The following is a 66,107-nucleotide window of genomic DNA, read 5'->3' on the forward strand; positions in this document are numbered from 1 at the left end:
GTAGGAGACCAGTCACAGGGTTGGAGCTGCCTCTGCTTCTCCCAGCGCTGTTTCTGCAGCCCCTGCGCAGGCGGTGAGGAGAGCACGAGCAAAGCCTCATTCATTGTGGCAGCAGAGTCCCCTGGGCTCTGTGTTCGTGAGGACTCTGTAAATAATTGGTTTTATCAGTTTGCCAGCTAAACCATAATACCAGAAGGGACGAAAAGCTACTTGAATGAAACATTTCATCTCCTGTTTAAGTTCGGATAATCCCACAACAGAAGACCTCAAAACAAATATCTCTTCTAAGTGGAGAACAGGGACTGTTTCCTCCCAACTCGCTGGTGCAGGACATTTTGTGCTTCTCAGCATTCAGACTGAGCGTTGTTTCTTTTCTGTTCAAAACCATTCACTGTGAATTTGAAGAGGCTTCTTCCTGCCTGAGCCTGCACTGTTGGTAAATCAGGTGTTGGAAAGGCAGTGCTCTCTCCTTCCTCTCCTATGCACAGCATCAGCATGCTTCATCCCTACCTTAGGCACAAATAATAGAGCAATTGAATGAAGAAACCACCACAGATGAAGAAGAGCAGGACAGGCAGCTGCACAGTGCTCCCAGTGCATACAACCACCTGAAAGGGCATATGTCCCCAAAACAGCAGCACGCTCTGCTCCCCAGCCTCTGCTCAGGCCATCCCCAGCTCTGTGGGCACCGTGCTGCCCCAGGTCTCCATTCTCATGTAGCAGAAGAGATGGTCAAACAAATTGGTGCTATGAATTTCCACACGTACCACTTCACATCCTGCGTCTTGAGGGGGAGCTGAGAGCACATGTATGAACCCCTGGATTTTCTGTGATCCGTTCAAGCCCACAGCTACTCAACAGCTGCATCCTCCTGTTGCGTTTTTCCCTACTTCAGCTTCATCTGGGTCCCTGAAGGACTTCTGGGGCAATCTGGTGCCTTGCTTTGAAGTTGAAAGAGCTCTTTTCACCTTCGCTGTTGCTTTGATTTTCATTATTTACTCTTTTGACATGTGCTTCCTATAAACCCATCATCCCAGAGTGGCTTCTGTGCATGCACTAAAAGCAACATCAGCTGCAGCTGCTCAGTTACAAGGAAATTCCATCTTGGAGCTGCGATGCTTGCAGCTGCCTCCTATGGCTTTGATGCTGCTCAGATCTCATGCTTGAGGGTTGAGGTGATCACTGCAAGAATCAGCAAGGGAGAGCCTGCGTAGGAAGAGCCTTGCAAAATCTCCTGGGTGCACTGCTGTTATTTACTGCTGTGCTCCTGTAGCCCCTCTCATCCCCATTGAGACTGGTCCTGGCTGGAAGACATTGAGTGAGCATGGGGAAATGATACGCCCCTGTCCTGCCAAACTGAGTCAGTGAGACAGTGGTTACCAGCATGCTACCAGTGGGGAAGGAAGAAGAGATTTTCCTGTATCTGGGAGGGAAAGGCTATGGCAGAGCTGAGGGAACTCATTGCCCACGGTGGCAGTTCATCAGATGGCATCAAATTCCAATTTGTGGTCTTACCAGAGGGCGGTGAGGCACTGGCGCTGATGCCTGAGAAGCTGCGGGCACCCCATCCCTGGAGGTGTTCAAGGCCAGGTTGATGGGGCCTTGGGCATCCTGAGCTGGTGGGAGGCATGGCAGAGGGTTGGAACTGGGTGGGCTTTGAGATCCTTTCCAACTTAAGCCACCCTGTGATTCTATGATCTCTGCAAGAGGCAGGAGCAGGCCCTTTGAGGAATAGGCTCCTGTGTGTCATGAGCTGTTACCACTAATGAAGGATAATTATTTTTCTTGCATGTAGCTGTAACAAAGTTGATTCCCAATAACTTGGACCTACAATGTGCCAAGAAGGAATCTGTTACTGCTGTTTACAAGGAGAATGCCAACAGCAAAAATAATACCAGAGATGCTTGACAAACCAGGAGAGCAGGAGCGAGGAGCAGCAGAACAAAACCCTCAGCCCCTCATGCATCTCACAGCTTGTTTTCACAGGGCAGCAGCCCAACAGGTGGAAGAGGACCCACTGTAACACCATGTGCCTTGCGTTTTTGTTTTCCTTTTTTTATGACGATGACCCGCTCTCAAAATAAAATAAAATAAAACACTAAAATAAATGGAGAAGAAGAAATCTCTGTGCACTAAAAGCAATAAGGCGAGGATCTCGCCGCCCCCGTTCCGCAGAGGGGCAGAACCAGCCCGCTGCCAGCTGCCGCTGTGGGCTCCCGGGGCGCGGTGCCGACAGCTGTGTGACGGGGGCTCTCCGAGGAGCCCCCCCGCTGCCGCCCGGCCCTCTGGAGGCGGGAGGCGGCCCCTCGCGGGGAGCTAGGACCCTGCGCGGAGCCCCTCCTCCGCCCGCCGCCGACTCGCAGAAGAGATGCCCAACTTTCCCCTGCCTCCCCGGCGGCGCGGAGCCGGGCGGGAGGCTGCGGGGCTGGAGCGCGGCGCAGCGGGTATCGGGGGGGTCCCGCCGCCGCCGCTCCCCCCAAGCCCGGAGCCGGCCCTCGCCTCGCCGAGATGCCCGCGATGGTCCTGCTGCTCTGCCTGGCCCTAGGGCCGGCGCTGCGTTCTGCCAGGTAAGCACCCCGCCGGCCGGACGCCCGCTGCCTCAGTCTCCCGTCGGAGTGATGGGCGAGGAGGAGGCTGGAGTTGCGGGGCGGCTTCAGCGGGGGCTCTGGGCACCGCCGTCCCCCCGCGGCTCCTGGCAGCCCGCCTCGAGGCTCCGCGTCCCGCCGCTCTGTGCCCGCGCGGTGCCTTTGCGCTTCGGGTCCCCATTTTGGACGCCCCGAATCGAGGGGACGCCCCGTTCCCCACATCGCCATCCCCTCTCCGGCCGAATCCCGCCGAGGGCTGAGCTCTGGAGGGGGAGACCGAAGGAAGCTCGGCACCTCCCGGCCGCTCCGCGCATCACCGGAGCATTTCCACCCGGAGCTGCGCGGGGCGGAAAGCAGAGCGGGGCCCCTCCGCTGCCTCCCGTCCCTCGGCACCTGTCGGGAGGGTACGGCTCAGGCCCTGCACCGCTCCACAGGTTGGCCCCGGTGTCGGTCCTGGAGCGCGGTGCTGCGCGGATCGGGGCGAAGAGGCAGCGGAGGCGGGGGCCGCGGGCACGGCTCTACCCCAGTGCCGGCGCTTCGTAGCGCCTTTCTGTAAACAGCAGTGAAAGGCCCCGCGCACGAGGGCTTTTCAAGTTTCTTTTTCTTTTTTCTTTTTTATCTCTTTTTCCTTTTTAATTTTATTTATTTATTTATTTATTTAGTCATTATTACCGTTTTAACAATTGCTATCCCCTCTGGTGAGTTTAATGGCTAGATCGGGGAGGAACATGTCAGCAGATTGTTGCCCCCGGGGCTCGAGAAAAGAGGGATTTCACTGGCTGAAGCTAATTGACAGAATAAGCCGCCTTAAAGCCGATCAAATCCCATTACAAATGCAGTCAGGGGCAGGGAGCACGAATCCTGCTACTGATGGTCTTCTCTGCCAGACTCCCTGGTCTCAGGGTGGGTAGGTCGGTCCCTGCTGCTGTCCTCCATAGCCCGGCCATGCCAGCACGGAGACTGAGAGAGCAGCCCCACAGCTCATGCCTGGCACCCAGGCTCTAATTGGGTGGTTCAGGGCTGAAAGGGACCCGTGGTGATCGCGGTTCCTGTCGTGCTATGCTTGGAGAGGACAGGCTGCAAAATTGCATGGAGGTGATGTTAAGTTATGTATTCATGTGCCCTCGATTGAGAAGCTGTACCCTATGGCTGGCCCAGGTTCCCTTCTGCCTGCTGCCAGTACCTACTTCTTCACTGAGCTGCAAGAAGTGGCTGCGCTTGGTGTGGGGATGATGGAGTAACAGAGGAAGACTATGGGAGAAGGAGGAGTAAAGGAGCAAGCCGTACCTCTGGGTCTCATCCTGCACTCACTGCATTTTTCTGGCTGCAGGCGGCCCTATGTTTACAGGGGGTGTCCAGGTGATGAGCTCAGATCAGATGCAGTGTGTACAAGCTCTCATCTCAGCAAGTACTGTAAGACCCTGGTGCGGGGTGGGCTGGATGTTCTGTGTTGTGACTCAGCACTCCCCAGGCCATTTCCCCATCAGCATTTCCCATGGCAATGCCTGGCTGGGACCAGGCATCCAGCTCAGAGCCCTGGAAGTGTATCCAGCACAGTGTTACACATCCAGAAAGCTGGCACCGACAGTACAGGCTTCAGTGGGTGTGCTGTGCAAGGAGAGGTACAATGACAGGCGCAACAGATCGAGTACTGTTCGAGTACAGTGAGCCCCCTGTCCCTAAATTCTCTGCCTACTTCTAATTTAGATTAATTTACCCGAATGTTCCCATGCCTAAAAGCCCTTGGAAGCACTGGGATGGGTGACAAGGACACATTAGTATGCAGTAATTGGGATTGAGAGCAGTGTTGTTTCATCCAGGTGAAATGTCCTTGCACTGTGTTGCTGTCTGTTCCTGTGGTGCAGGCGAGGCATTGAGCTGCGTTCTCAGGGGGGTGGGACACTCACAGCCTGGGGTCAGCACCTTTTTCTGGACATCCCTGCTTCAGGACTGGGGATGGTGTGCAGGGCAGGCATCAGCACTCCAATGGTGGCAGCTTTTAGTGTGAAATGCTAGCAGCCCCAGATTTTGTCAGCACACCCAAGGCTGCTGAGCAGGGTCGTGGCAGAGCTGGGAGAAGCACTCAGTTCTGCTGGTCTCCCTGCGGTTCCCCAGCCCATGCCACCAGGGCAGGACAGAGCTGAGATCCCCAGCAAAGGGGCAGAAGGGCAGCAAATACTCAGCAACCTGGGAACGCACCTGCTGGGAACTACTTAGCTGGCCCTGCTTTTAATCTGCCCATCAGTATGCTTGGGAACTTCAGCAAAACAGGTGCCTGCTCAAGTAAAACAGAATAAGGGAGGGAAACAACTGGCAGTGTCCTGCAGTAATGCCCAGGGTTGCCCAAGGAGGGTTGTCCAATCCCATATGTACACATGGGCAATCAGACAGGACACTTCCCAGCCATGCTGCCTGCTCAGAGCAGGACTCCCTGCAGGTCCCCAGCTTTGCCCTGCGGTGTCCCCACGCCCTCCTGTGCTGCTGTCCTCATCGCTGCGCTCCCAGCTGCACCCTGTGGCTGTGAGCAGCAGTGCTGTGAGGTGGCTGTTTTGACATTTCCACAGCAGAGGTGAGGAAATGTGGCTCTGCCTTTCCTCCTGGCTGCACGGAGACATATGGGAGCTGGCTTTCCCCTGTCACCCAGCCAAAGCCGCGTTGTGTGAGGAGACAGAGACACAGGGACAGCACTGTGCACAGGAGCATTGGGCATTGCTGCAGGTTTGCGGTGTGACATTCCCATCTGCAGCTGGAGCGGGACATGCACAGCCTCCATCCCTTAGCTCCTGTCCTCTGCGATAGCTCCTGAGCTCTTCCCTCGTGGTTTGAACTGGGGCCATTGGGGCCACTGGGGCCACTGGGGCGGGGGCTCTAGAGTGGCACCAGAGTCATATCTGGCCATGAAGAGCTGCTCTGTGTTTCTTACATGCATTCACCGAAAGCATATTTTCTCCAGCAAAAGCTGGCTTGCTTATACTAAAATGGCTTAGTGTGGTTTAGTAGCCCAGGATTAGCTGCATTAGGAAAAAAAGAAAAAAAAAAGAAGAGAAGAGAAGAAGAAAAAAAAAGGAAAAAAATATTTTTGGTAGTGTCACTGCATCTGTAATATGGAAGTGGCTCCTACCACAAATCACAGGGTGTTCAGCAACAGTGCAAAATGGGGAAAGCCAGAAAGCTGAGGTCAGGGTATGCAGCTTGGCCTGGTTTAGCCCATGGGGACATTTAGAGCTTAGCCACTGCCCTAGAGATTCAAGAGCTGGGTTGCAAGGGGCTGCAGGAGGGCTGAGTACCAGTGGGTGATGTATCCAGGGATGGGTCCCAGCAGGGTCAAGGGAACACTGACATGAGATTTTGCTATGTTCCCACTCCGCTGAAGGCAGCAAAGAAAGCAGCTGGGCTCACTCTCCCCTGCTGGGCTGTGGGCAGAGATACATCCCTCCATGTCCCTCCTGTCCCCAGGAGCCAGGTCTGGGGTGGGTGCAACCCCAGGACTGCGGAGCTGCCCCTGGGCTGCAGTTGAAAGGCAGCGATTTGGCACTGCTGCAGCTTGGGTAGGGAAGCACAACCTGACAGCCCTGCTTAAGACTCCTTAAGCCTCGTTAGGAAGCGCAGCGCACAATCAGACAGGGAACAAGGAGCTGATGTAGCAGCACCTAACGTGCAGAGGCAGGCAGGCAGCCGCACACAGCCCAGCCCTGCTGGGAGAGGCTTTCCAGCACCTGAAAGCTGAGGAGACGCCAAGGAGTCAGAGTGGTTGTGAAAGCAACTTTCATCAGGGGTTTAAAAGAGGAGCTTCTAATAAATGAACGGCAACACGTCAGCGTAACACTTTTTTTCCCCTCATCATCTGCCTGGCTCTGAAGGCAGCCGTGCAGGGAGGTGCCCGCTCACACCTCGGAGCTGTGGGCTCCAGCTGAGAGGTGTCAGCAGCAGGCAGCTCCTGCTGAGTCCCTGCCTGGCACCGCAGTGCTGACACGGCAGATGATGTGGGGTGGGATGTAGGATCTCTCGGCATCCTCTCACCTGTATGGCTGTGTATTCTGTAAGGACAGCGTCGTGATTGAGCTGCCCAGAGTGGTGGTGGGTGGTTTGTTCTTTCCCTGTGACCACGTGGGCCTAATTTAATTAGATGGGGGTAGGAAAACTCCTTTAGGAAAAGGGGAGGTACGACATGTTTAGAAAGGGCATTTTTGATAGCGATGGGGAGAAACTGCTGCTCGGTGCAATGTATCCAAAGGAGGACGAATGCTGGCTTGGAACTGAAAGATATTCCACTTTTCCCATCTTTAAGTGGACAGGAAGGGTTGGTGGGCAGGGAATGGGTCGTGGCAGATCATGGCCCGAGGTCAAAGGAGTTTGCATAAGGCTTTAATTTCCCAGGATCTGTGCAGGGCAGATGGCTGCGTGCCTGGTGAGCCAGGCTCGTGTGCTGCCTGCTTGGTAGCTTTAGGACCTCATCTCTGAAGTGTTTTCTTTACAAATGCTTTTTTTTTTTTTTTTTTTTTGCCCCATATACTGTTTGGTCACTGTTGTCTTCCCCTGAAGATGCCCACTCCAGGTGTCAGCAGCCATGAGCCCAGCTGAAGCTCCTGGGACCCTGCAATGAGCAGAGGTGTGTCATCTCTGCAGTACTGCTGAGAGGAGATCCCCGACCATCATCCTCCTCCCTCCCCTTTAGTGCCTCTGAAACCCAGCTGTGCCCCCACTCCCACTGAGGACTACAGAGATTTCACAGTGATGTTTCTTTTGTCTCTGCTCCAGGTGTGAGAGCACAGAGGAGTATGATTATGATTACCTCAGCATCAACAAAACCTGGGTCCTCACCCCCAAGGCACAGGAGACAGATGCCACGCAGATCCTCAACTCGCTGCTGAAGAACTATGACAACAAGTTGAGGCCTGATATTGGCAGTAAGTGTCCCTGAGCTCTCGTGGGCAGCCTGGCAGTGGGTGGTGACCTAGCCCAGGTTTTCTATTAAAAGAATGAGGCTGCTGTAGTTGGGCTTTTTGGTCAGATGGAGCCGCTCTCTTCTCCCTGCTGCATGCCTACACCTCCCCCTAGTCCTTCACTAGTGATTCTGGCCCCTCTTACGCTTGTTTTATTTTCTTTACAGTCAAGCCCACGTTTATCGATGTGGATATCTATGTGAACAGCATTGGACCTGTGTCTGTCATCCAAATGGTGAGTGGTATTGCTGCTGTAGGAGCTGAGCACTGCAATTGAGGGCTTGGGATGTGGGCGGTAGCTGGCCCTCACTGCTGGCTTGTGACCTGCTGGTGTCATTACAAGAAAGGCATTGAGCCCTGCAGTGTGCCTAAAGAAAGGCAGTGGAGATGTGAAGGGTCTGGGGCACAAGGGGAGTGGCTGAGGGAACTGGGATTTAGTCTGGAGAACAGGAGGATCAGAGCAGACCTCGTTGTTCTCTACAACTCTCTGAAAGGAGGCCGTGCAAGGTGCAGGTTGGCCTCTTCTCCCAGGTAATTGTAATAGCTAACGGCTTCAATTTGTGCCAGGGAAGGTTCAGGTTGGAAAAACTTATTTTCTGGAACAGTGGTGAGGCACTGGAACAGGCTGCCCAGAGAGGTGGTGGAGTCACTGTCCCTGGGGGTATGCAGGAAAAAGTAGCTGTGGCACTGAGGAACATGGTTAGTGGGCATGGTGGGGATGGGCTGATGATCGGATCAGTTGATCTTAGAGGTTTTTTCCAACTTTAACCTTTCTGTGATTCTAAGAGATGGATTTGTTTGATTTCCTTGGGAAGCGGTGCTCTGACCACTATTCCTGGTCAGGAGCAAGGTGAGCTCAGTGATCCTGCCATCTTCACAAGCTTTCTCATCTCCACCAGTCATGTGTGAATGGACATCTCTGCCTGGTGCCTTTTCCTTCCTCCATGGGCACCAGGATGCTTTGGGTGAACAGCACTGCTCTGTTTGATCTTATGCTGTAGTAGATGAGAGAGGGAGAAACTGTTGCCACGTCTGACCTGTGATGCTGGGAGAGGGAAGCAGGAGGGGAAGGCCTCATGTGCAACACTCTGCTTCTGTTCCTGCTGTCTTAGATAATGCCACCATCACTGTGATGGGTTCTGCTCATGGTTCAAACCTCTGCTGCATTGGGAGCTCTGGAAACACTCAATAGAGATGCTCCTCGCTCTGCAGAACCTCCAGGCTATGCACTGGAGAGCAAGTGTTGATTATTTTTCACAGGAAGCCTTCATTATTGTTTTCAGTGTGAAGTCATTTTTCATCTTCTGCCAGACTTTGAAGGACAAGGGGCTATGCGACAGAGAGGACAAGGGAGAGAGCCAGGACAGTCTGACTCTTTTTTTGTCTCTCTCCATGCAGAATGAAGCAGAAATAAGCCCCCTGCCCCAAAAACAAGGGGGTGGGGAAAAAAAGAGTTCTCAGGATGGGTACAAGTAGAAAATTTTCATTGGGGAAAGTCTTCAGAGGATGGAGGAATGGCACTGTAGATGTAGGGCAAGTTTCAATCCAAAAATCATTTCAAAGCAGCCCTTTCAGTCCTTGTATTTGTGGATCTGGTACGCCGAAAAAGAGCCACAGCCCTTGGTGCCTAACACAGGCTGTATGGCGGCCACCCCTGGCTGCCAGCACAGATCTGCTTTGACCTGCCTGAAGGTGTGCCAAGGAAATCAAACCAAGCCACGGTACCTTTCCTCATGTTTCCTCTTTCCTCTTCATCTGTTTCCTTTACGTCTTTATAGATCTCTTGGAGATCTGTGTGACCACACTGGGTGGGGAACAGAGAGTGGCTCAGAAGAACTCACTCAGAGTTCAGCTCTTCCCCAAAGCAGAGGCACTAGGCACTGTTAGTCTGGTTTCCTAAGAAACAAAGCTTACGCCATGGTGATGCATATGTGAGAAGTATGCACGTCCATCCCAGTCCTTCAGTGGTTTTTGATCCACTGGGCTAATAGTCTGGCAGCAAATACTGGGGCTTCAGACATATTCAGTTATGCAGTACATTGTGAAATCAGGCAGATAAAACAGCCATCTCCAGGCTCCCTGCTCATCCTTGCCCCTTGAAGGGGTCACAGGACTTCCTCCCAGCAGTGACCAGAGATCTGAAGACACCTCCACATGACATCCCCAATTAGACTTTTTTATGGGCATGTTTCCTGCCCCATCCTCTGAAGCAACTTCCCTGATTCAAACCTGAGCTTAACCAACCTTCCTGAGATGCTGGGTTGATACTAAAGGTCCTGAGGACAGCTAGACTTGTCACCTTGGTTGGCAGCCTTCTGCCATCTGCACTGCTGAATTCTTCTGGCTTAGGAGAGAGGCTGCACCCACCTGGAACTTCTGAAGAACAAGAAAAGGGCTGTAACAAGGCTGCCACAGTGTCACAGCTGAACTTTGGCTGCTTCATTGGCAGGCTGGCATCAAATGTATGATCCAGGCTGTCTTTACTAGGCATGTATCATTCCCATTTTTAGAGCTTCTTCTGTAAAGGAAGCTCTGCCTTCTCTCAGCTGTCAGGCCTGTCCCATATACCCGATTTTTTCTTTTTCCCGTCCACAACTTGAGGGAACACACATTTCCATGGGAAGGGAACCAGAATCTCAGATCTGGATCTCTCCTGAGAACCATGGTGAGATTTCCTTTAGCTGCTCTGCCTGTGTGTCTGTGGTGCCTGCTGCAGACACAGCCTCATGCGAGCTGAAAGGCCTACTGGAGGGGAAATGTTGCATTGATCTCTTTCAGGTGCGTTGCAATGACAGCATCTTGGGTGTAAACATTTCTCGTGCATGAGGCCAAGCTGTATAGAAGGTAAACACCTAGTTTTGCCTTAAGTAATACAGCTCTGTGTCTGTGGCTACTAGGTTAGACCTGTACATCTGAAGGCTGCAGGAGCATCTGATGTGCTGGCAGAGGAGGAGGCTCCAGGAAAACAACATAGTTTGCCTATTGGTGTCCTGTGATCTTTTTCTCACTCCTCACAGGGTTAACCACTCACTGCTGCTTTCTGCCTGGTGATGCTCTGTCAGTGCTTGGAAGCTGGTCCTGCGTAGCTGCTGCTCAACCTCCAAATGATAAATCATGTCAGGATGCAAAACTGATTCCGGTCCTTAAAAATGAATAGGTGATTTGAAAATGCCCTGTGGCCGGGTGTGCATTCTGCATCCTTCTCATCAATCACTTGTCATAAATAACATTAACATTCAGGAGTCAGCAGAACACAGACAGGTTTGGAAGGGGAAGAAATGTAAAGTGATTTCCTGGTATCTCTTGTAGATCAGAATGGCAGTCTTGTTTCCTATTTAGGTACTTGAGCATATTTTACATTCTCTTCTCTCTGTGAAAAGGACTTTCTAAGCACTGCCAGCTCTGGGGCAGTCACCAGAAAGAAAGCAAAGAGACGGTTAAATAATAGCAACGGGGTTTAGGAGCTTGTGGCCTACAGAAGGATGCAACCCTACAGAGGAGGGCTGAGCTGAACAGGTTTGAGGATAAGCCATTTCTATCAGTACCCAGTGCTTCGTGCTCCATTTGCTGAGTGGGGTAGGATTTCCAAAGGGGTACACGTGGCTTCTCTTCCCCTGAACCTGTTGTGTTTGAGGCACCTGGGCTTCCCACGGTATTGAGAAGATGCCTTTGGGGAAAGGCACATGGCTGTGAGCTCTTCCAGTGCTGCCTGCTGCCGCTGGGTGCCAGCCAGCAGCACCTCAAGCCAAATGAGCTATCACCCACAGTGCTTAGCTTTCTAGGCTGTGCCACAGATTTGGATGCCCAATTAGATTCTCATTAACACAGACGGTGTTAGGCGTCCTTGGCATGTCACTAAGCCTGGTGCAAAAACCTGCTTTGCTTTTTTTAAGTCTATTTGCAGGCAGAGATGCCAGGGAGGGCTGTGGTAGTTGGGGATATAAGGATGGGGCTTTGGGTTCAAATTTGTCACTGACTGGTTGTTTGCTGAAGGTATTTGCTCCTGGTTTTGTTTAGTAATGGCATTATCTCTATAGATTATGGCTTTAACTGGTGTCAAGGGCGCCTAGAGCTCTGGATCGCCTTCTTTTAGGGATGCTTAACGCTCAGGAAATGGTTCTGTAGAAATAAAGCATTTGAAAAAGGTCGGAGCTGAGTGCCTTTCAGTCCTGAGGAAGCCCATGAAGTGTCTGTGAGGGTCAGCATGGGTGGGACTAAAAAGCTGCTTTTGTTCCCAGCTTGACAATGGAGAAATTCCGGCTCTCCAGTTCCTCCCAGAGGTCTGAGTTACAATGTACTTTTTTTCTTGAGCAAAACCAAGTGTGAGGCTCAAGGACTTTAGGTAGAGAACATGGTGCACTGCAGCAGCCTCCTGATCAAGTGGAAGGACATGTGCTGCTCAGCCAGGGGCTTGCCTTGGTGTCTTCAGGTGCTCAGGCTTAGAGGTAGTGAAGGTAGAGTTAGTTCTGTGCTGGAGAGACTCCTCTGTGGTGCATGTAAGGGTGTTAAAAGCAGAGAAGATGCCCCTGTGTGTGCAATTCTGTAGCCAAATTTGATAAAAGACCACATTGGTCTTAATGATACCAAAGACAAAAAGAGCAAAACGGTGCTCTGCCATTCACCAGGATTGCCAGGTTCTGCTGCTTCTGAAGTGTGTGCGATTTCCATGGGGTAGCACTGAGCTCCTGCCTCCACTATTGCAGCAAATTATTTTCTTACCTCCCCCACTGAGGGGGAGACTGGTACCCGAGGAGGTTGATATGTCCAAATGCACGTGTTGAATATTCTCTCCCTCCCCTCTTTAGGAAGGAGAAGCTACGCACGATTAAATTCATAATGCTGTGCCTGGCTGCAGTAGTTACCATGCAACACGCTAACGAAATTGAGGATGAAGAACATATTTTTCCGTGTCTAGAGTATTGCAGAATAGATTTAATAGATTTGCATGTATGATGCATTCGTGAAACCCTGGGAAGAAGGGAGGAGGGGTGGGGGAAGAACAGGGGAAATGTTTATTCGTTATCAGATGATGAATAATTAATTTACAAACGTTGTCTTGTTAACTATAAATTAAATCCTCATTTGACACACTTTATAATTTAAAAGTATAAGCACAGCGTGAATGAAGAGAACTCCCCACTGACTCCTTTCATGAAACCCCGAGGAGCCGGAAGGGAAGGTTGGGCTGCCAAAGCTAAAGCTGACATGGACAGCGGTGAGGAGGGGGCTGCAGCCCTGGGGGGCCGGGGCTCTTTGTCCTCATCCGTGGGTTCTCAGTGGGGTTTTCTGCACAGGGTGGTGAGGCAGGGGCTGCCCTCATTGCTTCCTCCCCCCGCTTGGAGCTGCAGGTGGTAGAGAGGCTGAAGCGTGGCTCTTGGAGCAAAATCCCCATGGGTGCCACTGCGTGCGGTGAGTTGGCAGCTGTTTGTGATTGGCTGAGCTGTCCCAGCAGTAAGGGCAAAGATCTCCAAGAGGTGAGCTGGGTTCTACTGGGCTAAGCCTCACTGAGAGCCCTTTGGCATTTAGTGGCATCTCACTCTGAAGTGGAGATGCGTCCTGAGGAGCGAGTTGGGTTTGTGGGAAGACAGCAAGCATGGGAACCACTGTGGGAAGCCCTGAGTGACAGCCCTGGTGTCAGGCTGCAAGGCTCGGGTTAATATCTTCATTTCTTCTTAATAGATGGGGAAAGCGAGACTGGTAATAATTGTCTGGCTCTGAGGAACACTTAAGTCTTGATTATACTTAGCTTCAGCTGCTTTGGAATAAGTAGGAAGGAAATGAAATGAAAATGGCTTGCTTTTTAAGGTGCTTGAATGTTGTGCTCTGGAGCGCAAGATAAGCCTATAGGTAAAGGGAATCTGTTACCTCCCCCTCCTTCCCTGATAATACTCCAGCAGTTGCACAGTGCTTCTCAACTGAAAGGACTTAAACACGCTTCACAAATCATCTGTTTAGGAGGCAACAGCCCAGATGCACCCCGGCTGGGGTGGACTGCAGAGTCTACAGTGCGCAGCAGCAATCTGCCAGGGGCCAAGCACAACTCTTGGCCTGCCTGGTGCGCAGCATAGGAAACACATTCATGTAATGAGCAAGGTCAGGTTTTGGTCCCCGATAAAGATCTATGCTGTAGAAATGTAAAGTGCTGGGAAATGAGTATGAAGGGTCCTGGTGCTTTTTCTGGCCATTGGTTTCCACGCCTGAGTGGCGGCTCGGCACAGCTCCTCACTGGGGCTGGCGGTGCGTTTATAACAGCTCCACAAATACTCCTTTGCTCAGAGCACTCTTATCTCTCAACTCCTTGGCATTCAAAATTGGCCTGGCCCTGTGTGCCCAAGCATTAGGAGAGGGAGTGTTCCCCATGTAGCCAATCACGTTCCCATGGTGGTGCAGTTGGGTAGGCAGAGAAGGGCATCAGCCCTCCTGGAGCCAACGTTTGTCACTGTCTTAAGAAAAAATCCATGAGGCCACTGAGGAATAGCAGCGGTCGCGTGTTACGTGTGGGACAAATCATGAGCAGCACAGAAGGTCTAATGAAATAAATGAGTTACTTCCACCCTGAACGTATCCCAGGAGCTTCACAAGTTTCAGGGTCTGCTCCCAAACCAGATAACGGCTGATTTATTCACTATGAATAATTCAACCAGCTCCATTTATTATCTAGAACATACACTAATCCCCTCCAGATATTTTCTGTGTGACATCCATGTCGGCATTTTATTTATAGGCTGTTTATTGTGCAGAAAACACGGGGAGTTTGTTATCAGCAAAGATGAACAAAAAGCTGGGGCTTTGCCTCTAAAATTTGGAGCTCAATAAAAGATGAAAACCTGGACAGCTGGATTCAGGAGAGGAAAAGTGCTGTTTTTTGGAGGCATTTCAGAGAGCAAAGCCCCAGAGTTAACTAACATCCCCAGTCAGATGCTAAATGGGGATGGTGACTGCACCCGTTAGTGTCAATATGGTGCTCAAGAAGCCTGCAGATCTCAGGCAGTGTGGGATAAGTCAGCATTCATAATTCGTAGACTACCCTATAGTATACAGTAGAGTTGGAAGGGATCCCATAAGGATAAGCCCAACTCCTGGATCCTCACAGGGCCACTCAAAAATCAGACCTAAAGCAAGTAATTAAGGAAGTGGCTTCTGTAAATTCTGGCCTTCTGCTGGCAGATGTGGCTCAATTCTGCATTTCTTTTGTGCCAGCTGTTGGAGAAAACTCCCATTTCATCATCCAATCTTGATGCAGGGTTCGGTAGCCCAGAGCCCTTGCAGGTAGGGAAGGATGCTTACTGTGGTGAGCCGAGGTGCTTGTGTTGGTTGTAACGTGCAGTTCCTCACCCTTAATCAGAGAAAACCTTTCTAACATAGTTCACGGCCACAGAAGCTGCATCTAGGCCTCCCTTTCCAGGGGTCTCCACCAGCACTGGAGCTACTGTTGTTAGCAGACTCTAATGACAGCTTTCCAAAAGCAGGGAGGCTCTCCTTGCTCTGGTTGGGGTAGCCAGACTGCAGGGACATCCCTGAGCGATCTCAGTCAGTAGGAGCTTTGCCCTCTGCCAGAGCATCAGAAGAGGCTATTCTGGGGTGCGCAGGTGTGGAAGTGGCTTGGATCAATGAGAAGTAGGAATTCTGCCTGGATGTGCCTGGCGGATGCAGGCTTGGAGCAGCCACACAGCTGCAGCTCATTGAGAGGAGTGCGGATGCGGCTGTCTTCATCACAAACCCATCAGCTAATGGAGCTGCTCTTCAGGTACCCAGAGGCTGACATCTCAGCACAGACGTGGATTTGTGGCCAGGCCAGGAAGCATGTGTTTGACTCCAGTACTAATCTGTGCTCTGAACCTCGTTAAATTGATTCTTCCAAGTCAAAGGGAAAGCACTATTGTGTCAAATTTGAAAGATATAGGCTCTGAGCTGTACCAAGAGTTGTCACTTGATGGGCTGAATTATTTTTAAGGCAGTTGATTTATCTGAGCTGAAGGCTTTAGATCTCCTCACAGGAGAGTTCAGGATATTTAAGGTGCACGAGAGGGAAGTCAGTGTGGTGGTAGAGGCCGGGGTTTGTGATCTGAGGTTTGCAGCCAGCACCGGGGGAGCAGCTTTTGCTCCTTCCTCCCACCTTAGTTGGGACAAAAACACAAAATTCTTCAGCGTCCTGAGGGCAAACGGGTTGAGGGACAACCAAAACATTTACATGCGGTGTCATCAGAATGCTTTGATTTGCTTTTCATACGGTGATAAATTCTGCGCTATAACTGAAGCATCAGAATGAGGACTGGGAAATAGAAGTTGAAATAAAATGAATCAGATAAGGGTAAAGCAAAATATTTTGTTAGCTTACTGATGGAAAAAAAGTTTCTAAGCGAAACGATGTGGTTGCAGAAATTCACTTTAGATTTTGACGCTTTTAGTTTATTTTCAGAAAAGTTTTTTCAGTAGATATTGGTTCTATTTATTTCCCGCACCCTCAGATGAAGCCATCCTACCATCTCCCTTAAAGGCTGGCGTGAAATCTGCCTGCAGTAAGTGTGCAGTGAAATGGCACGTTTCTCCAAATTCAGCAGCCGCGGGGGACCACAGGCAATATGCATCACAAACCTCTCCGTGCCTCGATGCTAAATGCTGAATACTTGGTCTGTTACACCCCAGCAGAGGTGCTGGGAGATGGGGACGGAGCTTATGGTGTCACGGCAGGGCTCCTCACCCTGGCTTCATGTGATGAGGCTGTCAGTGAGAGGCTGCTGTATGATCACCCGTGACACAAAGTGCATGTGAGCAGGCCTGAGCCTCCACATGGGGCTGTGGCAGCGTTCCGCTTCTCTCTGCCTCCTCCTATGCACGGCTTGGGTGCCTGAGTCTTCAGCCTGTTGTGCTGGTGGGAGATGTGTTAGGGTCACCAGTGAGGGGGTAGGTAGCCATACAGCTGTATTGCATACAGCAGGCCAGCCTTCCCCAGCACCCCTTTGCTTCGCTGCGGCCATTTAGCAGCCGTGTTGCTGAGACAGATCCCAAATATATGCCAAATACAACAGCTCCTCAAAGTATGGAAAAATCACGCCTGCTGCACTGTGGGCACAGGAGTGAGCTTGTTCAGCAGCCTTGGGCATACGCTGGTGGTGTGGAGCTGATGGTAGTTGGGATGTTTTATGTCCATCTTCATGCAAAGAGAGCTTTGTTGTCAGGGTTCTGTGGTTGTTCTCTGGCCTGCAGTTAGCTGGAAATGGTTTAGCCATCTGATGATCTCGAATGGCAGGTGGCAGTGGCAGCTCCCAGGCAGCTGCACGGGGTACGTGTGAGCCAAAACATAGGAGTGGGGAAAGGGTGGGATTCCCTTGTGGCTGGGAACGGGAGGTCAGAGCAAGTATGTCATGAACACAGTAAGCCTTGTTTTTGACACTTCCTCTTGGATCTGCTTCTACAGGAGCTGGGGTAAGTTTTGGAAGGGGAGTATGCATAGAATGGATCTACACAGAACAAAAATAGGGCTCTGGTTTTTGAGGAAAAGAGCCGTTTGCAGCAACCAGATGCTATGGGGAGTAAGCAGCCTGGAGCAGCAGAGCTGCAGGACCTGCTTGCCCAGTGGCTGGTGTCCTGGCTTCCAAATGTTAGTCACACCTGTCTGAAATGTGACTCTGTTGCTGGAGAGTCACTTGGCCTGATGTCCCTTCTGTAACTGCGATCCAGCTAGCTTTGCCCTTGAATATTCAACAACTGATACAGAAATTGTCCTTCTTCTGTAACCTGATTCCTTTCTCTCAGCTGCTTCTCTCAGCCTGTGCTCCCTTGAAATCACATTAGGCTGGGCTGTGATTTTATGGTAGCTTGAAAAGAAGAACTGAGAAAGGAAAAACAACATGAAGCGGGGAGAAGGAGCTAAATTGAGGAACTGGCAGGGCCTGGAGAAAAAGCTGGCAAGCACAGCAAGGGGCATGAGAGACAAGATGAAACAGGTTTCCTTGAAAGAGTCATTGGAGCAGAGTACGCTCGTTCTTTATCTAGGACCAGGAGAGAACAGTGTCAGGAGTGATGATTTCTGCAGAGGACACAAAGCCATCCCACTCTGCATAAGCAGAACTTCCTCAGATTCTCAGATTTTCTTTCTTTCTTCTTTTCTTCTTTTTTTAGGTACGTATTTTTTCCTTGGAGATGAGGTTTAGAAAGGGATTTTTACGTGCAAACACTGTTTTTCCTCCTGGCCAGCACACATTTTTCTTTACAATGGACAGTAACCCAGGGACATGGGTGGGGGGGTGCACTGTGCCCTCTGAGACCTGTTTTGGTGAGAGGACAGTGTAGCATCTCCATCTGGGACGTAGGCCTGTCTCTTAGGTATCATCCTGGCTCGCTGATTCTTGGAGAGCTGAGCCGTGCTGCCCACCCATGGCTTTTTCCTCATGAGGCTTTATGCTGTGAATGTAACAGTTAGGGGTATGGTTTAGTAGTGGACTTGGTAGTGTTAGATTGATGGTTGGATTAATCTTAAAGGGCTTTTCCAATTTAAGTGCTTCTATGACTTCTCATGTGGGTCTGCTGGCCCATCACACACTGTGATTTATCCCCTGGTCACAGCACAGCTCCCATGGTTGGTGGTTAGCATCGCTTCTGCACGACGTCCTGCCTGCATGCTGCATGAAAAGGCAGTTTGAGAGCTCAGTTTTGTTGGGAGCAAGTAGGTCAGTCAGAGGAGAGCATAGTTCAGAGAAACTTGTAGTGCATTCCCTGCTCCACATACTCTGTCCCTAAAATCCTGCAGTAGGAGTCTGTGGGGACAAGAGGACACTGCCTGACATCATTTGTCCATTCTTATCCTCTCTGGTTTTGCACACTTCTGTGACATGCTATGCAATTTCTGTACTGGGAGGAAGCTTCCAGCTCTGATCCACATAGAAAGCAAAGCTCTCATGGCTTCCTTTCTCTGCCACCCTTTCCTTGCCATCTTGACCTCAAATCACAGCTTCTGTAACAATTTCTCCATCATTAAGTCTGGAGTGGGAGGGACTTTCTTTATTCTTTTTGCATGAGAATTAGCATCCAGCTGAGATCATTAGGCATGTTTCAGTCCATAGAGAGAGACAGTCCCTGCCCTGGAGAGCGTACGCCTTACTCAATGAAGCAAAGTCCCACAAGAAGGTAGCAAGGGGGTGGGAAATGATGTGATGCTTGAATAGGGCCACTATAATTGAAGCTGTTTCTGTTTGTGGGGGTGTATGGGCAGGGTAGCGATGTTCTTGATGAGGCGGAGAAGCAGAGTCATGAGCTACAGATTGAAGGGAGAGCAGAGAGGGATAGAAAGTGAATGAAAGCAGAGTGCTGAGACCACTGTAGAGGTCTACAGTTTGCAGCAAACTACTTGGCCTCTGTAAGATTCTCAGCTCCCCCCAAGTAGTGCAGAAAGAACTGGGTGTAAGTGAGAAGCAGACAGTGCTGAATTTGACACCTCCCAGTCCATTGGGTGAACCGGGATATGTTGGGATCCTGTAAAAAAAAATAGTGGTGCTGCTGTACCAAAAGTCCCTTCTACATGAGGTGTCAGGTTGGAGGCGGAGGGATACACCCAGTTGGTGAGCCCTACACCCAGCAGGATGCTTGATTTAGTGCTTTGAAACAATACAGCTACATGCTTAATGTCGTTTATTAGCCATCTGGTGGACTTTCCCATTTTCCTTCATTTCATCTGTGGGCCATTTCCCTGCAGCTCTTGTTCCTGCCTTGGCTTTTGTGGGAGGCAGAGCTGGGGCAATGAGCAGGCCCAAGCAGGAGGAACAGACCGTATTCAGGCAATAAGAGCCTTGGGGATGTCCCCATGAGGAGGGCCTTTCCAAGGATGTTCTGGACTGCACTCCCTGGGAGGGGATTAATGGGCCTGCCCACCTCGCTTTGCAGGGCACTGCAGCAGCTACTTTTGCAGTCCTGGGCAGTTTCAGACTGCCCATAGTGGTGCTTCATTTTAATTGCAGTGAGTGGCATGGGAACGGGAGGTGCAATTAAAGGAATTCCAGCATCTCATCTGAATCTTACCAGGCTGTCTGGGGTAGCAGCACTGCATACAGTGAGAAGGCTCAGCTTTTAGCCCTTTCAAAGGAAATCTCATCAAACACGCTATTAGCTTAAAGGACAAACAAACAAGAGCACCTGCCCGAAGTGCTAAGTATTCTTTTACCATTATCTTATGAGGTTCTGTCCTCACCTTTTCTCTCCTGACACCTGTTTTCTTCTTCTGGCTCAGAGTTGCTGTAAGACCAACATCATGCATTCAGAGGTAAGGTTTGAAATGCAAACAACACTTCAGCCGCGAGTGGCTTTGCTTTGCAAGCAACCCAGGCAATTCCTAGAGACCACAGTAACTGGGCTGCATCCCTGCTTGGCTCTGAAGGTGTTCACACATCATTTTCCACCCAGGCCATGCCCTGTCCTGAGAGTGATGTGAATACAAACTGAAAGGTGACAGCTTCTTCCCTGTGGTGCTTTGCATAGTACTTCATTAAGTGTTCTGGATCTTCCTCTTTAATCAGTTCTGTCCCATCTGTATATAGCATCCCATGCCTCTGCCTTTTCAATAATAGCCTCGTCGGGGACAGTGCAGACAGACCGTGCTTCTATAAACTGGAGTCTGGCTGATGTCATGTCTCGACTCAAGGACTTTCCTTGATCCTTTGGGTAATGACTGTTAATCAGATGCTACAAAACACACATCTGGGTCACGTGCCCTTGAAGTGCACAGTGACAGATTTCTGTGTACTGGGTTACGTTCCCATGAACAGAGGAGCAGGTACAACGGAAATCATCGCCTGTCTTGGGGGTTTCACATAATGAGACAACATACTGAATGACAGTACGTGGCATTACAGGAGAATAGCTCAGACTGAAGGGTTTAGGGGAAAGAAGCAGTCTGGGCTTGTTGGTGGGTATAAAAGCCTGCTTTTCCTGGTCAGCAGAGTTACTCAAAAGCAGGATGGCTAGCATTCAAACACGCTCAAATCACTCTGTGTCAGCAAACCAGTTAATTTTTATGGCACAGGGTGGTCTGCAGCTGGGGACCTGGAAGTTACCAGAACTACAGCTGCCTATTTTGGAATCTGTAACTCTATTTGTCATCCTCACCATTGTTGCCTGTTTTATGTGAAGGAAGCTCTGACAGGGAACTGCGCTACAGGAAAGATATCTCAAAGTTTAGGTCTCTTTTTGTGCAGCTGGGACTGAGCACTGTGTCCCTGCTTGCACATGCATGGGAGCTGGCAGGCAGAGATCTCAGGAGGCAGTGCTTGGTGTTGAAAGCCCTGTCCAGTTCTATCTGCAGAGACTGCAAAGGTGAGCAAACCATGGTTGGGGAGTTTGCAATCGACAGCACAGCGTGTACAGCATGACTTGTTTAAAGGCACCTGACAAGAGCACAGGACATGGTGATGGTTTTTAACAGCGAGATTGTATTATAAAAAGAATGCTGTCTCAACTGAGATTCCCTGGGCAGAGGCAAAAGACATTCAGACAAGGACGGCACTGCAGAAGTGAAACAGATGGGAAGTTCAGTGTGTCACCTTGAAAACGCAGATCATTGGAGCTCTGTTCCTGTTGTCCTTGAGAGTTCCCCCAGTCACTTTCAGCATCATGGCCAGAGAGCTCTCTGGGATGTGATTTGGAGAGGAGGATCTTGCAAACATAGTGAAATTTATATCCTCCTTCTTTTGCTCTTTGTGTTGGGAAGACAAAACTGAGTCTCCCTTCACTTTGAGGTTTGCACAGTTCTGTTGCACTGGAGGTTTATTCCTTCCTTTCCATCACACCCTGCATTTAGGAGCAGCACTGGAGCAGGGAAATGGGGGCATTCAGAGCAAAGTGGTCGTTACTGTGGGTCAGTGACAGGACAAGGGGAATCCTGGCACTGCCCAACCTCTGGCAGGCATCAGCCACTGCTGTCAGTAGAAGTACGCTCTGCTGCCTTTTAACAGTGCTTACACATCATTCTAGAAGGATGTTTCTGCTCACAGTCTCGGTGGACAAGAAATTCTGCATCAGATTTGAAGGTTATTCTGAAATAAGGTTATTTTATTTAGCTATCAAAGCATGGAGAGCTTCTCTAGACCTTTTGTGTGTTCCCCCCAATGTGAAGCTGACTGCAGGGAGCAGCTCAGGTGTTGTCAGATCTGTTTGCAGGCAGGGAGGGATGCGTGGGATGCTGTGGAGTGGGAAATGCTCGCCTGCACAAGGCTGTGTGGGTGGGGAGTTGCTCAGTGCAGCTAGATCTGAAAGAGAAGCTTCCTAGCGTGAGCTGCACCCACCAGGCCTTGAAAGAAATATACCCCACTCCTGGGTCTCCTCCAGTATTTCCTTAGATTTTACTGAGTGGTGCAGCATCCCAAAGGGTGTGCCTGAAACAGTCGCTTTGTTTAGCTCCATGATGAAGTGACAGCGTGGACCCAGCAAATTCATGTCAGCCCACCTGAAATGCTAGCCATGCTTCCCTGGCAAGCAGGTTGCTTTGTTGTGCTGCACAAGAGATGTGCTTGGAGATGCAGAGGGAACTGGGTGCCACAAATAGGGAAAAATATCAGAGCAATAAAAGCTAGAATGAACCTAGCTAGGGTATTAATTCCTCATCCCAGTTATTTCAGATTTCTCCAAGGTCTCTCTTCAGTAGAGGAAAATGAAAGAACTTGTTTCTTGGTCTCCACCTCCTCTATTTGGAGATTTCTTGTTGCTATTGAATGCAAAGAAAAAGAAAAAAAAAATCACCAAAAAAAACCCCACATGCCTTCAGAAAACTGAATTTGCAAAATAGTAACAATAATTATAATAATGAATCTTTAAATCTTTAACTTTATCCTAATTTAGGAAGACTTTTATCTTCAGCTTGTGGCTTTGCTTTTCTCTTCGGCATCTGTCAGAAACCTGAGCTCTAAATAAAACAGAGGAAGAATCTCACAGATGAATAGAGGGACAGGTGCCAATACAGGTGTCAGTTTCCAAATTACACCACACAAGGATCTTCTGGCAGTGCACAACTGTGTTTATCTGGTTCACAAGGTAACCTGAAAATGCAAAATGTGGATTTCAGGTGGTGTCGTGCTGACCCTGTGAGTTTAAGCTGCTAGTCTGAAACTGGGCAGCCCTAACTTGTGTTAGCTCTGGCTATGTGTTCCACAGGGTGGAACTTAATTTCGATTAGAGCTCCTGGGGTCAAGTCCGACTGGAAATTCTGGCTGATTCCCCCCCATGTATGCACAGAGGTGGGAGAGGAGGCACAAGGAAGACCTAACTGGGGCCAACTGTGTGGCAGTGTCTGCTGATGGGGGTGCACAGCAGCCAGCAGGTCATGCTGGAAGGCTGACCAGATCCAAGCTCCCACAGGCAGCAGTGCTGATGCTGCAGGGTGTTCCTTGGCTTTAGATAAACGCATGAGTGTTCCAATGTATTTCAGTGTTTGCTCTACCGATAGATTACTATATTATTTTGTAACTGAAGTTTGGTGTAAGATTGCATTCACGTCAAAATGTGTGTGCTACTCCACATGTGATCCAAATGGCACAGCCCAACTCTTAGAGTGAGACCTCTTTTTTCTCTAGTTCCTTCTGTTGAAAAATCCTAAAAAGCCCATGCTGTTACAGAGAAGTTAACAACCTCCATGTGCCGCACAGCAGATGGTACCGTAATGTTGGAGGCGTTTTTTACAATAACCTTTTTTCACATGGGAAATTGAGGTGTAGAGAAGTCTCCTTCTGATGCTTGAGAATGAATCAGTGGCGGAGAGAAAACGCACGGGTGCAGGAGTTCAAGGAACAGCACTTCCTTAAGTTTTAGGGGCTGAGCTCATCCTGCTGCCAGGTCCCTTGGAGAGCAGCAGGTTGTTTTCTGGATGTCCAGCTCCACGGAATGGATCTCACTGAAACAGTGATGTGAGTCTTCTGAGGTAGGATCCATGGAAAGAAAAGGTGTCACTCCACGCTGTTTTTGTTGCTCAGTGCTGGTGCTTTGGGCAGCTTTGCAGCCAGTCATGTAAGCGATAGTCTCCTAATGAGAAGTGAAGCACAAGGTCAGAAGGTCCTTGCGCAACTGCAGAGCATTCCCTTCACAAATACTTCCTTGGAGGAAGGAGGAATGTGAAAAGCGCAATATCAAAAGGATCAGAGGACTGGCCATCCAGAAAAGGCAGTGAGTTATTCATAGTAATAGCCAGAATTACTGGTGAGATGCCCAAATGCCAGATGTATACATTTTTGTATAAATCTTACCTCGGAAAATTCTGAATGAAAATACATTTGTAAATAGCAGCGCTTCCCAGTGGGCTCCCCATCTGAAGGCAAGGGACCTACCTCAGCCAGTGAGCGATTCCTCATGAGTAAGAGCCAATGAAATTAGATCAGACTACAAGACAGTGACAATAACAGCTCTGATTTTTCAGAAGAGCTGAATGACTTGTATGCTATACTTTTAGCAAAGGCTGTCAATGGCACAAGAGGAGCTCTTTAATGCTGATCTCTTCTGAAAGCCTGGGCTTGACAGCAAGTGCTCTGAGATGTCTGACCCTCAGCTCTACTGAAACTTTAGCATTGGTTGTCCTAGACCTGAATAATGAACTTCACAGCAGGTCCTCTGACCTGAGCAGCCAACCCTATGTTGAGATGTCCCAGGATTTTCCAGTTAAGTGGTAGAACTGATGGGTGGCATCTAACCTAGATATATCATTGCCTTTTTGTTGTTGTTGTTTTCTCCTATGCCTGTTCCTGAGGAGGGGCAATGTAAGCTTGTAGTGACTCAAACAGGGCTTTCAGAAGTTTGGGATAAATGTCGAGTGTTGTGTTACTTTGGCCCCAGCATCTGGCAAGGAAAAGAAAATGGCCCCAAGGAGTGTTGGTTTTTTGGGCTTTCACTCCCGTCTTGTCTGTGCTGTGCCAGTGCTTCTTTGCCTGCCTGTGATCTCTATCTCATTATTTCACAGTATAAGCCATGCCTCCATCACCACATACCCCTCTTCCTAGCAGTACCCATTGTGATTCAGGGCATTCAGATGCTGGAGGGGTCTTTCCCCATCACCTGTTCAGGCATCGGGCATGCTTGTGTATCTGGCTTTGAGGACGGCTGTTGTCCAAGCTATGTGACTCTGGAACACTGTGCCTCCTCGTGTCTGTTTTGAATCTTCTGTGGAGGCAATGCCATCACTTTTAACTTGCTTTAGCTTAACGTGCAGCATCTGTTTTTATTTAGAGCTATTTTAGGACCTCATTTTCATTACCTTGGCTCATCCCCTTGTCTAACCAGGGTGAAGGATCAGCCTAGAGAGTGAATTGACCACCTGATGGCAAATGCTCTTTTTTTACGGTCTCATTCCTATGCAAGGGACATTTTTGGTACGAATCATTCATTACTGGTTTTCTGACAGCAGAGCAAGGGTGAGGAAAATGAAGCAGAGAGCTGTGCGCTGCCCTGCTCTGCCTCCTCCAGGCAGGACACGATGTCCGAGGGAGTGCCCTAGGAGCACCACATTTATTTTAATGGCATGGTTTGAGAAGTGAGATCTGAACCAGCAGTGAGAGCAGCAAAGGGAGGACATGCCACAGTTATAAAAATTACACTGAGATAAATCAATAGAGGGAGGAAGAGAGATGGCAAAGTCAGACGTTGTTCCTTTGCCCAAAAGAGAAGGAAACAATGCTTCCATGGTCGTGGTTGTTTAACACGGACAGGGAGCAAAGACCAAGTCAAAGAGGAGCTATCAGGAGCAGGTCACAGCCATCAGCATAGGCTGGTGGGCCTGGATTCAGGCTGGGGACCTGGTTCAGACAACGACTGAGTGCCAGACATGTTCCTGCATGGCACTAATTAGCACCTTCTCTGACAGACTGAAAAAAAAGTGTAAGGAGCAAACTGATTTGCAGCAGCAGCAGCAAGCAGCAGAATGCTGGGCTAATGATGTGAAGAAGTGCCAGTCCAATCCGATGAGGAGCTGCCTCCCAGAAGTGCTAGTTATGGGTTAGCTGGGTACTCTGTCTCTCACTAAAACCAAAAGTTCTCATTATGCTGGAAACCCTGTTTTCTGTCTACAAAATACTCAAATAAATGTAGAACCAGGTGCACAAAAAAGAGATGGATCCATAGCACCTCTTCCAAAGCTTCCTTTTCTAATCTTCAGCAACATGTATCTGCCCAGGAACCTTTAGTGTCTCTGTTATTCATATAAATGATTTACACTCTGAGTTCTGTATTTCACAGGGTTAATGCACAACACCACTCTGGCTACACGTACAAATTAGGAGTATAGAGCACTGCTGGGCTTTGTTCTGATAAACAATAGAAAAAGCTGTCTGCGTTCTCTGGCTAGCTGGCAAATGGCTTTCCTTGCTGTGTTTGCAATGTGCAGCTGAACTCAGGACTGGATTTAGTCGGTGTCTGCACAGTGCTTGGCTCTTCCCACGTGTGCTGTGGATGTCCTGACCCTGAGCCAGAGATGAGCTAGGAAAGTTGTCAGTGGATACAAACACTGGCTCCCAAATTCCAGAGGTAAATGTTCTGACTGTGAGTCTAAATCAGCGGCCTCCAGACCAGGGGACACAGCTCTGCTTTTCCTCAATCCGTCTCAGAAAGATGTATTCTTGTTTCTCTTTCACAGGAATACACCATTGATATCTTCTTTGCTCAGACATGGTACGACCGGCGTCTTCGTTTCAACAGCACCTTGAAGGCCCTCACACTGAACACTAACATGGTGAGCCGCATCTGGATCCCAGATACCTTTTTTAGGAACTCCAAGAGGGCTGATTCTCACTGGATAACCACCCCAAATCAGCTCCTCCGCATTTGGAATGATGGAAAAGTGCTCTACACACTCAGGTATGTGCAGAAGGTGCTACAGCTGGCTGCTGAGGTGAGGAAGCAAGGAGGTGGTCAAGGCAGCATTTTCCAGCTGTTCTGGGACAGAGTAGTGGAGATGGTCCCCAGTGCCAATGTTCTAAGACTTGCAATATGGTTGCAGAATGGGCCTCCTCTTCCTAAGAAAAGAGCCCCCCCCCAAAATGTTAAACTATTTTTCTGTATCGTACTGAGACAGAAGTCAGAAGTATAAATGGTTTCCAACATGAAAATTGTTGTAATTTTTGTGTTGGTCAGCCCAGTCATTTTGATTTGATAATAAACATCTGTGCTTTTCCCATAAATTCCCGCTCTCGGAAATGAATCTGAAAAGCTCACTAAACAAAAAGGCTTGTTGAATGTGAAAATTAGATGTTTTTCCTCACTTTGAAAATATCCAAACATATGCTTTGTTTTGCTGCTGTTTTGAAATGTTCCTGCAACCAGGCTGATCTTCAACAAATTAGTGTCTCTCTTTTAAGGAAGCGAGAATCCCTCTGTCACATTATGGTGTTGAAATCAAACCACCTTCGCTAGCACAAAACATCAGCCTCGCTCTCTCTCCCTTTCTTTCTCAGGCTGACGATCGAGGCTGAATGTCTGCTCCAGCTGCAGAATTTCCCAATGGACACTCACTCCTGCCCTTTGGTTTTTTCTAGTTGTGAGTATCCATATTTTAAAAATAGTTTTAGAAGGCAAGCAGAGAAACTTCAGCACAGTAAAACTCTTTTCAAAGGAGATCCTCTTCCCTTTTATCTGCATTTTCATCTGATTTCTGTGTTCCTCTCCGAAGGCCATTACTGATCACTCCCTAGAGCATCCTCCCAGTCTTGGTCTAGAAGAGGTATTCAGATACAGATTCACAGCACCTCTGAGTTTCTTCTTTATCTGGATGGACAGCTGGAGGTGTTCATTTCACTGACCTTCTTGTCATTCTCACCTTCTAAACAACATATTCTGCATTGCAACTTCATTCTCTTCCTGCTCTCCAAGGGGACAGAGTAAGGGAGACTCCAGCTTTGAGTACTTTCAGTACCCATTGGTACAGAAATGCTGTATCTCCATTGATAATTTTGCCTTTTTGCACTGAGAAATTCCTGTCCTCACGCATTGGTTGGAAATCTGATTTACTCATTGTAGTCCTCTTTTGGCATCTCCTGCTTCCCCTGCCACAGAGGAGATGCAACTCACATGGCTCTGAGTTGCTTCTGTAGGAAGCAACAAGCTGAGGAGATACCATTGCCTCATCTTTTGCCATCCCTCATTCTTTGCTAATTAACTGTACATGCTATGCATTCTTGATAATTAGAAACACACTTTGATTTAGCTGCCAAGCTTTGCTCCTTTCCTCCTCTGAGGAGCTTTCTTGTAGGTGTCAAGGTCTCTTCTTCACAGTAGGCTTGTTTCCTTGCCAAGAAAGCCAGAACCAGGAGAAGCCATGCTCCAGATCTCCTTCTCAATGGAAGACACAACCCTTCATCTCCATACATAGACCAGCTCCCAGGTTGAGAGGTACAGAGACCTAGAGCAGGAACATTTCTTCCACATTTCTTCCCACATTGGCAGCTCTGTATTCGTGGTGTACTAATATCTGGGAAGGAAGAGTAGCCACAAGGACTGGTGAAGGCTACATGCTGCCAAGGGATGCTGAAACCCTTAAAGACTTCATGCTGGGGGAGTCCTGCTACACCAACTCAAGTCTAATTCCCACCACTGCAGTCCTCAGGCTGCATTTCTAGCATTGCTCTTCCCTTCCCTACAACTGAAAGTGGTCAACAAAGGGAGATGCAGTCCCTGCAGCCACTGAATGCAGGAACGCCTAAGGTGATCTGATCAAGGGCATCAGAAATATCTACCTGAAAACTTCATGTTTACAGAGGATCTAGAATACGATGCAAGTGCTTTTGTAAACCAAGGTGGTGTATGAGAGGGGGGCATGCCATGTACTCTCTTGCTGATGTCGTTCCCCTTTCCCCAGATGGCTACCCACGTGAGGAGATTGTCTATCGATGGAGACGCTATTCCATTGAGGTCTCCGACCAGCGCACCTGGAGGCTCTACCAATTTGACTTCACGGGGCTGAGGAACACCTCGGAAGTTCTCAGGACTGGAGCAGGTGAGGCAAAGGGAGACAGCCCACGGAATCACCAGTACGTCAGAGACCTTGTGAGATGCAGAGGCCACCAGACTACTCTGTGGGTGGAAGGGGAGGTCACAACAGTACAGTTAGAGGAACATTAAGAAAGGAAAGATGGACCTTTGCTAAAAGGAGCAGAAGTAATGAAGATGAAGGGTGCAGTGAAGTCAAAGCAGTGTAGGCCAGAGCACAGACACAGGAACACTTAGGGGTGACAATGCTGATGTGAATGAAGCTATCCCTAGTCAAAGGGTTATGAGAAAGAAGTATGTGTATGCTATGTAAATTCCTGAGTGATTATAATCAGAACACAGAGAAATCAGAACTCGAAGATCTCAATTCTGGTCTTTCTCAATTCTTGGTCTTCCCTTCTGTAAAGTGGTGTGAGGCTGAACACCTGAACTATAATTTAAGAGCCAGAAGAAATGCTGCATGTATGAAGGATAAAGAAATGGAGGCCCTTCAGCTTCTCACATCCCCTTTTCTTTCCATAGACAACCAAGAAAAGCCTCTTCAGATTGCTGACTATGCAGTCAAATGTATGTGGTTCTTATTTTTCAGTCCCCTGATGCAGCAAGTTCGAGCTTCTCCCACCCTGGAGAGAGCTACTATTGCCAGTGCTGGCAGACAGCCTCTAACTTGGATAGAAAAGCAGCACAAACCACGATGAGGAGTGGTGCAGTAAAAGTGTCTTGAATGCACCAGTTTGCCATTTGTAATTCTCTTTCTTGGTAATTGCCTGCAGGCTCCATCTTAACCCTAGAATTGTCGGGTTGCTTTCTTTCAGTCCTCACTATAAGCCTCTGAAAAAGAGGAAGAACTTCAGCTGTGAGTAGCAAAATGAACAATTAGGATGTCTACCACTATGTAACTTTTCCAGGGATAGAACCAGAATCTAAGAACTGATTGAAGGAACCTTCTTTGTGGCAGCTCAGGTAGTTAGTTGACAAGATAGGCCATGTAGCCTTGTTATAGCTAAAAAGCTTTCTATAGAAAAGAAACCATTGAAGCAATCAGCTGAAGATGAATACGCTCCTGAAACTTTCCCCAGCAGAGTGCTTTTCAGTGTGCATGGCCAGCCAGCTGGCCAGTTAGGCAAAAACAAAATCAGCTCTTAAATTGGTCGTGAAGCCAGAAACTCAGCCACAGAGCCAGCCTGCCAATGAGGTAGCCACCGAGCCCACTAACTGCTGAAACAGCAAGCCAGCACAATGCCAGCCAGTCACAAAGTCTACCCCAACCAGGCACACTGCTATCTGTGAAGCTAGCAAGCTGAGCAGTCACAATGTCAGGCACAAGAACAGCCAGATGGGCACTTACAACAACTAGTAAACTGCAACAGAAACACTCCAAATTCTAAAACTTTCTGTACCTTGGTAAGCTACATGTTATGATTCCAGTGTCTCTTTCATTTCTTGTTTTCTAGGGGAGTACATGGTGATGACAGTTTCTTTTGACTTAAGTAGGCGGATGGGTTATTTTGCCATTCAGACCTACATTCCCTGCATCCTGACTGTTGTTCTCTCCTGGGTTTCCTTCTGGATCAAGAGGGACTCTACACCGGCCAGGACGTCTCTGGGTAAGAGAAGGACTGTTTCATGTATGTTGCTTGTTGACTACTGCTGCAACACTAGCAGACTGGAAGTGTTGGAGTATGAAAGCTCCTAAAGCATTCTGGCGTTATTCAGTTTAGTGAAGTCCATCCCCCTTTCTTTTTATAGCACTGTCCTTAAGCTCAGCTGAATTTCTATCTATCTGTGTTTGCCTGAACTACTGGACTTCTTTAAGATGGCAAAAGACTCATTTCTTGATCTAAGTTCTGAACACAGTCTTCTTAAGCTGACAATGTGATATTCTTATGCTTGAAAAGGGAGAGGAAAGGGGTGTACTGTGGCACTGCAGCACTGACTGAAGATCTCCAGCCACATGCCTCATCACTTCCTGGGGGCTCACTGCCAGTCACATGAAGGTTGTAGGGTAATAAGCAAAGTTGCTTGGCCATAGAAATAGAATCCCAAACTCCAGCAGGAGCTGTAAGCTCAGTAGGTACAGATTTTGTCAATTACACCATAGTGGGAGCTCAGAGAATGCCAACAGTTCTACCTGTTGTTCAGATCTGCTCCGCAATCTACAGTGGCTCTCTGAGGCAGGATAAAGCTCATGTTGATTGAATCCTGCTCTGATAGGAGCTAGAGAGAGCTTTACAAATCTTTAATGCACTTCAGCTGCATCTGTATTTTGCAGAAAGCTCAGCTTCCCAGTGCTGTCCCTCCACCCTGCCCATCTGACTTTCCCTGTTATTGAAGGTAGCATTCCCAGCCCTGCCTGCAGGCCTTTGCTGGGTGAGGAGAGACACGGGGCTGTCAGCATCAGCAGGGCTATTCAGAACCCATCCATTCTGAACATTCCTTCCCACCTCTCTATCAAAATCAATTTCTTTAGAGCCCTGGATAGGGTCAGGAGGAAAAGAAGGGTGTTCATTTCCAATGGAGGTACATCACAGTCCATGGCTGTGGAAGGAGTGAACAGCAAGAGGCAAAAGGACACCACTGTGGTGAGTGTGAGTGTCTCAAAAAATAGGGGCAGGCCCCCACAGGAGGCAGGCCTTTGCTGTAGGAAAGGATCTTGGCACATCAAGAGTAGTGCATTCTTCATATATATGATTCCCACTACATTTCAAGCCCATAGGCCTACATTAAAGTGATGTTAACTGGACCAGCTCCACTGGCATTTCAAATGTGTGGGAAGTTGCATTGCAGTTGCTAATGCAAATGCAGTAAGAAAATATGAAAACCTCATGCTATGCTCCCACCCCGAGCCAATGGGGGTGAGCACCTGTGACAGGTGGATTTAGATGAGTGCTGGAGAAAGAGGAGCAGGTGAAATTCCACAGCTTCCTCCACATCCTAAAATCAGTAGCTGAGAGCACAATACCAACTCTTGGAGCTGATCGTGTATTGGTTCCTAATGCCTGATCTCTGAAAACAGGTTTGTGAGCACTAATGCTACTTAGAAATCCATTCCAAGCCCCATTTGAGCCACAAGAGATTCATTACCATCTCCCATCCAGTTGATGAGCCATTGGGCCAATTTTATCCTGGGGACAAATACTCAAAGGGAGAACAATTCATCCACTGCCTGCCCAAAGACATCTGCCTAGCAGTTATTTCCTAGCATCCAAGACATTGAACTCTGCATGCAGCTTAAACAGAGTTCAAGTTCCATGCTCCTTTACCAGTACATGTTTATAGCCTGTGCAATGTTCTGGTTTCAAACAGCTCTTTTTCCATGATGCGTTGTCAGAGGTTACTGCAGGACCAGAGTCTGGCTAAGCAGAGCAAAAAAGGGACCAGACGTCTAAAGTCATTTCTCTCCCACAGGAGAGGGAAAATTGAGGTGTTTGAGAACATGCTGAAGACAGAAGTGCTTTTCTTCATTACCCGAACTAGCTTTTTTTTCTCTTAGGCATCACCACTGTGCTAACAATGACCACACTGAGTACCATCTCCCGCAAGCACCTTCCCCGTGTTTCCTACATCACAGCCATGGACCTCTTTGTGTCTGTGTGCTTCATCTTCGTCTTCGCAGCCCTCATGGAGTATGCTACACTCAACTACCTGGTGGGAAACAAGAAGCCACTGGAGCACAACAGCAGGAAAGCCAGACTGGTAAGTTGAAGCGACCAGCCAGCAGAGCTGCATACTGTTAGAACTCCAAGTCATTTAGGAATCTCTGTCCTAAGCCTGCACTGGAAACTGCTGAAGTTGTTCAGTGCCTGACATGTACTTTGTTCATAAGGTTTTCAAACCAATCTGTGTGCTGGGTCAGAGAACTTGAAATTCAGACACAACCAGAAAAATCCCCCAAGACTCCCATAAAACAAGGAGGTCTCTGCTGGGGCCAGGAACCCTGTGCTCAATTGCTGGAGAGCTTGTCAGTATAGTTTACATGACTAAACATAAATGTCCATTTCAAGATAGAGCAATCCACGCCCAGGCTCTTCAGTCTTTACAGATTTAATCTTTAAGGATTACATAAGTATCTTAGGTCACAGAGATGCAGAGACTTACTGTCTTTTGTGGTCTGTCATCAGAAAATCTGCTGAGTGTGGAGACAGCGAACCCAGAGATGCCATAATCCTCTTGAGATCTGCCTAGGCTTAGTGCAGATACATCTGACACATCAGATGAAACAGGCCTCTGAGCCGACACCAACTGAAAACAAAAAGGCAGATCTCTACCTTCCCGCACTCCTTTCCCAGCACAGGTGGAGAGAGCTCTTCCAGGAGGTTGGTGATATGCCTCCTCTACTGGGGCACGACGTTAAGAATTGCAAACAGCCTTGCCCCAGCTATCCTCCAGCAGATGACGGCAACTAGAAGATGTATCTGGACTGTGGCTCTGCCCTCAGAGACAGCAGAGCTCAGGGGAATGAGGGAAGGGGCTAGTACAGCTGGAAAGCAAACACCCTGCTTGCTGACTGTGGCAAAATTGGGGAATCATAGCAAGTAGATTTTTGCTGCCTAAATCTGCACCCCAGGATGCCAGGGAGGAAACTCACAGTCATGCAGGTAACTGCCAAATCTTCGCAGTATGCCAATCAGATGCAGAGAAGGGAGATGAACAGTCATGTCCCTCCACTGAACTGTGCCTGTGTTATGAACTGACCAACTGACCAAGTTCGATAATTTTTGGTGAACAAAGCACGTTTTCTTGCATTTTCTTTTCCTTTAATCCCCTTACCCTTCCTCATTACAGCCACCTGCTGGCGCACAGGTGATGCCATCCTTTACTGCTATCAACATCAACATCAACAACATCATGCACTGGCCTCCAGAGATAGAGGAGGATGACGATGATGACCCTGGCTCTCCATGCCTGGAAGGAAAGGAATGTGAGAGGTTCTTCTGCTGCATTGAGGACTGTCAGACAGGGATGTGGCGGGAGGGCAGGGTCCGCATTCATATCTCCCGCCTGGACTCCTACTCCCGTGTCTTCTTCCCCACTGCCTTCCTGCTCTTCAATATCGTCTACTGGATTGCCTATCTCTATCTCTAGCCATTCTTCCTCAGCTGGAATGGACTGGAGGCCAAAAAGATGAACTCTTCAAGGAGCATAGAGAGAACAGTGTCTCTTCTGTTTAGTTGATTGTCGCTCTGAACATTCCAACCTTCTTCCAACTCTCTCATCTCTTCTAAGAAGAACCAGACAACTTTTTTTTCTTTTTTTTTTTTTTAACTTTTTTTTTTTTTTTTAAACCTCCAAACCTATCTTTTTAGAGAACCTTCCCTTCCCCAAAACCCTTTCTCCAGTACCACCAGCATTTGGCTCCTTGTAAGATTGCCCCAAAATTCCTATTCCCATCTAAAACATTAGGGATTTTGTCAAGAACAAAAACCTTAATGCTTCATTTTTCCATGCATACCTACCCCAAAATTCCATGAGAAGTGATTGCAAATGGAGTATTCTGTGTAGTTACTACATCTGCAAAGAAAATAAAATGTACTTTACAACTTCTGTACCACCTACACCCGAATAGACTTTGTGGAGTGCTGAGGGCTTGGAGAGGTCACAAAGAAAGAATGGTGAAAGAAGGTGATAGTACAGGTTTCCCAAAGTAGCTGTACGTGATTGGAATGTTTTGAACCTGCCTAAAAACTGAGAGTGGCACAGACAAGGATGGAGTAGCCACAAGCCTCCACCAGCTCCTTGTAGCATATCTGTGGAGCATTCCTAATGCATCACTTCACTTGTTGTATCAAGTGGCATCGAAGGCACTCACCCAGGGAGGCATTTTTCTTTAGGTGGTGGTGAAAAGCGCCTCACAAGTTTTAGAAGGCCCATCTGCTTTACTGGAGCAGGCTTTTCAGTGCTTGTGTTGACACTCAATTTACGATCAATACTTTGAGCAGTAAACACAGCTTATATTGAGCATAGCCAAAACAGGTAGAAAAGTCCTTGTGCTGTGAAGACTAGAAGCAGTCCCATGAATCCATAGAGCAGTAGATGTCTTTGGCTTGTCTCGTGTGATCAGGGCCCTATTCTATCATACGTGGTAGCAGGGTAGTGCTCTCATTTACAAGGACTCTTGTTGAAACCATCAGATCTGTGCATGGTAGTTGATGCTAACTTAAAAATAAGTATTAGAGAAAGGAACACTGTCAGCTACAAGTACTGCATTTGCTGGTAGTGGGAGAGCAAGTTCCTGCAGCTCAGATGTTTCCTTCCTTCCTTTTTTTTTTTTTTTTTTTTTTTTTTTAAATATTTAAATTAAAAAACAGACTTTGTTAAAACTGAATGAATCCTTCCACTTGTCACCAATCTCTACCCCTTTCCTTCCCAAAATGAGAAAAGGTAGCAAGTGCTCCTTGGTAGCTCTCTTACAGATCAGACACAGAGATGGCTGCTTTGCAGGACCCTGGTCCACTACAGTGGGATTCTTCAACAAACCTAAAGAAAAGGACTAGAAAAATGCAAAATATAGTCTCAGCTGGAAAGAAACTGCATGATATAGAAAGGCAAATTCAGGTCTAAGGTATAAATTCAGGTCTCCCCATTTATACCAGCTGCTGAGATGGACCACAGCATGACTGTGAAATGTAGTGTGCCACTAATGTTTGCTTACTCTGTAAATTACAAACAGAACCAATCTTTTTAAGAACAGCGTGTATTAGACAAATTGCTACCTAAAAGGCTCATCATGAGAAAAAAAGCTGGCATGATTGCAGAGAAAAGTTAGGAATGGTTGGCTCTTCGGACAGCTAATGGGTAGGAGGTTTTACATATTCTTAGAGAGCAATTTGATCTGGTTTAAAGATGGATTTTGACACTGTTAAATCTGATCTGAATAATGAAGTGTCATGTTTAATTCATTCATAAATACAGCTTTACCTTGGTTCCAGAGAAACAGCTAGAGTGCCTAATTAAGTATACAATAGTACAACACTCAGCTAAGTATAACCTAATGGGGTCAGACCAGCATAGCTCTGGAAGGGGAAACTGTGCCTGTCTAACCTGTTACAGTTCTTTTAAAATACCAAGTAAGAGATAAAGGTTACCCAGAAGCATAATTTGCTTAGCTACTCTGACAGCTTCTGAAAGGAGGGAAAGAAATTATGGCGGGTGGTTCTAACTAAGGAAATTGATTTAGCAAAAGAATTATTAAGGAGGTTCTAATTAGAGGAAATTAACTGAGGAGAGGGGAAAAAGAATTGTTAAGGAGGCTCTAATTAGAGGAAATTAATGTTTTAGAGAGAGACACAGAGAGGGAGAAGTCTAAGAAAAGAATCAAAACAACTTCCAGACAAGGAGGGCTGCTGGGTGACAGTGCCAACTCCCAGCCAAGCAGGTTGATGTTCTGCTCCTGATAGCAAAGTACTATTAGACGTAGCAATAGAAAAAGCTTCTATGACTCAACTCTACTCAGACAGGGAGCTGAATTAGATAGGGACCTGTGATCTCAACAGGAAAGAGCATCTTAGATTAAAATTGGCTCGTGTGACAGACTCTGAGTGAAGCATGTCTCCAGATGTCAGAAGGTAGCTGCTAGTATGTGTGTGGAAGGGGACACCCTGGTGGCAAGCCAGGGCCCATGCCAAGTATGATCATTAACAAAATGGTAGCATAAAAGATAGGCAAGCAATGTAGGCTGTGGTGAACACAGGCAGCAATACCTGGAAGGGAAGCATCCAAGACTGCTGGACAAGAAAATTTATTATCCTTGCCCAAAAGAGCAAATATCTCAAAGTCATTGCAGCTTCAGAGCACTTGGGACCCTTGATAGATGAAGATGGTCATCATGGACACCAGAGTAAAGGTTTCAGCCCTGAGAGCAGCAGCATATTGAAATTAGACCTCTAACAGAATAAGTAAGTCAGGAGAGAAGCACAGTGTACAAGTGAACTAAGAGGATGATAGGGACTTGGGCAAAGTAGACTTTAATGAGTATAACATTTCACACCAAAAAAAGACAAAGCCAACACACACCTCAGTTATTTAACCAGTGATGGAGAATTTGATCGAGGAAAATAGCCCAGTGTGGGCTGGAGCACAAGGAAACTGATTACTTAGGCTGGGTAAGGAGGAGGGAGGGGGCTTTTTGGCATAGGGAAATCTATGCCCATCACAAATAGCTCAATAAATCAAGACATGCACAAATTCAATTATGTTTTTAAGTAAGCTTAGACAGTTTCTCAAAAAAGGAAAGCCAAGAAAAGACAGATATATATATATATTTTTAAATTACTTTGCAAAGCTTCCATTTCCTAAAACCAGGTGCAGGGAATATGGGGCACAGAGAACATCAGCAGCCTGAATTAGTGGCCGTATTTGAGCAGGCATGGGGAGCCAAGCTCCACTGCTTCCTTCCCAAAACTGCTTCAACCACCCGCCTTTCTCTGCATTCTGTAGTTTCTGCCATCAAGCTGGAGTGCCTTTTTCATATTGCAGCATCTTTCAGCCTGGGACAGCTGTTGCCTTTTCACCAGTCTGACTAGCTCGCTCCAGGGTACACAGCCCAAGAACATCTGGCTAATGATGGGGACTGAAAATGATGATCTCAGCATTTATGTACGGTGGTTTTTGTTTAGAAGATGAAACAAGTCAGAAAAAAAAAAAAAAAAAAAAAAAAGTTGATTTCTCATTTCTCTTTCTACAATTCCTTTCTCTCCAAATTATAACAGATAAGGGACCATTTTTAGACTGTAAGCTCTTCAGGGCAGGGACTCTCTTATTGTGTATTTGTATGGAGCCTAGCACATTAGGGTTTGTCATTCATTGAGATTTTGGGATGCTACATATTATAGATAATAAACAACAGAATGGACTCTCTGTCTCCAATGGCACTGTCTACACCATTTAAGACATCCCCTCTGGACTTTATCAACTTGCCAAGGGGACACCTATCAGTGCAGACACGTCCTCCCCACAGCACGAAGGGAGGCTGAGGGAGGGACCCTGCCATTATATTATTCCCTCTCTTCCTTTAATTTTCTCTGGGGCCATGTTTTCCACCTTTCTTCCTGTCCCACACCAGTCCTGGGGTTTTCCCAATACATTAGAGTGCTTTTTTCCATCCCCAGGATGGTTTCTCCCACGCGCAGAGCAGGGCTGCAGCAGGGCCTCCCCATCGTCATGGAAACCATTAGGCCGCGGAGCTGCTGCCAGCGCTCCAACTATAAAATCACTGTGCTTCTCGTGCACTGTTTTATTCTTTTCTTTTTTTCCTACCTTTCGATTGCTAACAGGAGCTGTTGTTATTTTTACTCAGGTTGTGGTGAGGGACTGTGATGCTTTCTAAGAAAGGCTGGGCTGCCAGCACATCCCGGGCTGCCCCAGCACCTGGGCCAGAGGACCCCGCGGTTCATGGCCCTTCTTGTGTGGGTTTCTTTCTCCTCTTCATGCCAGACTCCTCATACAAAGGGAGGCTACTGATAAAATAAGACATTCTCCTCTTTCTGTTGAAATGTGCCACGTCTCTGCCCAAGCCTAGAACAGCGCAGCAGGCAGGCACGTGGTCATTACTAGCCTCTGGGCTTAAGCACTGATCTAGAAGGAGGGGAGAAGCTCTCTGCAGGCTCAGTTCACACCATCCTAGAAAGGGAAAATCTCTCTTCTCTCTAGCGCACATTATAGCCCTTCAAGATTTGACAGTTGCCAAAATGTTAAAAACATGAGATTGTGAATGAAGGGGGGAGAAAAAGCTATATTAAGTCGTTACTTTTTATATTGCTAGAATATATTCATGTCTTCCTCCTAATGCCTCAGATTTATGGGTTCTGGGAAGATAGAATTTAAGTAGAATGAGCTTGGCCAAAATTTTTGCAAGCTCTGTGCTACAGCACAGGGAGTGTGACAGAAGCACTTCTGCTTCTGCCATCATGGCAGGGGCTTGGGGTGGACGCTGCCATCCAGATGACTGCTGCCATACTCTGAACTTGTTGCCCCTGCTGCTCTCTGTCAACTGAGAGAGGCTGTGTGACCTCTTCTCTCCAGCAAGAGAAACTCCTTTTGGAGAAGGAGTGTCAGCTGACAGCATCGCACAACCTCTGACAGCCCATTAGCAGCAGGATGTACCCCCTGAACTGGCAGTGGACATAACATGGTAGGTGCTTGGTGTTCCCATCAGACTAGGTGAGAAAACCAGGAAAAATGCCTTATTGCCTGCAGACCTTCAATGCAGAGGTATGTTTAGGAAAAAAAAAGTTTTTTGAAAGAGTTGTGGGGAAAGAAAATTGACTTCTCTTCTCTTCCCTTTTTCCTTTCCAGAAGAATCTCAGATTTGTGCAGCTATTTTTTTTTTTTTCCTGCTACTGTTGCAGATTCTTTATATTATTGCCTGACATGATAGTACCATTCTTACCATTTTTTCCCCCTTTTCCCCATGTCTTCCAGAAAAGCAAATAATTGAGACCAGGCCCCAGCCATCTGAGACACAATTCTGGCACCATCTGAGCATATATGACAGTAACAGCACTGTAGGATGGGAGAGAGCAACTGAAACTTTAATAGCTGCTGTAAGCAGGTCGGCATAGCAACATCTCCAGAGAGGGCTCTCCATGGGGTCATTTCCATTCACTTTAAAGCCCACTTGGGCTGTTATAGAGTGGTATAAAATGGACTCAGAAAAGCTGTTAATTTGGATTAGCAGCTTTAGGAACATCAAACCACAGTGCTCCAAGCTGAGCCATTTATTTGAAAGAACTCATGTCTCTTGACTGCCTTCTAAACCAAGACACAGGACAGCACATGTCAAGGCACACAACTTTGGTGTCAAATGACAGAACCACCTGGTTAGCTGTGAGAGAATGCTCTTACCTTAGCTGATGAATAACACTGCAGCACCTCTCCAGCAACCAGATGACCCTTTGCTGGAGTCATACGGTCAGCAGGTCTAAGAGGTACCACCAGCTGTGCAGGAGCAAGGGAAAAAAGCAATAATGTAAGTCGCACATGGTGTGAAATGCAGTGGGCAGAGGATGGGTGACGCTGGCTAAAGTTTCTGGCTGATATGTATGTCATAACAGGGCTGTAGGGTTCCAAAAGAAACTATCAGCATGCTCTTTCAAGCCCAGTCACAGACTCCAGAGCAAAACAAAGTAGTGACTTGTGTTTCACAGCTGCTAGAAAAAGACTTTTATTCTGTTGCCGTAAATTTTCTGCCCTTCATCAGTCTGCAGCGTTTCTCGTTTGTGTCTCTTATGTGTTGCTGACCCTGACCAAACACCAAAGGCAATCTTCTCACACACTTCCTCTTTCACAAGGTGAAACAGAGACATTCCCCTCACAGTATTCTACTTTTCTTGGTGCTTTCATTCCTTCCAGAGTAAATCACTATCTGACCAGAAACAAGTTGGAAGCAAAAATTCCCAGCAGACAGCATAGTACTATCTTCTTTGCATATATCACTCTTCCTGGAGAAACACATCAGGTCTGGTCAAAGAAATTCTTGTGACGCCATTTCAGGCACTCAGACTGTAAGCTGTCTTTGCCATAATAGAGATCTATTCTTGCTCTGTGTAAATGTCCTTCACCAATAACTCTATCATAGCACTTCAGCCAGCCCTGAATAGCATCCAACAGGGATCAACATCTCAGGGAAGAAAGCCAAGACAAAGCGCAAGAACAAAAAGCTGCAGAATTTAGTGAGCTAGAACTGTCACACCTCAAAAAAGGAGCATGTGCAATGCCACCTGTCTACATTTGTGAGTAATCCCAAGTGCAAGTGATTTGGCCAAGCCGGTACTAAACTAAAAATCAAAACAAAGCACACAACTCTTGTGGAACCAACTCAAAGTGCCTGCATGCCCTCTTTATTCATTGCAATACATAAACCTAACAGCCCAATAGAGAAACATGCTGAGCTTCTTCAGACATTTCTCATGATTTCTCAATATTCTGTTTTCAAGTTATTCATCTGGCAGCAAATTAGGAAAGAGCACCTCTCCCTAAACCATCTAGAGAATACAAAGCAAAAAAGTAAAATAACAGACAGGGAAACTTCTAGAATCATCATCTTCTCTCCTTTCCCTTTCCCTTTCCAGCACTGCTGATAGCCCCAGCATCATTCCATGCAGCCTGGAACCAGACAGTACACATTCCTTCTGAAGGCATAAACCACTTTAGTCTAGAGGAGGAAAGAGGATTTTTAAAATATAGGTAGACAGTCTTTAATTTTACATAAATAACAAAAGAAAAAAGTGATCACACATAATGTCTCTCTCTACTTACCCACCTTGTATATGTTCTTCTGAGTTTGATTGGCCCACTTATGCCAAGTGCATGAAATGAAATAAAGATCCCTTTCCCATAACACCTGCCATATTGCCCAGCAGACAAAGAAACAAACAAAAAATGCATAAGTGGATACAGCAAAGAGAACACAAGAGCCCTTGTGATCAATGCAAAATAAGCCAGAGTGACTACACATACATGAAATCAAATCAAAGAAAAATAGACTGATGTCTACAGAACAGATCTTCAGATCCAACTGTGCAAACTGCACGGTGTTCTTTGTTTTCAGTATTTTTTGCTATTTACCTCGTATTTCAAATTTTGGCTTGATCACCAACATTTACTGATCAAAAGAGAAGATAAAAACTTACTCTGGGCTGATATGTTTTAAAGAAACACGTCTAATTCCTTTGGCCAACTTTTCAGAACAAACACATTCGTCCTTGAGATAAGTTTTATTTGATCTGCATTGATATTCATAAAGTAACCCCCATCTCCCTGGCTGAAGACACTGAAATGTTTGCCGCAGAGACTTGAGATAAGTCATTAATACATGTCACTGGTTTCAGGGGTTACAGAGTCACCATTCTATGTGGACTATACATAGCCAACGTTTGTACAGTACTTAGGACTTGAATTTAAATTCAGCATCAGTCCATACGTTTAAAATAGGAAAAAACTCAGCAGGCTGAAATACAGTTCATCATATTTCCAACATGGTTTCCTCACTGAACTTGTCATCTCCCAAGGAACTAAAGACTACTTTAAGGGCAGCACCAGTGTACCTCCTCTGAGGATGCTCTGATGCCATCACAAGACACAGGAGGTTGCTCTCCCTGATTGTTCCAGAAGTACCCCACAGCACAAACACACACTTTTTGTCACCAACTATCTCTTGCAGAAGCAGCTTTCACCTGCTGATTGTCTGGGCTCATCTCCAGGGAAGAGCTTGTCCTAGTGACTCTACAAAATGCCAAGTATTTAGATCACCAGAGAGACCTGTGGTGTACATGATGATTGCACTGGACTGTATAGAGCATGCTGGGTTTCACTACTGCAGGCCAGCCACTGTGCCAGGCACTCCAGGAGCCTTACAGTGAGGGAAACAAGAGTGGCTCAGCAAGGGTCTCAAGGGAACAGAGACGCATATGGCTGACACCTGAATTTACAGGAAAAGCAAAGTATGTGTTTAGCAGTCATTTTACCCAGGAAGGCATCTGGTAGCAGCAGATAAAGTATTTGCTCTCTCTTGTAGTTCACGACTTTGGGTCAAGCAAGAAGAGCAATAAAAACGAAAAATCCAAAAATAATGTAAACGTTCGGTCATCTAAAAACGTGTCAGAAGAGAGACAGTTTCTTACCATGATCAGATTCCAGGGCAAAGCCAGTCTGCTCTTTAGAAGATCAAACTCTTTGTGGGCTGCCTAAAACAAACTCTATGAGGATGAAGCATGTGGATCGCGCTTTGAAGAAAGCAAAGAGCATTCTGACCCCAGGCTGCACATACCAGCATGATGTGATACCTCCCAGACTCCTGTTGAGAAGAAGGCAGCAACTCCTAGCACATACCTCTACACAGAGGCATCTGACAATTCCTCCAGGACCTCTGGTACCTGGGAGCAGGACCACAGGTCCACACTGTGCCCCCTGAGCAGCTCTCTTAATTCATACGCTGTGTTCAGGAAACCTGATTGAAGGCACCTAAATTTCTCACAGAAACTCTAAACTGAAGAGCAAATATAAAATTCAGGCATTAATGTTAGGTAGTCCAGGCACTGCACTTACCCCTTCCTCCATACTGACAGCATCTAACTTCTCTGGCACAGCCAGAGCTAGGACACAGTCCTTAGCAGGACCTGCTCAGTGCCTTTTCTTTTCATCCCAGCAACTGCTGCACTGTAAAGGCAGATTATTATATTGCCAAATTTATTTTAGCTGTAACTGGGAAAAGTAATCAAAGCAAATGCAACAGCTCAGGAGGAATCAGAGTAGGATTAGACATTTGTATGAATAAGAATAACTTCTGTACTTTGACTTGCTGTGATAAAAATAATAAGAACCTCAGTGTTCATGCTTCAGGGCAGAAACCTGATCTCTGAACAAGATGTTAGGAATGAATTTCCTCTCCCAATAGCAGTTCCCAACTGCCCAGGCCGCTGCATGGGGATGCCGTCTTACTGGCCACTGCTAGTGGCCACAGCTGGAGGCAAAGCTTGGTGGGTAGCCAGCCTCACCATAAGTGAGCTTTTGCACTAGGGATCTCTTTGCTTTGTTGGTTTGTTTTTGTGTGGAAATGGCTCAGAGCTGCCCCTCTGCCCCTTCTCAAGCTTAGCTGCTAAGCTATAACTGCCTTAGCGTCAGCTGATTAATAAACTGGCTCGAGACTGGTGATCTCTTTGGACCATTAAACCTTTCCCCAGCGACTAGTCATTAATCCCCCAAAGAGTTATCCTAGATGAGGTTGTTGTTAGCCCCATCAATCCTTTTTAAGGCCTCTGTTTGCAGCAGAAAGGAGCAGGGAAGGGGGGGACAGCATGCATTTGTCAGGGCTTGCCATCTGTTCCCTCAGGTTGCAGACAGATTCACAAAGCCCCTGCGTGCCAGAGCTTAGCATTTCCACAGAGGTGCAGACTGCCACTGTGCAGCAAAGACCATCCACCAAAGAGCAAGAAACTACTGCACCAGACATCTGGAGTATTAAGCAAGACCGAGAGAAAAAGACAGCATTTGTTTCCTTAATTGCAGTGCCTCTGGCTGGGGCCAGAAGGCACCATAGCATACGGTTACCATAGGAGTACTTGCCATATCAATTTCAGCAGAGATGCTTTCAAACAAACAGGTTTAGGAGATGAATTACCCAGAGCATTGCTACCTATAGGCCTAAGGAAGTCTCCTTTTTTTCTCAGTTTCTGTTTCTAATCCCAATGTCTTCATTATAAAACAGCTCACATCTTCAGTCAGAAGACTGGATTTGCTTTATTGATGACTCTGGAAAGTGACATTTCCTCCATTCCAGCTAATAGTTCCCGCACAATTTTTCAGTCTCATCCCCCAGTGTCAGCATACTATTCCTGATAATGTTTGCTTATCTCTTCTGGGACTGTCTGATATCCCCGAATTTTGTTACCGCAGGCCATGCTTGTGAGCTTGGTAGGTGGGTGGGATCAAAGGTGTCAAACTTCACATAGTGAAATCCAAAGCTCATCCTGGATTCAGCAGAGAAATCACACCTGCAAAACCACTGTCAAATGTTTCTGTGTTTTCACCTAAAAATTCACAGTTTGTTTCTTTCCCATCTCTGAAAAGTCACAGCCTTTGAACTGTGGGGTTTTGAATAAAAGAATGGTGCATGCTTAAGCTCAGATTTTTAGAGAGATACAGGTGGAACTAAGATACATTTGTAGGACTTCACACAAAGCAAACTGTGCCCTGGTCTCGTTTATATGCTTCTGCAGATTGCTGATTCTAATGGCCTGCAAGGCAGGGGAGGAGGGACAGAGTACACTGATGCAAAACTTATCCATCGAAAACGGGTTTCCTCTGCAACAAGTTGCATCAAAGATGGAAGCTGTTAAAGCCAAATGTTCAGGAAACATCAGAAAGAATGTACTGATAGAAGAAAGTTTAGATTGGTAGATTGAGTTAACTATGATGTTACTATTATCACGGCATGTCCAAGGGGGGCAATGGGAGTGCAAAAACCTGGAACCAGCACAGCTTAGAAGAGGACATCTCAACTCCCAGTGCTCTGTTTTTCATCACATTCCCCATGTGGCTATGACAGCGTTGCTTCATATCTCTGTGCCTCAGCTGTCAGCTATACTTCGAAGACAATCATGCCAGTTCTGTTATTTCAGTATCAAACTTCTTTGGCCATGAAGTGCATCTTATCATCAGTAAGCCAACCCTTTACAGGTTCTCCTCAAAGGTCCCAGTATGCCCTTTCACTACCAGCATTGTCCAGGATTTGGCACTCTAGCCAACCCTCACCAGATTAATGTGAACATGAGACTAGAGAAATCCTTTTAGCTGTAGCAATGACTTGGCTGGTGCTGAGCGCACCGCATACTGCCAGCAACAGCTGGACTCCATGGGGAGGGAGGGAAAAGAAAACAGCCATATACACACACAAAAACCATCAGTCAGGCTCCTTTTAAAAGATTAATGCAGCACACAGAAGAAAGCTCTCAATTCTTCACATGATTATATAAACCTTAACTCATGTTGCAGCTACCGCAGACCTGTGTTTGTTTGCGAGCATTAACAGCTACTATCGTGTTATAATTAGACCAGAGAATGAAGAATCCCACAAGGAAACGGAGGAAACCCCACACTGCTCAAATCATTTAAACATTCCATTCAGGGAGACAAAACACCACAGAGGAGTTCTGGATGGAGAGAAGGGTTACAGCCATCAAAAAACTGGTTCTTCGTCTCTTGAGTTCATGCAATTATTTATGGTTATTAATTATTTAGGATGCTATAGTAATAATTCGTACAAAGGAATAATATCAGACACTGAAATAGCCCTTCCCAGCCCCTGAAGATTTCAGAGGGCCTCACAGATTCCAATGTAGCCTCTTCCTTCTCTGCCTGTGGTCTTAGGCTCACTGCTGCAGCCATAGGAAAGAAAAGGCCCAGCAACGAGGAGAAAGGACCACCCCAACCAGGGCCCCACTACCCTCTAGTTACATTAACAGCATCCTGGGTTGGAGGGTGATGAGACCTGCCCACATGGGAGGGAAGCAGGGAATTCTGCCAGAGAGGTTGTAGATGCCCCATCCCTGGAGGTGCTCAAGGCCAGGCAGAATGCGGCCCTGGGAAGCCTAACCTAGCACTTCATCTAGTGGTTGGCAGCCCTAGCAGGAGGTTGGAACTAGATGATCTTTGAGGTCCTTTCCAACCCAAGCCATTCTATGATTCTACTTGGTTTGGCTGCTGAGGCTTTCTTGGAAAGACTCACCAGGCACCAGCACAGAGGATAGAAGAACCCCAAGGGACTACTAAACCAAAGCCTGCCTGGGAGCAATGGGAGACTGTGGCCTGAGCCTGCTGGCCCTATTTCCCAGGCTTCTGCCGGGCACCTGTCTGCATGTGAGCCTAAAATCATTTCAAGAGATTGGAATTCACCAAATCCATCACTTATCTTTGTGCTAGTGACTCCTGTGGCCTGCCCTAGGAGTCCTCATATTTGTAGCACAAGGCTGTCAGGGAACTACATTCCTCAGTTGTCAATCAGTGGCCAGAGTTCACTTCCCAACCCCAAACCTCTCATCCAGAGGGTGAATACTAGGGACCCCAACTTCCTTCCAGCCCAACTTCTCATCACGTCAAGTTCCCCCTCACAAGTAAGGATTTAACTCCGCCAGTAATTAACATATTTTACAATGCCTAAACCTTGAAGAAATACCAGTTGACCCATAGCATCAAAGAAACAACTCTGAAAACCAAGAATCATCCCTCTTTCCCCACTTCAGTAGCTCTTTCCTCCCCCAGAGCAGGTCCCCAGGTCTGCTCGCAGCAGCAGGGTGCTTGGTGTGACCCAGCAGGTCTCTTGGCCCAGCCTCCCGGGGCCTTGCGTAATGGGAAAGTGTCAGAGATTAGAGACAAGAGAGCAGCGACTGCAATATAAAAGCAAACTGAATAATTAAAGAGAGGAGCTGTTCCTCGCAGAGAACAAAATGAAAGAGTTGTGTGATTTGAGCAGAAGTGACCTTTACACTTCATTACAAGGAAGTGGCGTCCTTATAGGGTTATTAATATTTCCAGCTGAATTAGCTTAGGTTAAAAATGGCTCAAAGGAATGAAGAGGGAGAGGGAGAGTGCACACAAAAATATATCATTCTGTCTTTTTCTCCTCCTCTTTGCTTTTTAGTTCTTTTGCAATTTGCTGAATTGAAAGCAGAAGGGCTGAGTGGTCACCAGGAACAAGGGTTCATTAGAAAGGGTGAAAGCCACAGAATGACCTGGATGACAGCCTTTCCCTCCATGATGGCTGTGCTTCAGCAAGAAGTCTGTGTAATGCCTCTGCAGCTGCTTCCCCACATTCTCACCTAGAGGACAGAAAACATCTTCATTCACCAGTGTGTAAACTCATCGTTGGACTGATGGCCAGTATCTTTTAAAGTCAGTGGCAGAGCTTGGTTCTGTTGTGCATGGATCAGTGCAGAGGATCACCAGGATCAGCTAAGGCATTGCAGATCTCATACCTGCTCTCAATGTTACTAGCCACTTTCCTCTGGGCCAACTGATTCCCTTTCCTGCTGTCCTATGAGGCTTCTTCCCACCATCACTGGGAAAATGGACAACTCTGCTCAGCAAACTTGACCTCATCAGATTTTGGAGGTGTTTACTTGCTGGGACAATAAAAAGACATATATCCTCCCAAATGGAGAAAAAGCCAAGGCCTTCACTAAGATTATTTCAGCAGAGAACAGCCCATAAAATGCCACTCAGAGCAGAGCTAATGCTGTAGCTGTTGGAAGGTCATACACAGACACTTTTCTCCCAGATGTAAGCACAGAAAAGGACCTTTACTTCAGCATGTCCCAGCAGACACAGGCCCACACAGGCTTAAAAAGCAAAACTGCCAGTAATGTTCCAAAGCATTAGGTGAATTACATAAGCAAAGCTGAACGCAGCAATCAGAACCTAAATCCAGGCTGCCGTTATGATGCTCAGAGCCTCGAGGTGTACACAGTTGTGATTTTGTTCAGATCAGTGTCTCGTGTTAGACCTATTACATTAATTCTAGATGGAAAAGTGCTGCAATCTCCAAAGCCCATTCAGATACCTTGTTGCTTCTCCCCAGTCCTGACCTCAACAGCTTCTTCTAGTGTGCTCTCCTCCCATTCATAACAGACATCAGGAAAACTCACCCAAGCAAACAGAAGAAAGAAACATGAAAACAGGTGTGCATCAATAAGGAATGAGGATGGTGTGGTGGAGCCTGCTATCATTTTCATGGGCTGTGTCATTCCTGCAGCGGTTGCTTCCACACTATCCTCCATGGAGGCACAGGAGATCACCTCCCCCTGCTCCACTAGTGTATGGGGGCTCTTGCAAATTTAATGCAAAAGAAAAAAAAGAAGAAGAAAAAAAAGAAATGTTAGGCTTTTGAGATCAAGAAATGGACACGGTGGCAGCTGCTGCTCCTCCAGTGACTGCTGAATCACAGCCCCTCACTTATTTATAGGCCTCCCTTGGGTGCTTGCAGCCGAACAGATGACAAATGCCAACGAACATCTACTCTCACCCCCACAAGGTGTTGTTATCCTGGCTGTAGGGAAGACACAGAGCGACTAAATGACACACCGTCAGCTACACCAGACAGATGTAGCAGAGACAAGCAGAGGACTCAAGATACCTCACCACCCAGCTAGTTCTTCCACTGTCACCTTTTGTTCCCAGCAAATGCACAGGCTTCAGTCTCTCAACCACAAGATTTAGCTGGTGCCTATTACTACAGCTAAGCTCCAGAGTTTTTAATGTTGTTTTCATTCCAAAAAAGGGTGATGCAATGGCAATGGAAAAGAAGACAGTAGAGCAGAGGACTTACATGAGCTCTGTAACAAGCAGGAAAAAATCCCAGGGATGGAGGTCCAGATGCTGATGGCGCAGATAGAAGAACAGGAGGAGATATTGAAGCCCAAAGTATAGCCAAAGTTTCCTCTTTTTGCTGGAGACGTGGGACAGGCAGTGAAGAGTTCTGAGGGTAAAAGAGGAGAAAATTCAGACCTAAACTGGTCCCGATGCCAGGAGAAGGCATGAATGTGAAAGAAGAGGAAGGGAGAGGCTAAGCCTCCATCATGCTGGGTCAGGAGAGCAGGAATATCTTTCAGGCATAGGAAGGTGTATGATCAAGATGTTATAATTACAATATAATTGTATAACCAATAGATATCAAGATGTTATAATTACAATATAATCAAGAGAATTAGGCAAAGTAAACAACAATCACAAAAGAGAATTAGTGGAAGAGCTTACCCTTCGGCTGAGCTCACCAGAAGGCACCAAGAGAGATGATCTCCAAAAGAGGTCCTTCCCCTCTGGTAGCCAGCTCTTAAATAGGTCTAGGAGGGGTGCAGCCAGGCTCCACCCCTTCCGGCAGCACAGGAGAATTGCCTTCACCTGTGCTCCTCTGGCTGACTCATGGCTCGCCTCAGGTGATCAATCAGAGGTTCAGGCCATGACTGAGCAATTCCCATACAGAAGGTGAGCTGTACCTCCTGCTGCCCAGCAGGGCATCCCTCAGCCATCAAGAAGAATCGAACAAGGCAGCTCTGCATCTCCTGTTTTTTCTCATTTGTCCTTTCAAAAGACAGAGAGCCTGAGCAAAGCACATCTGTATAAAACAGCCTTACTTTCTTCAAAAGCTCTACCTCCAGCATGGATGGATACCCAACTTTTGGTGGTAGCACCAAAACATGTTCCTACTGTCTGCTTGCCCTGTATGTATTAAAAGAGAAAGGCAAAATCTATCCAGACTCCTGCCAGAGCCCCAGAATTGTGCATAGATAGGTGTGGTGTGCATTCCTGGTGCTGCACAGATGGCAGAAGTCGGAGTCAGCCAGCAGGATCGCCATTATCAGCGATGATTCACAGGCCATAGAGATCACAGCTTGACACGTAGATGTTACTGGGATATGGCAGTCAAGGGAAAACATCTTACTTATAAGCAGGGGAATTAAGACTGCTGAGGTGTAGTCCACATGGGAGCTTCTCCCTGCTTAACAGAGCAGAATGGCTCCTTAAAAGACACAAAAGGCTGCAGGATCCTGCTGAAGGGCTTGGTAACAGGGACTGGGGCACTCATGGAAGGTATGTATAACCTTGTCTTCCATCACAGCCAAACCTGGTCTGGCTTTTCTAATAATCTTTTTGGGGTTGGCCAGACAGTTCTGCTGTCACTGGTACGTACATGCCTTTTGAACAAATGTGAGGTGGCTATTTGGGATACACGTGTTTCCTGTGAACTTTATGAAGTGCTGAAAAAATAGCACGTTGTACAGAAAAAAAAAAACACAACAAGCGAACAAACATGGACTTGTTCTAAGGAAACACAACTGTGAAGCAGTAGAGAGAAGAAACAGGAAAGGGTTATGACAGAGAGATGTGAGGTGAAACCTTGCTCATCTCAGTAACCAAGTCCCAGTTTAACTCCACTAGCACAAAAACATTAGCAGCAGTAGCTCATCATCTGAGACTATGACATGAAACTTATCTTTTTCGCTTGCTTTCACAGCAATTTTGCACAATGTTTGATTGCTGATGTGCATACCCAAATTCACACAGCCCTCCCATCCCTCTCTCTCTGCCTACTCACACTCTCCCACGCTCCTTCCATGGCTCAGGATGAAAAGGGATTTAGAAAGATGCAGGGAACGTTTACAAGCCAGCCACCATTTCACTTTCAACCTGGACACCAGGTTGGTCAGCATTTGGGGTGAATCTCTGCAATGGGAATTTCCCATCCCCAGAACAGGCAAATCGAGAACACTTCAGTGATTGCTGTTGGCTGGGCATTGCAAGGCTGGATTTGCACTCAGACAAGGCAAGTGCCCTGACTTCTGGCTCAGTGTTTTGTCCACAGACTGCACTGCAAAACTAATTCAAGAGCTGTCACTGCAGCAGACCCAGTAGATCTGAATATGGTCTCAGTATAAGGAGTCACCTCTGTCACCTTGGGAAGTGTAGGAAGGTGGGAGACTTACAGCTCTGGAGAGCCACAGCTTGTACCTTTCAAGATCACCAGTTACACTGGGATTGTGTGAATAACTGCAGTTTTTTATGGGCTGTCTGAGCAAGGTGTGAAGACCTGATTCTGTGAACTCGACAGGAAAATACCTGCAGCACAGGAGTCTGGTGCAGGTGCCACCAGCAAAGAACAGGCAGAAAAAAATCCCCCTGGCAGCAGCCATCCAGGACTGATAGGGCACGAACTAATCAGATTTGAGTGAAAAACTAAAGCAAGACTCCCCCCTCTAACAGAGCTGCTGAGCAGCCATTTAGGGCAGTGCGTCACCACTAACATCATCTTGTCTCCATGGAGACCAGATTAACAGCATGGTGAGAGATGCTGCACTCCTAATCTCTCTGAGAGACAAGAGCATGCTAATGCAAGAGACTTTCAGACATCTTTAATCCAAACTCAGGGCTCTCCTTTCCATGTTCTCTCTAATTCTTCTAGAGACTAACATTCCATGCAGCCCCAAACCAGCTGAAAGTATGTAAAAGCAGGCTATAAGAAAGGAGACAGACTCTTCAGCAGGATCTATTGTGATAGGATGAGGGGAAAAGGTTTCAAACTAAATGAGGGGACATTTAGACTTGATATAAGGAAAAATTTCTTAGAATAAGGGCAGTGAAGCATAAGAACTGATTCCCAAGAGAGGTGCTGGATGGCCCATCCCTGGAGACATTAGGGATCAGGCTGGATGGGTCACTGAGCACCTGATCAAGTTGTAGGTGTTCACTGCAGGGGGCTGGAATAGACAACCTTTAAAGGTCCCTTCCAACTAAGACAACTATATGAATCTATGGCCCAATGGCACCAAGACATTCACATACCCACAGCCTCTGCAATCTCTTGCTAAAAAAAATCTGCCCTCCCTCTGTGTAAGTTTATGTCTTAAAAATATATAACTTAAATGTTCATCATGTGCAAGTGGCCTGCAAAAAGATGTCTGCATCTCACAAGAGCAACAGATAGCTTGCCCAGTGTAAAGGCATGCCACAGTTGCACAGTTTTAGCTAAGGATGCTGATAATGACTTTCACAAAGCTGAGTTTGATTGGTGTCACTGCCAAGAAGCACCCTGCTATATATGCTTATAGTCATATTCACCTTGATTGTGTTGAGTTTTGGTTCACATCCATCAAGAAGATGAAGAGAGCAGTACAGCCCAGTGGGAGAAGCCACACAGCACTGGGCAACACACAGACACTCACCCTGGCTGGATCTCCACACGTCAGTTTGCTGGTGGGAGGCTTTGTGTGCTCCAGAGCAGGATGAGATCTGTCTGCTGAGCTGAAAAGCATATTGAAGGCTTAGCCACCTTCCTATTACTTCCAGGAGTCAAAAGGAATTTGACTACTTGCTTTCTTTTACTTTTACCCAAGTTGTCTGGAGGTTCCCAATGAAGTCTGAAAGCTCCAGAAAGAAATGAAGGAGTGTGACCAGGAAAGTTCAATTTCATCTGTTTCATTCTCATTCCCCCTGCCAGAGGCGTTGACGATGTTCTGCACATCCAGAGGCACAGTCATGTTTATGTGTTCACACAGCCTCAATCCTGAGGGTTGGAGCTTGTAAATCAGCTGTAGTACAAGGTCTCACCTGAGTCAGCCCTCTGGCCCTCCTGTGGGATCCCATAGTGCTGTGGTTTCTCTTTTTTTCAGGTAATGCATACACAAGCTCAAAGCTTCCCAACAGCACAGCTCTGACACAGGTACTAGACGTCTTTGGAAAGGACCAGGCATCAGCAGATGTATCCTACAGCTGTGGGCAATGAAGGCTTCGTTTCCTCTCCAGTCTCAGTAGAAGCACATCTCTGAAGCACAGGACTATTTCTGATCAGTCTCTTTGATTACAGATGAGAGTTCTGCTGTGGGACAGAGCTGGCATGTCGAACAGGAAGGAAGGAAGGAATATTTCTATTCCACAACATATTCTGGGGCAGAGTTTAGTACATCTTCTTCCATGGGACCCCTTTAACTTTAGGGCTCCTGCAGTTTAGCTCATGGCTGTGTATAATGGCCAAAGTTCATAATGGCAGATGTGGAAGCAAGGGGCACAGCTGCACAGGCTGTGATGGCAGCTGCATATGTAGGTGATATTTTTAATGGTTTTTTTACTGGCCAGATGATAAGCCTCTGGGCTCTGCCTTGTATCCGCAGTCCCTCTGGGTCCTGACAATCAAGACTACTTCATCTGAATGCAGACACAAACTCCAAGCTCATCCCACTCATCACTGTCAGCACCAAAGCCAAGTCTAGAGGCCCACATGGGCCATAATGGAAGTCTTCCAGGAGGACGATCTGCAGCCTGATGATGTCCAGTAGGGCCAGCAGCACAGGGATCTGCTCCTCAACCTCAGCAGCTTCTTCTCACACACTGGCTGGGTGCCGAGGAGCATGAGAAAGGCCCAGCTTTGCTGACTCGGCCCTGGCTGTCGGGCCCAATGTGTCTCCAGCGGGCTCCGTCACGCTCTGCCGCTGAGGCTTGTTTTCGCTGGCGGGCAAGAGCTGAGCTACGGCCAGGCAATCAGAGGGAGGAAAGCGGGGAGAAGAGGGGGCAGATGAGATAAATAGGTACTGAGAAGATAATAAAGGAGGACAGCTGGCCTAGAAAGCTCAAAATATAAATCGGCAAGAAAAAAGCTGAAGCTAATTCGAACAGTGTGAGGCTCTTGCTGAGCCCACAGGAGGGGCTCCTCGCTGCTGAGTGGGACCGGTGGCCAGGGCCTGGCCAGGGCTGGCAACCTTTGAAGCTCTTTGCATCAGCAGGACCTGTAGCCAGACAAAGCAGGTGGCTGCACGGTGTTCACCATGAGCAGGGGACCTTCTCTGCGGGAGAGAAAGGAGCTGTATGCCCACTCTGTACCAAGCCTCTGCCAACCAGCAGTATGAAACAAGGCTGAGGTGGATCAGCAGCAACCTGTGGCCTCCTTCCTCCAGTCCTTCCCCTATGGTGTCATTATCTGAGACCTTCAGCCCCACAAAAGGAGGTAGGCAGGAGCTTGGTGCTACCTCAGTGAAAACCCTAATCCTCACAAAGCCCTGGGGATGAGGGCTTGCCACCCCACAGTACCAGAGGCAGGAACATTGCAAGTCTCCTTGGTACCACAGCATCATGTCTGTGACCTCTGGTGACCTGAGCAGGATGCAACCTACTATAGGGAACCTGCTTTAGCATCAGGTTGGACTTGATGATACCCAGAGGTCTCTTTCAACCCCTGTGAGGAAATCTGGAGCCTGTGCAGAGATGAACCCACAACTCAGCTCAACCATTTCATGTGATGAGGCTTGAGCAAGATAAGTCATTTCCCAAGGCTGCAGACAAAGATGAAGGGAAAGTTAGGGCAGGAAGCAATATGAGAGTGTGGAGCAGTCCATTCTTCCCAAGCTAATGCAAAGTGGGCAGAGGGTTAACAAAGAAACCAGAGCACTGTTTCAGTTCCCTACCAGCCATCACATCCATAAGCTTTTCTCTCCCAACATAAGAAAGGCTGCTCACACTTAATCTTCCCCACACGTATTCACACCCCTCCCTTCAGAGCCTGGAGCCTGACTTGGAGAAGTGAAAACAGCCGCTACAAAGTCGAAACTAAGTGGCAGCTTCCCATTTAACCAGCTTTAATTGCCAGCTGAGCAGACGGTTAATCTCTGAGAACGTGCTGTGATACGGGTGTTGCTGAGTCCCCATAATTGCTTAAGAGCAGCCATCGAGGATGCCAGGAATCGGCCAATTATTCTCCCTAGTTTCTTTTTTCTTTCGGTTTTTTTTTTTTTTTAATCATTTTTTTCCTAGTGTTGTGAATTAACAAAGAGCTTTCTTTGCCTAAAAGCAGCCTTTGCAGGATCCCTCAGCAGTTCAGTAGGGATGAACAGATTATACCTGGGCTGGCTAATCCTGTGTGGGCAGGAGACGAGGGGGCAGCAGTGGGAACCCCACACAGCTGTGCCCACCATGAGAAGGGGAAGTCACTGTGAAAGCTTTGGTACTATCTTCGCTCTGGAAGTGAAGGGCACGGAAGGCAGGAGTCACAGGTGACTCTCTGAACAGAATTCATCCCTGCAAGCCAGAGCTGGCCCCGAGTACAAATCACATCCAATTTCCAGCTCCTCGATGGCTCTATTGAGCAATAAATCAGCTCTGCATCGAAGCTGGCTGAGACACTTGAGCTTGCAGTTATCTTACTCAGTGCTGAGAAGCTAAAGCCTTCTTGCCAAGGCCAGCAGGCTGGGGAGAGTCAACCATCCAAATCCCTTCAGAGCTCAATAAAAAAAAAACAAAACAAAACATGCCAAAAAAACACACAAGACAGAAAAGCAAGTCCCTGAACTGCAGATCACCTGCACATCTCCATTCATTCAGCTATTTTTCTCCACACTAGGAGAGTGGGTGCAGTGGACCACGTATTCAGCTGGTAGGATCAACTCTCCACTTCTCTGCAAACAGCCAGGGCTCTGCCCAGTTCAATACTGATCTACGTGTAGCAGTAACACTGCTGAGCTCAGCTCAGCTATAAAGCAGCTATTTAACATCTAGTTTCATCCACAAACACTTCATGGCCATCCCTCAGTTAGAACTTTTATGTTCCAGCAGAGCAGCCCTTTAAACTGACCATACAGGCAGGAATGAAAGCCACCAAAAGGTCTGAAGGACTCAAAGTCTATCCATTTTAATAGGTTCAACTTTGTTCTTCTGAAACCAGTTCCCGTAAGTTTGGATACAAACACACTGGAGATACAATAGTGCTAAAGCAGCAAAGATATCCTGCATCTGCCCTCATCTTCCTAGGAGATGACAGCACACCCATGTAGAGTTTGATTCTTTTCTACAAATGGCCACTGGATTACCTGGCATAGATGAGAAGCTTAAGAACAGCCCGTAAGAAAATATACTAGGGAAAGAAAGGCAAGGCAAGGCAAGGCAAGGCAACAGCTTGGTCTAGTTTATGAGAAGGTAGGTGAAAATCCAGTGAGCCAGCTCCCATCCCTGCTTCTGCAGGCAGTCTCATCCAGTGGTTCTCATACATAGCCCATGGGCTGGGGTTAGCCACCATTCTGCATCTGCCAGCCCCTTTCCCAGCAGCAGTAGCAGCAGCCAGCATGACTTCCTTGTTTCTGCCATGAACAGAGCGGTGCAGACACATGGCAGTCAGCTGCTCAGAATACCCTTTGCAGATGCAAAATTCAGACACAAGTGATTTTCTCCAGGTCCCACAAGAGTCTCACAGTGAACCAGATTGCTCTGCATCCCAGGAATGCATGCTAACTTAGCTGCAAGTCACAACACCAAAAGAATCTGCAGCTCCACTGTCTTATCTCTATAAGTGGTTCTCCACTGTGCAGCCCATCCCTTCTATCATTCCTGGACTTGAAGACACTGAGTGGAATCCTGCACTTGCTTAGCATTGGGAATCTCAATCTTAAGCTAACATTATTGGTGCTGGGACAAAAATCTACCGCATCCCATCCTACTAATGGCAGGCTGGAAAGCTCCCTGAAACAAGAGGATACAAGATCTGAGCAAGAAGAAAAACAGAACGGAACTGGAGGAAAGACAACTTAAAATCCCCCAGCATACCTTCATCTCAGTGATTGCCAACCACGCTCCTAAAGCCGTTATCACAGCAGATCGAGGAAGGCTCCTTCAGTAGCACGTCTGATCTCTAGCAACATCAAAACATACCCTATGGATGCTGCCAAGCCTTCAAGGCAGCGGATGGGGGATGGTCCGCTCTGCCAGGGCAGGGTTGTGCCTTTATTCATCAGCCTGCCCCCACGGCAGGGGCTCTGGGAAGCAAGACTGCTCGGGGGTGGATCTGCAAGTGACCAGGGCTCATGGGCAGCCACAAGCACTGCTCTATCCCGCCTTTCAGATGTGTGCAGCAGAGACAGCATCAAATGATGGACCATAAGCACAACACCAAGTGACAGCCTTCCTACAGGAGGATTTTGTGCTTACCCAGGGAGGTCTCTGCTTGCATTGGAGAGTGACTGTTGTGGGGCTCGCCAGAAGCCTTCCAAGGACAGGAGAGCTAAGTTCTGGAGTGTTCCCATGCCAAGTAAAGGACTGTCTTTAACCACAGCACACCCCAGTCTCCTCATTCCCTCCTGAGCAGCCCTTTCCTCCCGCTGCAGCTCCTGGCACCCACCATGCCCTGGGGCTGCTCACTTCCACCCTGCAAACGTGATGATGCCTGAACCGTAGCCAGCCCCAGGACACCTTGTGCATCCAAGCTCAATGCAAGGAGGAGGGAAATCATACATCTAAAAAAATTAAATGAGAAGGATGACTCTTCCATCCAAAGTCAAACTGATCCTAACTGTCAAGCTCACACTAACCCTCTGTGGCAACTTTGCCATCCAAAAAGCCCCAAGCACAACTGCAGCCAGCCAAGAATTACTTGGTGGGGGATGTTTTACCTAGCAAGTCATGACAACCTGTGTCCTGAACAGCTCATGTGACCCAAACCTGGATGTTTTTTCCTTCTGTACTCTGCCTTGAAGATAAGATTACCACCCTGTCTTCCTGCCTCGTCCCCAAGGAGGTGCTGGGACAAGTGTCACAGAGCCCAGATCAGCAACAGGCTTGCACTCCCCTCTTGCAGTATCGGTAAACTCAAGGAAACCTTCCACCTGACACCTCCCTTTGGCTCCAGGGAAACAGAGTCCTACCCTACAGAATTGCTTTAGTTGATGAAGGAGTAGGATGATCCTGCAGGCATGAAAGGATCACAGTACTTTGGTTTGGCACAAACATGAGGCAGTGACCAAGAACTCTGCCTTCCCCAGTTTCATGTCATCTTTCTGCTACCCTCTGCCCCAGAAGCAGCTGCACTTCTGCAATGGGCAGGGCCACAATGAGAGCTGTCTTTGCCTTCTCGCTTCCTCTTCTTGCCATACAGTTGCCCAGTGAGCTTCCTCGAGGATACCACACTTGGGGGAACCACTGAGCCTTCTCACAGCTGCTCTTCATGCAAAAAACCTTTGCATGGGGCAGCGTTAAGGCAGGAGACCATATGCTCCAGCACAGGGACAATGAGCCACTCGCTGCAATGAGCACTGCTTAGATGGACCACTGTCATGACTGTACAAGTACTCATGACATGCACAAGTACTCTTGGGGAGTGGGGAGGGAGCCTATTTTCACAGCAAATAAGCCTTAATGAGCAGAGAAATAACCTCAGCATGCTGCAGATTTACAGAGCTCTGACAGGCATGTCCAGCCTTGCAAGGGAGGAAACACTTCATTGCAAAGCAGCACCAGGGGGCAACAGTTGGGGCAGAACAGAAAGGGGTGCTGAGAAAGTGCATCTTTCCCAAAGGTTTGAGAGCAGGGGAAAGAGCAAAGCATTGCATGGAGGAATGAAAGTGAAGGAGGATGCTGCAGAGCTGGATGGGCTCTTTAGGAGCAGGATGAGGTCTCCACTGCACAATTAGAACACATCCACACAGCACCCAGATTGCCTCACAGAGGGGAAACTAAGGCACGGAGCAATACAGAGCCAAGCAGCGTTTCCCCAGGCCACGGCACCCCTGTGCTGGGAAAAAGGAAACTTCAGAACTCAATATTGGCCTCTGTGCCTTGCGAGACAGTTGCCAGCAGAAATCTCTGTTGTTTAATACTGGCTCAAGCGCGCACGGCAGCCTTCCCAGAGCCTCGGAGGGAGCTTTGCCATGGGAACTGCTGCCGAGCCATCTCCTATTAGAAGTTACTACAGCTCTGCCAGGAAGCCTGCCCCGCGCTTTCTATTTTTAGCTGCAGGCAGACCTGTTCATATCAGTCACTGCTGAAACGCAGGTCCTCACACACACGTTTGGTGCAGTAATTCAGGGCCACAAAGTCAGTTCCTCAGCTCTGAGCGCAGCTCGCCAAGGGAAATAACAAACCCACGAGCTGAGCGCTCCCAGCCCGGGACGACGCAGCAGGGCTGAAGGCGCCCCCATCACACACATTTATCGCACAAGATCACACCACTACCTACGTGTGGTGCAAGCACTGGTCTGGATGTGATTCACCAGCTCAGGGTCATAAAAGGCAAGGGAAGCAGGAGAAATGGGATGGGAGAGAGGAAAGGTCCTGGGGGAATAAACAGATTCACAAAGCTCCAAACTCATGTCTGTTCTCCTGCTTGCTAATTAATCCACCTTAAAACGCTTTTAGAAGAGAAGTGCTTCATTCGTGTTTAAAACAGGACAAATGAAAGTGATGTCTCCTTTTAGAGCTACCCACTGTAAACATACGGAGAGCAAATCCCAGTGGTCCACAGTAACTCAAAGTTATTTGACTAAACCAATGCAGGGAGAAGATGCAGACATTTGGTGATGGAGCTCCCAATCAGTCCAACCTTGTTCTATGGCACTTCATCCCACTTCCTTCTCTCCCATGCACAATAGCGCCTGCCAAACCTAAAAGACCCCAATTAACTTTCCGGAGCTCCCAGCAGAAGCTCTTGCACTGGAGGAAACATGAGAACCACAGTGCTGCTCTTCATAGGCCTTCAGACCCCCTGTTTGCAGTGCAGAGTCCCCTGGAGATGTGCAGTTGGTGACAAGATGTTGGTTGGTTACCAGCCTTTCTCCTTCTCTTCCCCATTGTTTTCTGAGTGACAAAGCAGAACATGTAAATGCTCCCAAGCGTTCCTAACTATAACTCTGTGCCTGGAGAGACTTAACTCAGAAATCTGTTGTCTGATTTGATCCAAATTTTGCAGAAAATACTACCTGGAGCTTTGCTATTTGGGAGCTGATGCAGGTTGTTTTTCTTGCTACACTCGGACAAAGGAAATCTGAGTTTGTGCTCAGCCCACAGACAGCTCTTCTCTCTGCAGTGCAACAGGAGGAGAGGTTCAGCCAGAAAGTGCCAGTCCAGCTGACAGGCGTTCATGGCCAACATCTGTGGGTTTAATCTCAACAGAGGCAGCAGAAGGCTGTCCCCTGCTCTCACAGCTGCTTTACTACCTGCCACAGCCCTGGGTCCCACAGCATCATGCTGATGGCAGCCCCAGCCCTGCTAACCCCAGGTGCTAACAAAGGAGATGGAACAAATGGACAAATGCTCCTTCTCCCATCCATACATTTTCTAGGAGGGGCACCAACAAATAAATGAACAACAAAGGCCCAAAAACAAAGCAATAAAGAGCATGAGCATATTAAGACATTTTCTCTCCCCAGTTTATGCTTCAGCTGCTACCTTGAGACTGGCACAGAAACCAACTTGCCGTTCACTCTGCACAGCTCCTGGGATCTGTGTGGCACACTTTCTGCTTGGGTACATTCACTTCTGGAGGCCATTAGGCAGGGTAATTTCACCAGTTCCTGAGCAAATGCCTGCAGGGGTCTTTGCAAAGCCAGTTCAGCACAGCTGAAATATGGAAGAAATGTTCATTTGAATCCTAAAGAGAGATGTAATGACTGCTTTATAGTAAAGCACATTAAAATCAGCCCCATTTTGGCTGATCGAGGCACACCATCAGCACTCTCCAAGAAGAAGAAATATTTCTGATCCAGCAAGTGAGCTTAACACCTTTATGGAAGAGTTTTCATCAACTGACAACACCCAGCTTGCAAAGAATTAGCTCACAGCACCATTCAGGCCCAGATTTAAAGAAACAAGTGCATTTAATCTATGCTTTTTCTTTCATTTTTTCCCCTCTTTTTTTTTTCCTCTGGAACAGTACTTGGAGTTTGCTGGGCCCTGCTATGCTTACATGCCATCTGGATGAACACATCAGCTGAGGTTTGCCCTGCCAATTTGCTCTGCTGATGGCAACCTGTTTGTGCGCTGGTGCGTTGATGCCTGGGGTGCTGTGTCCTGACCAGGAGTGAAATGAAAATGGGGAGGAGAAGACATTCTTTGCAGGAGCCAAATGAGAAACTCAAGCGAATCACTGTGGGTTCACTGGCAATTTACAAACATAGGAGAAACAGTGGTGGGATATTTGTAATAGCATATAGAAGGATGGAGGGGGTACAGGAGACAGACTGCAACTCACCTCCTTCACACCTGCTCCATTGCACAGCCACAAAGACATCCTTCCTCTTGCCCCATCTCTCATCTTAAACCACAGCTTTGCCACCTGTGTCAAAAAATACATTAGAGGGAAAGAGGTAGCAGACAAGGTGATAGAAACTGTTTTTTCAACAAGAAAACTTGTGAACGCACAATGCACACTGTGTTCTGTTAGAGTCTGGGGACCTGAAGGCATTAATTACAAGCAAGGTAGACAGAGTTTCCACCAGGACAAACATGCAGAAGATGTTTGTAGAGTGGGTCAGTGCTATACGATATACATCAGTAAGGGAAAGGAAAATATACATCAGTAAGGTCAGTCCTCCCCATTGCTGCTGGATGGGGACAAAGCCTCATCCTTGGCAGCTGTGAGCACTTGCCTGTACTCATCTGTGTGTGCACTCCTGTGTATGGGATGGCACAGAGACATAAGGCTAGCAATAAATTATATATTATCAAACACTTGCCCTGAAACACGCTTGTGCTCATGCAAAACATATGCCAGAAGGAAGCCAACACCAAGAAATAAGCCTCCTTTGGCAGCAGTATGGAATGTGGGTCTGGCTCCTGCAGGCTCTTCCAGCACAGGTTGACCACCCCCAGACAGAGCACCCCTTGTGTACCATCATCATGGCAAAGAAGAGCTGGACTGAACATCCCTGCAGATGAATTTGTTCCACCAAAGCAAACCCAAGATGTGCATTTCAACTAGTCCCCTCCAGAAGGGTGGTTCCTTTGCTGCCTGCCCCAGACTGATCCCAAGCAAGCTTCAACACGTACCAGAAAGCAGTCAGTGGCAAAGGAGGACCTGGACCCTGGCTCTCATGTCGTCTCCCAGGTACCAGCACTGCACCACTATCATCCCATGTCTCAAAGTCCCAGCGTGGAGAGGCTGCGACTAGGAAGAAGGAGAATTCAGCTTCAATTTGCAGCTTCAAGGACAGTGATGTGGCAGATTTCCCTTTGGTGACTCCCACCTGGTGTCCCTTGATTAAGGGAGATGGGCTACCCGTTCTACTGGGTTTTTAATCTCTGGCATCAACAAGCTTCTGATACTGCTTGCACTATTTTTGTCTCATTTTTAACCAACCAGAGCCCTCAAGTTGTTTCTCATATCAAACTCTCCCAGTCAATCTGATTTTCAGAAAACATAGTATGTCTGGGTAGAAACCTTTAAAAAATAGAGCACATTCTCCATTTGCATCTGAATGCTGAAAAACCCCATTGCTCCTCTATGATACATCGTATCAGTGCCACCCCTGCCATGAAATATTCATGGCCATTTATTATGATGTTCTCTGTTATCCATGTAGAACCCTCTGACGATCAGTGTCTCTATTTGCCCAGCCTCCAGCCTGGATCCGTGCTCCCGTCCCTCCTCCAGCGCTGGCGGGGTTTGCATTCATCCCCATCCCAGTCAGCATTTGGGCCAGCACCGCTGCGCTCCAGGGACTCGGTGCATCCTGCTTCCACTCCATGGCGTCAGCAGGGACTGGCAGGGCAACCAGGACACACTCTGCCTGCTTTAAGTTGCAGGAAAAGAATGAAGTTAAAGCCAAGATCGACTTCCTGAGCCCAGTGTGATGGCGCACAGACAGTATGTGACGCAGAGTGGGCCTTTAGAGCTGGTCATATAACAATCCCGTCCTGCAGACCTTTTATTTCTTCTGCAGGAGCTTGCTAGACCTGCCTGTTACGTACAGAGGGGAGTAAAAAAGATCTACGAGGACACTGAGCTCTGCTTTCATAGAGGCTGCAAAGCTGAGTCTCATTGAGGTGACCTTGATACAACCTCTTGTTTCAACACAGCAAACAGTTCTGCGCCGAACAAACTGCTGCAAGAGGATTCGGGCTCCTCGCTTGCCAATATCTTGGCACTGCTTTTCCCCAGAGCAGTGTCTTCCATCAGTCTCGGAAAAATAAATAAATCTACTTTCCACATCATTTCATCTTCTGATAACAGTAATGAACTCAGTCCAAGGCATTACTGGGAATTAATGACTGGCTGCCTCCTGACTCACCAGCTCTTCCCAGGCTACCATAAATTCCCAGGAACCCTTATGAGCCATGCACCAAGCTGAAAATAAAGCAATTGTGCAAAGCCTTGGGACAGATATACAACACGCTGCCCCATGGGAGGCTCGGGAACTGAGATGGGCTCAGAGGTGCCCACCGGCAGCAATGCCAGAGCTGCTTGAGCTGCATCACTTCTGCAAAATAAGTTGAAAACAGCAGACGTCACCCTCAGAGAGCTGCTCCCCTGGATAATTAAACTCACGTTGCATGTATACCTTTAACCTTTCTTCTGGCTAACTCTCCAGTCTCACCGTGCTCTTGTCTAAGAGATTAAAGAGTCTCCCAGAAGCCCCTCCTGGATGTAGGTAATTCTGGACCATTATCACATCACCTCTAACCCACTCTTAATAAACTAAAAGAAGATGCTCATTACCGAAGCCAAGCCGGCAGCTCATACCTGCTTGGCAATTAGCAAGCAGGGCACCTCCCACACACAGGGCTGCTCAGGTCTGTCCCTCCAGCTCACACTGCTTCTGTGGGGAGAAGAAGAGTTAACAGCATTGGCACATTCACACAGTTATTGGAATATCTCGATTTCTTGCTCTTGCGGTTGCAAATGTAAATTTGGATGTAACCAGCTCCAGTAATTAGATTTAATGACTAAAGAGCATTTTGAGATGGTGCAATTCATGAAGTTCTCCATCAGAAAGGATGGATTAGATTTGTTTCTTTTTTTTTTTGAAAAAATATGAATTTCTGTCATCATCTAAGCACTGAACATGTTATCTTAGCTGTTAGTCTCAAGAAATTTAACAGAATTAGCACACGATTGTTAGCACTTATTAAGTGCAGCCCATGCGCAGATTTTTATGCACCAGAGCATTCAGTTGACAGAAGAGACAAAGAGGGGTACGGCTGATATTGGAATACATTTTAATTTGGGGAAAATATAGCTGCTACATTAAACCAAGAGGCTGAGCAGTTCCACGCCAGCCCGTAGCTACATTCATTTCCCGTTGGGTCTCACTTCAGCTGGAGTCACGCATCCAAATGACCCAGGCTCCAAGGACAATCACTGTAACGTACAGCCCAGCACAGGAAGGAGATTCGTCTCATGATGGATTATCCCCAGGCACGAGCAGCACGATGCTGCAGGTGCTTTAAGAAGACGAGCCCTGAAAACTAATCCTGCACTACAGATTTGTCCTTCTCCCCCCACAGGCACTGACCCTGTCCTTGGGCAGCTTGGGGCAGAGGGAGAAGTCGAGGCCCTGGGGCAGCGGTCCTTAGGAGCACCCAGGCCCCTTAGGGAGCTGGATGACAGTGCTGCAGAGGCACCCCTGTCTGCCTGTCCAGGAGTTGTGTCCCTCCAGGTCTTTAATTAAGGCAGTCTGGGCTTCTCGAGCGATGGAGTGTGAAAGCAGCACCTCATAAAAACGTCCCAGCCCCAATAACACTTCTAAATCAGTTTCTTGGGACGCAGCTGCAGTATGCCACGTGGAGAAGCCATGGCAGCAAGGGGAAGGTTTTACGGGCTCTTAATTATGAGGTCTGGCACAAGTCTCTGGAGGTGGTACTCTGGAAAGCAGTGGGGAGGAGAGCTCAGCACCATGCCAGCTCTTGTAACAGCTCCCACACCTCCCCAGCTGCAGAGGGAGAGGAAAGGGCAGAGGCTTTAGGTCACCAGCAAACGGGGGAGCTGGAGAGAAGCAACCAGCTCATGGCAGGGGTTGGGGCTGGATGGACTCTAAGGTTCCTTCCAACCCAACCATTCTGTGATTCTGTGAAGTGAACAAATCCCCAGACAGGGAACCTCACGATTAAGGGCTGTTTAACCCAGCTGAATCCCTGCCTGCAAGATCAAAGGCTGCAGCTGGAAGGCTGGATGAGTTCAGAAAGACATGGTTAATTGTGAGAGCAATTAGCCTCTGCAAGAATTGGATTCGCCGTGCCTGGAAGTGTTTAAGTCTCAGTGGAGATCCTTCTGAAAGATACGCTTGTGTTTGGCTGGGATGGATGAGCTTGATACAGGAGCAGCCCACTTTATGCAAGAAGTCAGAAGAGATGAACAGAATGGTCCTTTGAGCCAGAAAATCTCTAAAATCTATGAAACTATTAATAGAGAGTGAGACATTTCCAGTGGGTTTGACAGCTAGATGACAAATCTGTGTTAAATTCCACAGGATCCAAAGAAACTCTGCTTGGCCTCATTTTCCAATATTCTCCAAGGGGTTTCCCAACAGGGGAATTTTAGTTTTCTTTTTTTTAACTTTAAAATGATATTCCAAACTGGAAAACTTCTCCACCTCCACTCACCTTCCTCTGCTCCTCCATCTCCTCCTGCATCTCAGCAAGTACCCACGTGTCCCCACGTGTGGGTGAAGAAAACACAAGCTGTGCTGCCCACCAGCCCTGGAGCCAGCTCCCCACGGCAGCCCCCAGTGCACAGCCCCCTTCAGTTCCACACTGAACTCTGCTCACCTCTGCGGCTTCTGCAAGCCACCATCACACCTCATTGCCAAGTCACTCAAACTGGACTGGAGAAGGAGCTCACTTGCACATTCCCACCACAGAGCAACCTCAGAGCCAGGATACGATCCCATGGGTATGTCCCATTGCACCCAGAATAGCTCAGTTTATCAGTGCTTCCCTATCAGTATTGCTCTTTCAGCTCTGTCGTGAAGCTTTATCCTCCCAAATTCAGCCTGGCACAGCAGCTCTCGGTATCCTCTGCTGGGGACATGCTTTCGTACTGCCTCGCTGCCTGCTCTCTCATCTCCCTCAAACAGAACAAGCGGTCACAAGGCACATTACATGATGCAAGTGATTAAGAATTAATAACTTCTTCTAAGGCCAATCATTTCAGCTGAGACTGCTAAGAGTTTATTATTTTATATGTATGTTTTGAGAAATATGACATAATTGAAAATGTAGTATTACTCCCAATTGTTCATCATTTTCCACTGAACTTACACACATGCCACCACACACAAAAACCTCACTCAAGCATGCTGCATCCTCACTCCCAAGCCTTCATTTGTCATGCTTGCTTTAACTCTTCAGGGAACTCTGAGTTACGAGTTTGTACAGCGCCAAGATAACAGGCAAAAAGCAAACAGGAATGAGAATAGCAATATCTTATTTGCTGGCAAGATTACACTCGTGTGAGATCACATCTGTTCCTTCAGCAAGACCTGGGTGGAAAAAGCAGATTTAATCCTAATAGCAACCTTTTAGCAACTAAAGGAAGGCTGTAAGAAAGAAGGGGACAGACTCTTTAGCGGGGAGGGAAAATGGTTTCAAACTAAAAGAGATTTAGACTTGTTATAAAGGAAAAAGCTTCTACAATCAGGGTGGTGAGGCACTGGCACAGGTTGCCCAGAGAGGTGGTGGTGCCCCATCCCTAGAGAAAAATCAAGGTCAGGCTGGATGGGGCTCTGAGCATCTGATGGAGCTGTAGGTGCCCCTGCTCGTTGCAGGGGGGTTGGAGTGATGGCCTTTAAGGGTCCCTTCCAACTCAAACAATTCTATGAATCATAACAGCACTTACAATGAGAGTAGACCTAAAGTGTAACCAGATGAAGAAATAAACCAGATGAAGAAATAAACCAGATGAAGA

At 47.6% G+C, this 66,107-nt stretch overlaps 1 protein-coding gene across 1 annotated transcript; it reads left to right on the top strand.

The window, feature by feature from the left end:
• Positions 1-6,753: 6,753 nt before the first annotated feature.
• LOC122163855 (gamma-aminobutyric acid receptor subunit gamma-4) lies at positions 6,754-34,496 on the top strand. Its single transcript, XM_042825386.1, has 9 exons — positions 6,754-6,809; positions 7,344-7,492; positions 7,696-7,763; positions 26,127-26,347; positions 26,944-27,026; positions 28,344-28,481; positions 29,929-30,081; positions 31,968-32,170; positions 33,260-34,496. Exons 1-9 carry the CDS (start codon positions 6,754-6,756, stop codon positions 33,557-33,559), a joined length of 1,371 nt encoding a protein of 456 aa, XP_042681320.1. The 3' UTR covers positions 33,560-34,496.
• Positions 34,497-66,107: the final 31,611 nt, after the last annotated feature.

The sequence above is a fragment of the Centrocercus urophasianus genome, unplaced genomic scaffold (assembly GCF_019232065.1).
Source record: "Centrocercus urophasianus isolate 14NV4802_14NV808 unplaced genomic scaffold, USGS_Curo_1.0 seq_24, whole genome shotgun sequence".
NCBI classification, from domain to species: Eukaryota; Metazoa; Chordata; class Aves; order Galliformes; family Phasianidae; genus Centrocercus; species Centrocercus urophasianus.

What these genes read in the sequence shown, in the direction of transcription:
- LOC122163855 (XM_042825386.1), top strand. Translation starts at nt 6,754, where the DNA reads ATGTTTAGAAAGGGCATTTTTGATAGCGATGGGGAGAAACTGCTGCTC. An exon ending in CTGTGTCTGTCATCCAAATG is followed by an intron (nt 7,764 to 26,126) that starts GTGAGTGGTATT and finishes TCTCTTTCACAG; the next exon opens with GAATACACCATTGATATCTT. An exon ending in AAAGTGCTCTACACACTCAG is followed by an intron (nt 26,348 to 26,943) that starts GTATGTGCAGAA and finishes TTTCTTTCTCAG; the next exon opens with GCTGACGATCGAGGCTGAAT.